Here is a 72,089-nt window from a genome sequence, read left to right as displayed (position 1 = left end):
TCAATCCAAATTCACATGTTAGCAAAATTACAATTTTTCCCTACACATTTGAGTTCTTTTCAATTTAATCCCTAGCCCATAAAAATAGAAATTCATGCAATTTAATCACAACCCATCATAGTTGAAAAATAATTAGGTCCCTAGCAAGCTTTATATTTCTTTTATTTCACAATTTCACCATGTATAATTTTCTATTTTTCAATTAAATCCTTATTTGACAATTTCATAAAAATCACTTAACAAAAGTTTTTTTTTCTATCCATCTTCTTCCATATAACATCGAAAATCTTACAAAATCATTAATGGAAAAACCCTAATAGTTTAACAGTTTCACAAATTAGTCCTCAGGCTAGCTAGATTAAGCTACAAAAATCCCAAAAAAATAAAAATCATTAAAAATGGGACAAAGTACCTACCAATTCAATAGGGTAAAGTTGCCAAAATTTGATAGCTTAAAAGTGGCTTCTCAAGCCCTAGCATTCAGTTGAAGAAGAAAAGTAAAAGATAACACCTTAATTTGGTTTTACTTAATTTGTCATTTATTTACCTATTTACTAATTTAACCTTTTAAAAAAATATTTACACATATGCCAACCCCTTACTCAGATCCCAATTTTAAGCAGTACGAGGCATTACCGGACTTAAACTCAAAATAACATTCAAAATCGAGACATGAATTTCCAATCAAAATTAAAACTTTTCATAAACACTCATATCGTCCTTTAAAAAAGCCTAAGAGGCGCAAAACATGCTTTGGAAGCGTTTCGGGACTAAACCGAGAACTTTCAAAATTTTTACAACACTTAAAGAGAAAATTTTAATACTTTGGAGGGTTACACCCCTGTGTAGGTAAAGCCATGTGGTCTCACATGCCCGTGACGATTGGGACATGCCCGTGTCCTCAGCCCATGTAACTCTCTATTTATGACATCATTAACAAATCAGGGTCACATGGCCAAGGCACACACCCGTGCGTGTGGGCGATTTAATTTCATATTTTCCCTAAAATCGGTGCAGACTTCACATGCTCTGGGCACACGCCTATGTCCTTGGGCCGTGTCCTTCACATGACTAAGACATACGGTCGTGCCTCTGCCCGTGTGGCCAATTTGAAGCTAAAATTTACAATATAGGGGACACACGGCCGGATCACACACCCATAGGTCAAGCCGTGTGTCACACACGGCCTAGACACATGCTCGTGTGTCACACACGGCCTAGACACATGCTCGTGTGTCACACACGGCCTAGACACATGCTCGTGTGTCACACACGGCCTAGACACATGCTCGTGTGTCACACACGACCTAGACACATGCTCGTGTGTCTACTCGTGTGGACAAAAATAAGGCTATTTAACAAGCTTTTTGCCATCCTTACTTGCACCAACCTATACAACATCCAACAACACCAATCCAAGAATATACACAGTACCAATTTAGCCACAACCAAGACATCCACACATCAATTTCATGCTAATTTCTATCACATACAACATCTCATACTTATCATCACAATTCATGCAATAACCACATCTAAGGAAGGCATCATCATATGTATATATACTTAACCAATCTTGGCCAATACCAACCAATCTTGGCCAATACCAAATGGTCATTTACAAAATGAATCAATTACCATTACAAGCCAACACATTTGGCCAAACCGATAATGACACATATCGCAAAAAGACCAAGTCCCTATACATGCCATATTCAAAATAATTAAGCCAATTATACCCAAACGATCAAATTGATAGTGTGATTGATGCTCTGACTACTTCTGATCCCCAAGTTAGCTGGGCGACACTATAAGAAATGAAAAGAAAATGGGGTAAGCTTTAAGCTTAGAAGTTAGTATGTAAATGATAATCAACTTTAAACATACAATAACATACAGATAAGATAATGTAAATTAGCACAAAATCATCAAGTGATCATAGACTTATCTTACCCGTTTGCATCCTTACCAATAATGCATCTTAAACTGAAATCATTTCTCATGAGTTTTACGTACGTACCTATACCATTTCATCACATAATCATAACCTATCACATCTTTGACATAATCTTTAAATCACTTGGAATACTAAAGCATACTCGGGAATTACATACACATAGAATCGTTCCAATGCCATATCTCAGATATGGTCTTACATGGGATCTCATATATATGCCAATAGCCCAGCTATGGTCTTACATGAAATCTCATAACAATGCCATATCCCAAATATGGTCTTAAACATAAACTCATAACCCTAATGTCATGACATTTGTATCCTAACTATTCCTAAGGTTCAACCGGGAATTTTACCCTATCGAATCTTTGCCGAACGAATCCATAATGATAATTGTACAAGTCATGCAATAACAAAATATTAAATACATAATGTAAGTTACATTATTTACACACGAACTTACCTCGATACAAAATATGGCTAACGAGTCCACAACTTTGTTCTTTCCCTGGTCTAGGTCCGGATTCTGTTTTTCTCCATCTATAATAACAACTTTAGGTCATTTAATTATCACATTGTTTAAATCAGCCCAAAAACCATACTTTGGCAAAATTATAGTTTTGCACCTAAACTTTTACATATTTATAAATTAGTCCTTAGGCTCATAAAATGAAATGTACTCATTTTCTTTGTTACCCAAGCTAGCTGAACCTATATCATGCTCACATCAGCCCACATTTTTCATCAAATTAGATTTTTACTACACATTTTACAACTTTTACAAATAGGTCTTTTCTAGGTGTTTTCATGAAAAATCACTTAGTAAAAGATGTTTATCACACATCAAACTTTCATAATCTACCATGAAACATCAAAATCCATGCATGTCACACATGGGTCAAACCTTAGACATCAAATCTAGCTCAAATAAATGGTAGAAATGGCTAGATCGGTTGATAACAACTTCGAAAATGTAAAGAACATTAAAAACGGGGCTAGAATGCACTTACAATCAAGCTTGAAAGTTGAAGAAACCCTAGCTATGGTGACCTTAGGAATTTAGGCTATGGCATGGACTTAATTTTCCCTTTTTATTCTTTTACTAACCAATTAACCAAAATGACCTTTTTACTTAACTTTCAAATTTTACTTATTCATGCCCATTTTTGTCCATAAAAATAGAAATTAGTAAAATTTCTATTTAAGGACTTCTAATTAATAATCCATAGCTATTTCATGCTTAAAGCTTCTAGAATCACATATTTTGCAACTTTTGCAATTTAGTCCTAAAAATCAAATTGGACACTCTATCAACAAAATTTCTTAACAAAACTTTCATAAAATCATGCAAACATATCATAGACTTCAACACATTCATAAAATAATTATTTCTACTTCAAATTTGTGGTCTTAAACCACTATTCCGACTAGGCCTAAAATCGGGATGTTACACCATGTACATTCACTATCTCCATTTATGCTCTAATTACCATATAAGGACTCTTACTTTAAAGTTCTATAGCTATTAATACCTTTAGCTAGTAGATCTCAACTTTTGCTCTTTACGCGATTTAGTCATTTTTATCAAATTAAGCATGTAAATGGTAAAATTTCTTGATGAAATTTTTATAAGATACTACTATCATGTTGTGGGTAATAAAATAATTATAAAATAAATTTTTTTGCTTCAGATTTGTGATCCCAAAACCACTATTCTGATTTCACTTAAAATGGGTTGTTATATTGACCTTTTTGTTTATACAAATGGTGTCGCCAATTTTTCAAAGCAAATACAATAGTTGCAAGCTCTAAATCATGAGTCAAATAATTCTTTTCGTGCGACTTCAACTGTCAAGAAGTATATGCTACCACTTTGCCTCTTGTATCTAGAAACAGTCCAAACCATTCAATTAAGCATCACTACAAATAAAAAATTCTTTATTGAACTCTGGCTAAACTTGTAACAGCCCGTTCTTAGTGAAATCAAAACAGTGGTTTTGGGATCACAAACCTGAAGTCAAAAAATTTATTTTATTATTATTTTATTGCCTTCAATATGATAGTAGTACCGTATAAAAATTTCGTTAAGAAATTTTAACGTTTACATGCCCAATTTGATAAAAAGGATTAAATTGCATATAGTGCAAAAGTTGAGTTCTAATAGCTAAAGGTATTATATAACTATAGACCTTTAAAGTGGAAGTCCTTGTATGGTAATTAGACCATTAGAGTTGTTAGTGGATTAGCATGGTTTGGCATTTGTGTAAATTTGATTAATTTTAAAGGTTAAATAAGTAAAAAGGTAAATAAATGATAAATAAAGTAAAATAAAAACAAAACCTCATCTTTAACTTTCATCTTTCAAGCGAATATAGAAGAAAAGAGTAGCCATTGTTGAAGATACATTCAGCCATCTTTGTTTCCTTAATTAGGTATGCATTTTTGTCCCATTTTTAATGATTTTTATGTTTTTGGGATCGTTGTAGCTTAATCTAGCTAGCTCGAGGACTAATTTGTGAAACTGTTAAACTGTTAGGGTTCTTCCAATGATGAATATACATGATTTTTGATGTTTGATGATAGAAAATGGATATTTATTGTTAGATAAACAACTTTTGTAAAGAGATTTTTGATGAAATTGTCAAATAGGGATTAAATTGAAAAATAGAAAATTTTACATGGTGAAATTGTGACATAAATGAAATATAAGGCATGCTAGAGACCTAATTGATATTCAGCCATAGTAGATCGTGATGGAATTTTATGAATTTCCATTTTTATGAGATAGAGAGTAAATTGTAAAAAAATTAAAAGTATAGGGGCAAAATGTCAATTTTGCCAAAATATGATTTTGGGCTAAATTGAATGAATTATATATTAAATTGATTTAATTTATTTGTATAGATCAAGACAGACCTCGTATGACTTTAGATCGGGGCAAAGAGAAAGTCTCAGATTAATCGCCTCAGTATCTACGCATTGATGTGATCCAGCTCGGGTGGTCGAGTCGAGTTCACAAAGGTTGCCCGATTGTATTTTAGAAGAGTCGTTCTCAAGAAAAGACTAGTTGTTGGAATTGGCTAAGTAGGTTTAATGGTAACAAAATGGATTCAAAATGGGCTAATTTTATGATGGTAGGTTCGGTTAGGGAGGAACAAAGATGGGTGATATGTGGCTAGCTCGGTTTAGGAAAACAAGTAAGTAAAGAATGAATATGGAGATGGAAAAACAAACTTAAACTTCAGGAGCGATTCAACACTAAGAGTGTCACCCGGGTTCCTATATTGTTTAAGGTGATGGATGGAATAGCTGGATAGGAGAACACCACACCAATACAGTGATAAGTTCTAAAAACAAGCTCGGTAGACGCCACTAGCACAACTAGATAAGTCTTCAAAACTTGTACGAGATATGAGAGGAAGTAAAACCTTATAGAAACAATGTTTCATTAATCAAAATGTCAAAAGTCCTTTACATCAGAAATTTCTAAACTATTTATAGCCTAATATGGGATAGTCGAATGGACAAAATGACTAGCCTAAGAACTAAGTAATTCGGCTATGAATGTGCTAGAATAATCTAGAAAATATTAATTGATAAAATAAGTTTATATTCGACTGAATGTAACTCCAATAGGCAGCTTCATGATTAAGGAAAATCAACTTGAATAATGATGAATGTATGGTAGCTCGCTTGTCTAAATTTGGTTATGGGATGAATGGGGAATTCAATAAGTGCCTCTTAGCCGAATAGACACCTAGGGAAGTCAATTGATCAGCAAACAAATTCATGTAGCAAGATGTTAATGCATCCTCCCATTTGTTGTAACTTGCTGTCCATGCATCTACATTAAACTTCATTCATGAATTTAACTTGGGAATTAATTAGGTAGCTACTCTTTGGCTGAATAGGTGTTTAGGAAGCCAACAATCAGATCAAAATGCATGTAACAAGTCAATCATGACTCCTTCTTAGCCTTGAACCTGGACGTACATGAATCTTTCCAAACATTGAACCAAGTCGTCCATGCACCTAGCTTTAAATGCTCTTTCAAATTCGGTTGCACCTTCAAAATTCGTGAACACATTAAATCAAATGCATATTCAGTTGAAGATAATTAAAACAGCAACTAGACAACTTAAATAACAAATTAAACTAAATGGGACACAATTAATTTTAGACTGCTAACACATTAAATTCAGCTAGCTCAAATAAGTGAAAACAATTTTAATGGGATGATTTAAGCTGAGATATTCGGCTATGATCTGTAATAAATAAAATAAAATAAACATTTAATTTATTTAATGATTAAAAATATTAGCTGAAATGAAACTAAATTGAGCTCAAACGAGCTTAATTAAGCTCAAGTGAACTAATTTTAGCTGATTAGAGCTCGGGGAGCTGGAGACGAGCTGAGATCAGCTTGTACTAAGGTGTAAAGAGCCTTTAACAAATTGGCCCGGACTTCCCCTTTGTCATGGAGCTCACTCACTCCAAAATTGAGCTAACAATGTCGAAACAGCTCCTTGAAGATGCTTAGCACGAGCTCGAGTTATGGGTCCTCTAAGCAGATCGAGGGATTCTTGGCTCATGCTTAATGAGCTCCCGGGCATGCTTATGTCATTCCCCCTTCTTCAGAGCTACTTGTCCTCAAGTGGAGTCGTTTGTTCACTTTAGGGCGGGAGATAAAAGACCTGCCAATAATTTGATTAGGAATCAAAAATTGACAACTATTCATTTTATCATCATAGAAGAGTAAAAACTTGAATACAAGACAAACTAGAAATGGGCCAATCCTTTTTGTTTCACGAACAGATGAGGGATTGCCAATGATGAGGTAAATGTTGGGTCTTACCTTTTCAATTTGACTATCCATCTTAGGCAATAGAAATGGTGTATGAATCATTTGAAAAGGATATCCATAAGATGTCAATAAATTTTTTGAACAAACAAATAGTCCAAGCATATTGTATCAAAACAAATATGATTCAAATAAGGGACCGTATTCAAAACACCATTTTCACAAGAAAATGGATAGAACGTCTTACAAGGTAATGCTTCATCAATCAAAGAATAGCAATTGAACGCATTAAAGGACAGATCCTTTTCCGAACACAAGTCATGAGCAAAGTCATCAATTCGAGTCGAATAGAGTGGGCTAAGAACTAATGAAAACTCAACTTGCTTACCGTTGGGATTAAGGAGGTTAAGATCAGTTTTACCTTTCTCAATCAACACAAACCTTCTTTCCTCAGAAAGGTAGTGAAGTTCAAAATTTTTATTTCGACTAACCTGAAATGATGATGAAACACAAAGACAACTTGTGATTTTCAAAGTGTTGCATTAACAATAATGAAAGAGGCTAATGTCACCATGATCGAAGGACTCAAAGGGACATGCTGATAAGTTATTCACACAATGCACATATGAATCGATACCAGGGTCAAAAGCATGAGTTGATCCCTTTTCGAGAGGAAACTTGAATTTCACGTACAGCCACATAAAATGATCGAGGAACAATTTTAAGTTGTAAACAAAATTGCCAAATATCATTTCCTTAGTCAAAGACCATGCATCATACAAATTTTCTGCAAAAAGTTTAGGGTGCTTGAGTTTCCCAAAAAACAAACCAAAATAGTAAATTCTAGGTTTGAACACATGAGTTTGTTTACTTATTCCAAAGTGTAGCAAAGGTTTCATTGTTGTCATTAATTCAAACATGTCAATCTAAAAGGATTTATGCATATACAGAATCAAACAATCAAAACTCTTTACATTCATCAGGACAGATTTTCACAAATTCGAGGATGTCACACAAGGCATGAGATGATTCACATAATCACCACGGTCAAACAACTTAAATGCTTTTCGTGAAAACCCTTTATCACGCAAGATCATATTTGGTGTTTGTCAATCTAATCGAACAACATCAACAGATTTTCCACCACAAAACAAATCAAGAAAACAACTCCTCATGCTTCCTTTTAGAACGAGTTTATCAACCACAAACAAAGGATAGCAATTAACCATGTTTAAAATAGGAGATCTTTTAAAAACCATGTCATTGAATTTTTTTCGACAATTTTCAAACTTGTTTGCTGTGGCTCGATTGCTAAAGATTCCTTACCTTTAAGCACTTGTGGTTGGATTTCACCTTCAACCTTACCTTTTTTGATCAAATGAAAGCGTCTCTCATCGGGGAGGTATTGAAGTTGGAATATATCAATCGAATCTTCAGTAACCTGGATAAAAGAAACAAAACAAGAACAACTCACATGATGGTTAGTTATAGCAACACTCACTTTTTCTTGTTCTCGCTCGTCTTTTTCACTCATATCTTTTGAAGACTCATTATCATTTTTTGTTTCAATTTGCGTTTCTTGCTCGCACTCTTTTTCTTTTCTTTCTTCATACTCATTCTCTTTTTTGCTCACTCTTAATTCTTTTTTTCTCTCTTTCTTTTTTTTCCTTTTTTGATTTCTTTTTCTCTTTCTTTTTGCCTCGTTCTTTCATTACAATATGAAAATGATACAAATGAATTAGAATGATAAATGTTTTATTCGAAGGAAGAGAAAGCATTTACATAGGGGTCACAATTAATTTTTCGTGATTGATCCTCCGTGGATGAATTCTTTGAAGCACTTGAAGAGATATATCTATTGTAATATCCCGAATTAGGGCCTAATCGGAATAGTGGTTTCGTGACCACAAATCTAAGATAGAAATAATTATTTTATAATTATTTTGATGATTATGATATGATTGCATGATTGTGTGAAAAATTCGTGATGAAATTCTATGCCTAAAGTGCTTAAATTGAAAGTAGGGACTAAATCGAATAAGTTGTAAAACTTGCATTCTAGAAGTTTTTAGTATGAAATTGTTTTGGAATATTAATGAGGAGGTCTTAAATAGCAATTTGACCAATTTTAAGTTCATGGACAAAATTAGGACATGGAAGGAATTTTTGGAAAGTTTAGTAGTAAGGGTATTTTGGTCATTTAGTTATTAAAATGAATTAAAAACAAAATTAAAAGCCAATTTTTGTCCATCTTCTTCATTAGGCCGAAATTTCAAGGGTTCTCCATAGCTAGGGTTTGTTTCAAGCTTGCAAGCTCCATAATCAAGAAAGACGTGGAATCGACCTCAATCGAGGAAAAGAAAAGATTGTGGACTAAATTGCAAAATCTTTGTATTTTGGTACCAAGGTAAGTTCATGTGTAAATAATGTAGCATAATTGTTATTTTTAGGTTATTGATATTAATTATGTGTTATGCTGAATTTCATTATGAAATGTATGCTTTGTGGTTAATTTCAAATAATATGTAAATTATGTGAGCTACTTGTTAAATATAATTGTTACTGAGTATTGATTTCGGCATTCTACGGAAGACGGCAAGGATAAGTGTTCGAGGAAAATCCCGTTTGAACCTTAGGAATAGATTAGGATACAAGTGACATGTCACTAGGATGGTTGAGCATCCGAACTCGTTGAGTTGAGTCCGAGTTCACTTATGGATGCGAATGTCCGAACTCGTTGAGTTGAGTCTGATTTTGTGAGATGTAACTAGGCATCCGAACTCGTTGAGTTGAGTCCGAGTTCACTTATGGATGTGAACGCCCGAGCTCGTTGAGTTGAGTCCGAGTTCGCTTATGGGCGGGTTACATGATTGCTTGATTGAATATGTGGCATTTATATGCAAATTATCCATGTATCCGAATTATATTTCGATGTGTTCAACGGGTAAAGTTTTACTCAAATGGAGGAATACTCGAGATGAAAAGAGACGTATTGGTAAGTGATGAGAAATGGATATTTTGGACAGGTATGTATTTAACCCTCGGGTTGAGTGTTGATTACAACCACGATAAGGTAATAAGATGATGAAAAATGATTAAAAAAATGTGATAAGTGTGTTGATGATATATGCTAATGTTGATTAGTTTGATTGTTTGTTATGTTATTTATTATTTACATATGAACTTACTAAGCATTTATGCTTACTCCCTCCTTCTTACTCATTGTAGTTTTGGACAAGCCAATTCAGGAGTCGGGATAGGTCGAAGGCTCAATCACACTATCCGGAAGATTTTTGGTAAATGGCTTGTAAATTTAAGTATGGCATGTATAGCAATATACTTATTTTGTGTAAATGATCTTATGATATGGTGACAGAATGGTTGAGAAAATATTTGATAATGATAAATTATGAAAATGGTAAGTTTAGATTATGTTTGATGATAAGGAAAATTATTAAGATACTTAGTGCATAAAAACTCATAAGAGGGATGAAATTTGCCATAAACAGAATACTGCAGCAACACTGATGCGAGTTTGAAAATTTACTAAAAATCATAGCAATTGAATTTGGTGATGGACTACATATCAAATTGAATCTTATTATGTCTAGTTTCACATGAAACAAATGAAACAGGTAAAGGTATTATATGTTAGAAGATATTTGAATATTAGTGAAACAGGGTCATAGCAGTTTCTGAATCCCCTGTTCATACTTTAGAAATTCACCATAAATTGTAACGATATAATTAGGTGGTGTATTTTATATCCTCAGAATCCTTATTGAGTCTAGTTTTAGGAGAAAGAAACCTCATAGTTATATGAATTTTTTACAGAGAGAAATATGGTTCGTAGTAAATAGAGGTCAGACCAGTCAAGTCCTGAAACAGGGGTAACTTTAACTAATAAACTGTACTAATTGGCCCTACCAAAAATTTTATAAAAAAATTAGTAGATAGGTATATGAGTCTAGATTAAGGGAAAATTTACGGATCTTGATTTCGAGTTTCGTAACTCGAGATATGATTTTTCTTGTGACTGTGACGTAAGTAGCTTAAAAGCTGTGAATGTAAAAACAAATAATCCAAAGTTCTAAAAATGTTAAATTAAGCTTAGTAACACCTCATACTCGACTCCGGAGACGGTCTCGGGCGTGGGGGCGTTACATCTATCTTCTCTTTTTTCATCTTGAAAGATCTCAGACTTGATGTTTGCTTCTCTTTGTCTCAAATTCCTTGATGATGAAGAACCGCAATCTAGGTCTCTTCTCAAATAGTCATTGGACGATTGTTTTCTTGATAGTCTTGAATCTATCCCTTGACTTGATGAAATTTACTGCCATTGGGCTTTTGCTTGATGGTCTCTCTTTTCTTGGATAAGCTTGATTTTTCGATCGAGCATGCGCTCCATCTCTTTCAACAAATACTAAAATTCAAATTCTGAAAACTTTTTCCCAAACATGATTTTATTTCCAAAAAGAACAAAAAATGTTAAAACACAAAACGAAAAATAAATACCTTACCACAAAAACCTCACTATTTCACTAGACAAGAAAATTTTAATGATTTGCACTCGCGCTTGTGTTTGCAGTCGTTTTAATGCTTTTCTCGGCACTCTAATGTTCTCCCACATTCTATGCCTTATACCACTCATACTTGCTCTCATAACCTCGTATTTCACTTTTTAGGACTTGTCTTCGTGCTTGGGGTTGGCTTCAAATTGGTTACAAGGGATAAGATGTAATGGGTGTAGGGTAGGCTAAAACAAAGAAAAAGTTGGATGAGTGTGGCGTTGGGGGGGTGCAAAGATGATAGAATAAACACTTGAAGATCAAGAATGGATGATATGAACAAAAAAAAAGACATCAATACTTCACACGTATTTTTATTTATATTCAAATTTTTTTTATAATTTCATTTTTTTAACTTAAAAAATAATACTAATACAACAGAGAATTGAAATACTACTTGATAGAATTTTTTAATTTGATTTTTTTTAACAACGAACCTACTACAGACTTGATACGAATGTCGGCACTTCTCGATTTACAAGCTCTGATACCAAATGATGTGATTCGGCTCAGGTGTTTGAGTCGAGTTCACAAAGGTTGCCCAATCGTCTTTGAGAAGAGTCGTTCTCAAGAATGAACTAGTTGTTGGAATTTGATTAGTAGGCTTAATGGTAACAAAATGGGTTCAAAATGGGCTAATTCTATGATGGTAGGTTCGGCTAGGGAGGAACAAAGATGGGTGATATGTGGCTAGCTCGGCTTAGGATAACAAGTGAATAAAGAATGAATATGGAGATGGAAAAAAAACTTAAACTTCAGGAGCGATTCAACACTAAGGAGTTTCACCCCGGTTTCTATATTGTTTAAGGTGATGGGTGGAATAGCTAGATAGGAGAACGCCAAACCAATACAGTGATAAGTTCTAAAAACATGCTCGGTAGATGCCACTAGCACAACTAGATAAGTCTTCAAAACTTGTACGAGATATGAGAGGAAGTAAAACCTCACAGAAATAATGTTTCATTAATCAAAATGTCAAAATTCCTTTATATCATAAATTTGTAAACTATTTATAGCCTAATATGGGATAGACGAATGGATAAAATGACTAGCTTAAGAACTAAGTAATTCGACTATGAATGTGCTAGAATAATCTAGAAAATATTAATTGATAAACTAAGTCTATATTCGGTTGAATGTAACTCCAATGGGCAGCTTCATGATTCAGGAAAATCAACTTGAATGATGATGAATGTATAGCAGCTCAATGGCTTGTCTAAATTCAATTATGGGATGAATGAGGCATTCAATAAGTGCCTCTTAGCCGAATAGACACCTAGGGAAGTCAATTGATCAGCAAACAAATTCATGTAGGAAGATGTTAGTGCATCCTCCCATTCGTTGTAACTTGCCGTCCATGCATCTACATTAAACTTCATTCATGAATTTAACTGGGGAATTAATTAGGTAGCTACTCCTTGGCCGAATAGGTGTTTAGGAAACCAACAATTAGATCAAAATTCATGTAACAAGTCATTCATGACTCCTTCTTGGCCTTGAATCTGGACGTACATGAATCTTTCCAAACATTGAACCAAGCCGTCCATGCACTTTGCTTTAAATGCTCTTTCAAATTCGGTTGCACCTACAAAATTCATGAACACATTAGATCAAATGCATATTCAGCTGAACATAATTAAAACAGCAACTAGACAGCTTAAATAACAAATTAAACTAAATAGGACACAATTAATTTTAGACTAGATAACACATGAAATTTAGCTAGCTCAAATAAATGAAAACAATTTTAATGGGCTGATTTGAGCTAGGATATTCGGCTATGAGATGTAATAAATAAAATAAAATAAACATTTAATTTACTTAGTGATAAAAAAATGAGCTAAAATGAAACTGAATTGAGCTTAAACGAGCTTAATTAAGCTCAAGTGAACTGATTTGAGCCGATTAGAGCTCGGGGAGCTAGAGACGAGCTGAGATCAGTTTGCACTAAGGTGCAAGGAGCCTTTAACAAATTGGCCCGGACTTCCCCTTTGTCATAGAGCTCAATGTCACTCCAAAATTGAGCTAACAATGTCGAAACAGCTCCTTGAAGATGCTTACCATGAGCTCGAGTTATGGGTACTCTAAGTAGTACGAGGGATTTTTGGCTCGTGCTTGCTGAGCTCCTAGGCATGCTTACATCACGTATACTCGTCGAAGTAAGTTTGTGTAATTAAATTGTGTAAATATGTTTTTGATTGAAATATACCTATGTTGTGAATTGCTATACGTGTATACCAGTTACATATCCAACAACGTGCGACTACTACCAAGCCCCGTTTGAACCTTAGGAATTAGTAGGATACAAATGACATGTCATTAGTGTTTACATCATTCGTGTACTAGTCCTAAACGTCCTACCGATGGCTGAGGTCCTGCATGTATTGTGGATACTCCACAAATTGTGTGAGCAACATCGTGTAGCTACGTTTCTACCCACAGCTCGTGTAAGCATACTGATTTACAGCTCGTGAGAGCAGACCGATCTACAACTCGAGTGAGCATATCAATTCACAGGTTATATGAGCATACATATACTGGATTTGATGGATTATAGTTATATGAGTTAGCACACTATGTGTGAGCTATCTCGAGTATCCAATGGTATTCTAATGGTTCAACGAGCAACATTCTAATACGAATTGGTAAGAGTTCAATATAGACTATTACAGGCATACATATGAATTAATGGAAATGTTGTTACATGTTATATGGAAAATGGAATTTGATGATACATGTATATGAAATTAATCATTTGATGTGCTCATCTATGATTATTGGTTTATATATGTATTTACATGGCTAACATGGTTTATGTATATGTGCTTATGCATTTGGCCAATTTATGTTGGGATATCATATGTTTACTTACCTATTATGTGACTAAATGGTAAGCTTTATTCTATATTATACAAACTTACTAAGCTTAAATGCTTACTCTGTGTTATTTTTCGTGTTTTGAAGCTCGTGTGGGTTGGAAGCTTGTCAGATCTATATCACACTATCCATTGGCTCTTTTGGTACATTTAGTTGTTTAATTTTGGTTATAATGGCATGTATAGGTATTTTGGCTAATGTTGGCCTTATATTTTGGTTGTTGTTTCGGCCATTTAACTTGGCTTGTGATTTGGCATTATGTTGATGAAATGATAGTTGAATGTACATATTGTATAAGTTTTGCAACTTCTTATGAATTGTTACTTTCATTTGCATGATCTAATTGGTTATTTGATACTAATTATAGAATGACATTTTGGTACCAAATGGTTGTGTTTTGGTAAGTAAATTACATGGTATGTATTGATGCAAATATGTATACAAGTTAGATAATTATTTGGTCAAATAGAATAGATGGTTAGACATGTTTATATATTTTCATTTGATGTGCCTAAGGGAATATTGGTTGTATGATGTTATACCATATGTTTATGGCTTGTTTATGCTTGATCTGGATGCCTTGTTATGGCTTGTAAATATATGCAATGTTGATTGCCAAGTTAGGTAAGAAAAATGGCTTGTAAAATTGCCTATTTTCGTCCACAAGGTTGAGACACGGGCGTGTGTCTCAGTCGTGTGTGATACACGACCGGGTGACACGGTTACATGGCCTAGCACACGGCCTGGCACACAAGATTGTGGCTTGGCCGTGTAACCCAAGTCAGAGGGTTATACAGGTACGTACACGGGCCAGGACATGGTTGTGTGTCCCTATTTTGAATGCCCACACAGCCTGAGACACAGGCATGTCTCTTCACCTTGTGAGTCACACAGCCTAGCCACACGGTCGTGTGACCCCTACAGTGTTGAAAATTTTCATTATTTTCTGAAAAATTATCTGAGTTTCCAATTTATTCTTGATTTGTTTCTAGCCCATACTTAGGGCCTCGAGGACTCGTATAAGTGACAAATGTATGATTTGACTTGTCTTTAATATGTTTATTGCTATGATATGAAATGTTTGAAATTTCTGTCTGTTTGAATTGTAAAAATCGTAATGCTCTATAACCCTGTTTTACCAATAGATACGGGTTAGGGGTGTTACAGAACTAACATAGATACCTCAATTAACAAAGCTTTCAACTGATTAAAACTTTGCTAACATTTCTTCGGGCATTCGAATTTGACATCTTTTTGCAACAGTCTCATCAATGACGTAGCAATCATCAAGAATCCCTTAACAAATCTTCTGTAATATCTAGCTAAACCAAAAAAACATCTGACTTCATATACATTTGTCAGAGGTTTCCAATCTACCACACCTGAGTCTTTAACTCGTAACTGATAATAACTAGAACAAAGATCGATTTTTGAGAATACCATCGAACCTTTCAACTGGTCAAATAGATCATCAATACATGGTAATGGATACTTATTCTTGATCGTGACTTTGTTGAGCTATCGATAGTCGATACATAGTTGTATTGACCTGTCTTTTTTCTTAATGAATAACATAAAAGCACCCCAAGGAGAAAAATTGGACCGAGCAAAGCCCCTATCACTCAACTTTTGCAACCGTGCTTTCAACTCTTTCAATTATGTGGGTGCTATTCTATACAGAGCTATCGATATCAGAGATGTTCCCGGCATCAATTCAATAGCAAACTCAACCTCTCTGGTCCTCGGTAAACCTAGTAATTCTTCTGGAAACACATCTATAAATTCACATACAATTGAAACCGATTCTAACTTCAATTCTAAAACCCTAGAATCAAATTTATAAGCAAGATACATTTCATAGCCTTTTCTAACATATTTTTGTGCCGATATAGACAAAATAACATTAGATGCACTATCTAGTTTGTCTGAATCAATTCAAAGCTTTTCACCATTCTGACACTTTAACACAATATGCTTTCGTCTACAGTTCACTATAGCATCATGCAGATTTAACCAGTCCATTCCTAGAATCACATCAAATTTATCAAAGGGTAGTAACATCAAATCAGCTAGAAAGTTACAACCCCAAATCATCAAAGGATAGTTTTTACAGACTTTATCAACTAACACATACTGACCTAAAGGGTTTCTTAATTTAACCAAAAATTTAGTAGACTCGAATGATATTTTCTTATCTGACACTAAAGCCGTGCATACGTATGAGTGTGTTGACCTCGGGTCAATCAAAGCATTAATATTAGTATCAAAGATAGAAAATCTATCAGTGATCACATCAGGCGTTGAAGTTTTCTCTCGAGCATGAACTGCGTAAGCTCTTACTGGTGCTCGTACCTCAGATCTCACAATAAAATCTTTCGTCCCACTATGACTATTACCCGTATTTCCAGTGTTCCAGGGTGATCTCCCTCTGGTACCTATGTTACTCAGTCGTGTAGTCTGAGCCTTTTCTTTATTAGACCTTTCGAGGCAATATCTAAGATAGTGATCATAGGAACCACATTTAAAACATGATATATCTTTCAATCTGCATTTACCGAAGTGTCATCTATTGCATTCTTGACATTCGGGCTTGTTATTTCTGACACTGCCCTTGCTTGTTGTAACACCCATAATCCACATCCGTTGCCGGAATTGGGTTAAGGAGCATTGCTGGAGTTTACAGAACAAATACAATTAATTCAAATCAATTACTATTCATAACAGAAACCAGTCATATTTAATCACATTGTCCCTTAAATGGACCCTCGAGGACCAAGTTACACATTAGAAACAAATCGGGAGTAAATCAAAAACTTAGAGAATTTTTTGCAAAATTTCAAAATTTATCCAAGGTACAAAGGACATACACTCGTAAGGGTAGGCTGTATGGCTCACACGGCCAAGTGACATGCCCATGTCCCAAACTATGTGGGCATTCGATGTAAGGCACACGACCTTGTCCTAGCCCGTGTCCATACCTGTGTAACTCTTCGACTTAGGTCATACGGCCAGCCACACACCCGTGCGCTAAGCCATGTGGACAATTTAATTTTTTTTTTAAAAATTAGGTGCAGGATTCACACGGCCAAGACACACACCCATGTCTCTGCCCGTTTGAGCAACTTGGAGCATCCTGTTTCTCAATTTACAGATGTAGGGGACACACGGCCAAACTACACACTCGTGGACATGGCCGTGTGTCACACACGGTTGAGACACACGCCTGTGTGTCTGTCCGTGTGGATGAAAATAAGCTATTTCTATGGCCACTTTTCTCACCCAAATTGTCTTCAACCTACATCAATACTTACATTTATATATACCAATCAATTCAAGACATTAAAACAAAACCAACATTAACATTATGCATAATATATCATCACATGTATTTATGTATTCAAACTCATCTTTTCTAAAAGATATATGTTTACCATATTTCAATCTAACCTTACCAAGCACACATATGTTAATCATTATATAACCTTATATATATATACACACTAAACATACCATTACTAGCCATTCCAATGGCTAGATTACAAACAACCATTTACATGCCAACATTAGCCAAGTTAGCCTATACATGCCACTATACCTAAATAAGTATGATATTTATACAAAAACGAGCTGAAGGATAGTGTGTTGATGCTTTGACCGATTTCCAACCTTTATGAGCTTCCGAGTTCTATAAACCAGAGGAAAATAAATAGAGTAAGCATATAATGCTTAGTAAGTTCACATAACTGGATATTTAACTTACCATTCATTTTTATTAAATAAACATATAAATAGCATCCAAGAAATTTTGGCTTAAAGCCTAAAACATACAACTTCACCAATCATGTTAGTCAAGTAATTTACATAAATACCAAGAACATGGATGAGATCATCAGATAATAACTTTCATTTACATATGCTTTCCATATCATACTTCCATATTACATGTACATTTCCATGACAAATCATCTTAAGTTCGGTTTAATCATGTCAGAACTTTGCCCGTTGAATTTATTTGAAATATTGATGGATACACATTTAGTACACTCAAAAGTGTACAAACTGTAATCCGTCAACTCATATTTAGGGATACCCATTAGGGCACATAATCAGATAGCACTCTTTTGAGTCATAAAATAGGATGCTCATTTGAGCCATATAACAGGAAGCTTATCCAGGCTATAACAGGAAACCCATAAGAGTTTAAAACAGGAAGCGCATTGAGCTTAACAGGTAACTCTAAAGAATTATTATCAGGGAACTTCAGATAGCCATATAACAGGAAGTTCAAGCGAGCTATATCAGGAAGCTCAAAAAGAGCTTATATTAGGAATCTCATAAATAGTTGTGTTTGTGTCTGCAATATATGCAGGATCATAACCGATCGTATAACAGGATGCTCACAAAGAGCTGCGATAGTCCACAAAACATGCAGGATCACTACCGATCAGGATGCTTGTAACATCCCGAATTAGGGCCTAGTCGGAACAGTGGTTTCGGGATCACAAATTCGACACAGTAAAATTTGTTTTTATTATATTTTTATGGTCTATAATTTCACGGGATGACTTCGTGAAAATTTTGTTCAAAAATTTTGACGTTTGGGCACTCAATTTGGTCAAAAGAACTAAATTGTAAAAAGTGCAAAAGTTGAGTTCTACATGTTAGAGGTGTTTAATTGTTATGAAATTTTAAATTGGAGGCCCTTAAATTGAAATTAGACCATTCGATAATTTTTTGGACAAAAATGGACATGAAATGTGTGAAATAAAATATTTTTAAGTTAGGGGCATTTTGGTAATCTAGTAATTAAAATGAATTAAAAACAAAATTAAAAGCAATTTTTTGTCCATATTCTACCCCATGGTCGAAACGTACATGGAGAATACATAGCTAGGGTTTTTCAAGCTTCCAAGCTCGATTGTAAGTCCGTTCTAGCCCCATTTTTAATGATTTTTACGTTTTTAAAATCCTCGTAACAAGATTTACTCATTTTTACCCATAATTTGAGCTAGGGTTTGTGTTTAAAAATTTACCCATGGATGACAGGCATGTTTTTTGATGTCTAACAGTAAAAAAATGAATGCTCATTGTATAATAAACGACTTTTACTAAGTGATTTTCAGTGAAATTGTCAAAAAGGACCATTTTGCAAAAGTTACAAAATTTGTCATAAAAGTGTGATTTAGGGGAAATTAGGGGCTGCTATAGTTACAAAAATGATTCGGCTAGGCTTAAAATGCAAGGAAATTGGATAAAAATCATTTTACGAACCTTGGGTCAAAAGTGCAAATATGTAAAAGTTTAGGGGTTAAAATTCAAATTTGTTAAAATATGATTTTTGGACCCATATGAATAATGTGACTAATTATTGAGCTAAATGTGATATTATAGATCAAGGAAAATGAGATTCGGGCATAGATTGGGAATGAATGAGATTATGGACTAAATCGGAATAAATAGCTGTGCTCGCATTCGAGGTAAGTTTGTATGTAAATAATATATCGATTCTTTTTATATTATTATATTTCATTGTTATATGAGATGTGTCTGCCTATATAATGATCATTTAATGTAAATTACGAATCAAAATAGACTATGAATGAATTCGTTAAATGTTGAAAAGTGAGGAATTTCCTGGTTAAACCTTCGGAATAGAAATGATATGAATGATCCATTGTGAGAACATGTTTAGTACTAAGTGCAGGGTACTACATATACCAGATAGTTAGGTCGCATGTGTAGTTCTAAGTGCAGGTTACTATGCCTACTTGACAACTTCGATCACGTGTGTAGTACTAAGTGCAGGCTACTAGTGTATCAGATGGTTAGGTCACATGTGTAGTACTAAGTGCAAGCTACTACGTGTACCAGATTGTTCGTCGCATGTGTAGTACTAAGTACAGGCTACTATACGTACCAGATAGCTTCAGTTACAAGGGTGGTAATATGTATAGGCAACCGTGTATCTGTTATCATTCTGATGAGTTCAACAGGAAATCGACTAAGTGAAAATGCATGTTAACATAACCATGTGATGAATAAGTGCAGGTATATGTTTGTGGAAATTTATGAGCAATGTGTTCAATAGTTGAGCGAACTTTCGGTAAGATGGAATGTAGCAAGTGAAATTATGTAAGAGTGAAATTTGTAATAAAATAGTTTTGGACAGTAGCAGTTGTGTAAATTTGAAAAATCACAAAAAATCGTGAAAATAAAATTATAGGTTGAATAAGATATTAAATTAAATATTTTTAGTGTATTTTCATATAAAGGAAATTTTGTAAGCAAAAAGAATTTCATATTATGAGATATTTGAATCTTTGTGAGATAGGGTCAAAATGATTTTGGAATTCCCTATTTTGACTTGGAAATATCATTAAAATTTAAAAAAAATAATTATGGGTTATAATTTATATGATTAAAATCCTTAATGAGTATATTTTCAATAGAAATATATGGGAACATTAATTGAAACCCATACTATGAGATAATCAATTTTTAGTAAAGAAAGGTTGTAGCTGTCAAGCAGTAGAATAGGGGTAACTTTAAAGAATAAAATGTACTTATTGGCTAAACCAAAAATTCTTGAAATTTTATGGTAAAAATATATATGAGTCTAGTTTTAGGGAAAATTTACGAATCTTAATTTGGAGTTTCGTATCTCCAGATATAAATAATTTAGTAACTATGACTCAAGAAAACAACATGACCAGAAAGTAAGTAAAAGTGTAATTATGATTATATTTCCATGGAATCATGTTGATAATTTGCTTATTATTTTCATATGGACTTACTAAGCTTTAATCTTACTCCCTCCTTTCATTTTCTTTAGTGTTGACAGGTTAGCTGTGGGTTGGAGATCGTTGGAGGCAACCTCACACTATCAAGCTACCTCCTTTGGAGTATTGATGAATCTTAATGTCTTCAAGTGAGTGGCATGTATAGGGACTTAGTTTTATGATAGATGCTGTTATGATTAGCCATATGTATTGGCTTATATTGATTCATTGTATATAGCCATGAGATGTGGCTTATAATGATTGTGGCTTGTAAGCCTAACTATCCATGATAAGTTCTAATGCTTGTGATGCGATGATGTGATATGTATGGTTGGTATTATGACATATATGCATGATGGGTGCTTCTTGAACGATCGAAATGGTCATATCCACATGGTAAATGTATAATATGGAAATAAGTTGATAATGTTTGAACATGAATACTTGATTTTGATTGAAGCTACTTGATAAATTGATGGTTATGAAAGTTTGGTAAAAGTGGTCATCAAATGATAAGGTCAATGAATATAGAATTGTTGTATCTAGGTTTGATATTATATGAGTACGTGTATGTTAAAGTTAAGAATATACCTTAGTGAAATATGTTAAATCAAATGATGCCATGATGTATATCTTTGATGTGTGTAAAGATGTGAGGGATTAATGGTAACAAAAGGCTTGGAAAATAGCCTAAGGACTAGTCACACGGGCAGAGACACGGCCATGTGTCTCAATCGTCTAAAGGACACGGCCTAGTACACAGGCGTGTGGCCTGGCCGTGTGGTTAAATTTGTTTTGCTGATGTCATAAATAGAGAGTTACACGGCCTGATGACACGAGCGCGTTGGAGACACATGGGCGTGTCCCTGTGTCCACACGAGTGTGTGACCCTATTTCATGAAAATTTCTTTAAGTTTTCCCAGAGCTCTCTAAAGTTCTCGGTTTAGTCCCAAACCATCCTGATGTATGTTTTAGGCCTCGAAGTCCTGTATAAGGGACGATTTACATGTGTTTGAAAAGTTTTAATTTGGATGAAATTTTATGGCCCGGTTTTGCATGTTTGTGAACGTTTAAGTCCAGTAACACCTCAAACCCTGTCCTGCCTTCGGATACGGGTAAGGGGTGTTACAATGCTCACAGGAACCATTTAACTAGAAGCTCAAGAGGACTTATAACAGGATGCTTGTAAGAGCTATGGTGTGTCCGCAACATTTGCAAGACCACAATCAATATGGGAAATCTTGTATCCATCAAATTTCCTCTATTCAAACGGGAGTTCATATTTATCAGGCACTTTTGAATCTATGATTAATTTCATAAACATAACAATTACACTAACTTATCTCGACACTTGTTTGTATTCGAGAGTTTACTAATCCGATACTTTTTCTTTTCCTCTATCTAACTCCTTATTTGATCTTTCCGGATCTATATAAATGAATTTAATATCAATTTAACACATTTCATATTCAATTCAATACAACTTACATCTTAGGAAAAAGTACCATTTTGCCCCGTTACTTTTAATTAATTCCAATTTCGTCCCTAGCCTCAGAAAATGAAATTCATGCAATTTAATCCTTATTCCAAGCCTAACTAATTTTTAAAAATAACATTTAAAGTCAATATATTTCATAAAAATAAAAAATTTTCCATGAATTTTACATATTTACAATTATGTCCCTAAATCACAATTTCATGAAAATTCACTTTACAAAAGTTGTTTATCTATCAATAATCTCTCAATTTCTACCACAGATTTCAAAATTTCAGCATATTCATCCATGGAAAAATTTCAATACTTTGATAACTTCGCAAATTGATCCCAAAATAGCTAGATTAGATTATTTCGATCTCGAAAATATAAAAATTACTACAAATGGGACAAGATTACTTACCCAATTAGGCTTGCTTGATTTTCTTTCTCTTTCCTAGGGTTTCCATAGAAATTTGGGGAAGAAGATGATAATAATATGATATTTTTGTCTTTTAATTTAATTATCATCTTTAATTTTTCAACTTTCCAATTTAGTCATTTTCTTTTCTTTAATTTCCATGGATGAATCATCATAAATATCTACTAACTTTTCTTAATGGTCTAATTACCATATAAGGACCTCAAAATTTGAATTCCATAACTATTTAATCCTTCTAGCCACAAGAATTCAAACTTTGCACTTCATACGATTTGGTCCTTCTTATAATTAAACATGAAATTGGTAAAATTTTCATATCGAAATTTTCATACGTCTTTCCTATCATAATGCAGACCATGCAATAATATTAAAATAAAATTTCTTTCTGACTCAGATTTGTGGTCTCGAAACCACTAATCCGATCTCACTAAAAACGGGCTGTTACAACTCTCCCCTTTAAAGAATTTTCATCCTAAAAAAATCTTACCAGTAAAGAGGTTCGGGTATTGCTTTTTCATTGTTTCCTTCGGTTCCCAGGTAGCCTTTTCTATTCCATGTTGTTGCCAAAGAACTTTCAGTAAAGCTACCTTTTTATTCCTTAACTCTTTTTTTCACGTGCTAAATTTTTGATCGGTTCTTCACTGTAAGTCATATCACGCAGAATCTCAACTTCTATCGGAGAAATAACATGTGAAGGATCTGACCAATATCATCATAACATGGATACGTGGAAAACATTATGAACTCTGTCAAGCTCTGGTGGTAATGCCAATCTCATATGGTCCGATGAACCGTGGGCTCAGCTTTCCTTTAGGACCAAACCGAAAAATTTTCTTCCAAGGTGAAACTTTCAAGAATACCTTGTCTCTCACATGAAATTTCTCTCCTTTCGTTTAAGATCAACATAAGATTTTTGACGATCAAAGGCTGTTTTTAAACTATCTCTGATCATTTTCACTTTTTCTTCAGTCTCATGAATTAGATCAACTCCATGTATCTTTTTCTTACTAAGCTCAGTCTAATACAACGGAGTTCTACATTTACGACCATACAGAGCCTCGTGCGGTGCCATTTTAATGCTGGGCTGATAACTATTATTGTATGCAAATTCAACTAAACGTAGATACTTTTCCCATTTACCTTTAAATTCTAGTACATAGTACCGAAGCATATCCTCTAAAATCTGAATAACACACCCAGACTAGCCATTAGTCTAAGGATGGAATGCGATACTGAAATGTAATTGCATACCCAAAGCTTCTTGCAACTTATTCCAAAATTGAGATGTAAACCGAGGATCCCTGTCTGAAATAATGGAAACTAACACTCCATGCAGTTTAACAATTCCAGAAACATATAACTTTGTTAACTTGTCTAGAGAAAAATCTAAACGTACCTGAATAAAGTGTGCAGACTTTATTAATCAATCGACTATTACCCAAATAACATCTTTCTTTTTCGGGGATATGGGTAATCCCGTTATAAAGCTATGGTAACTCTTTCCCATTTCTACTCTAGTATTGTAACTGGCTGCAATAATCTCGAAGGTACCTGATGTTCAGCTTTAACTTTTGACATATTAAACATTTAGATACAAATTTAGAAATATCACGTTTCATTCCCGACCACCAGTACATCTTTTTCAAATCATTGTACATTTTGTTATTCTCTGAATGAACAGACATAGTACCATTATGAGCTTCATGTAAAATCTTCTGTATAAATTTTGAATTCTTCAGTACACATATTCTACCACTGAATAACAGACAACCATCAGACCCAATCTAAAATTCTGAATCAGAATTTGACTCACATTGTACTTGTTTAGCTTGTAATTCATCATCATTTTTCTGAGCTTCACAAATCTACTGTAGAAATGTCAGTTTAGCTTTTAACTCAACTATGATTGAACCATCATCAGATAATAACAACCAGGTGTTAATTGCTCGCAAAGCAAACATACACTTTCTATTCAAAGCATCTGCCACCACATTGGCTTTTTTTCCGAATAATAGTCAATAACCATATCATAATCTTTTAATAACTCAAGCCACCTACGCTGTCTCAGATTTAAGTGGCTTTGCGACACCAAATACTTCAACTTTTATGATTAGTGAATATGTGAAATTTTTCACCAAATAGATAGTGTCGCCAAATTTTTAGTGTAAAAACAATGGCTGCCAATTCTAAATCATGTATTAGGTAGTTCCTTTCATGTGGTTTTAGCTGTCTAGAAGCATAAGCTATCACTTTACCTTCTTGCATTAAGACACAGCTTAAACCATTCAATGATGCGTCACTATAAATTACAAATTCTTTACCCGATTCAGGTTGAACTACCACGGGTGCTTCATCAATAAAGCTTTTAGTCTATTAAACTCTGTTGACACTTGTCAGAACATTCAAACTTTACATCTTTCTGTAACAATCATGTCACTAGAAAATCTATCATCGAAAATCATTTTACAAATCTCCGATAGTAACTAGCTAATCCTAGAAAACTTTCGACTTCAGATACATTTTTCGGTGCTATCCAATTAACAATTGCTGAATTTTTATTCGAGTTCACTCTGATGCCTTCAGCAGATACTATATGCCCAAGAAAATTCACTTATTGAAGCCAAAATTCACATTTACTGAATTTGGCATATAGATATTTCTCACGCAGTGTTTGCAGAATAATTCTCAAATGATTAGCATGCTCATTTTCATCTTGGGAATATACTAGAATATCATCAATAAACACCACAACAAATCTATTCAGATACGATCTGGCTATTCTATTCATTAAATCCATTAATACTGCAGGTGCATTAGTCAAGCCGAAAGGCATCAGAAGAAACTCATAGTGCCCATACCTAGTTCTAAAGGTTGTCTTTGGCACATCTGAATCTTTCGCCCATAGCTGATAGTAACCGAAACGAAGATCAATCTTTGAAAATACTTTGGCACCTTTTAACTAATCAAACAAGTCATCAATACGAGGCAATAGGTACTTGTTCTTGATTGTAACCTTATTGACCTATCTGTAATCAATACATAATCTCAACGACCCATCTTTGTTTTTAACAAATAAAACCAGTGCACCCCAAGGTGATGAGCTAGGTTGAGCAAAACCTCTCTTAGTCAATTCTTGCAATTGTGCTTTCAACTCTTTTAATTTTGTAGGGTCATTCTGTAGGGAACTATAGATATCGATGTTATCCCTGGAACAAGGTCTATAGAAAATTCCACCTCTTTGACTGGCGGTAATCTAGGTAATTCTTTCGAAAACACATCAGGAAACTCACAGAAAATCAGAACTAATTTAATTTTAGATTCTTTAGTGTCCAACACATATGCAAGATAGGTATCATACCCTTTTCTGATATATTTCTGTGTTGATATAGTTGAGATCACATTAGACAATCCATCCAGTTTATCAGATTTGACACGAATCAATTCACCTTTCTGATATTTTAACACAATGTATTTCTATTTACAATTTACCACTACATCATGCTAAGTTAACTAATCCATACCCAGAATTACATCAAATTCATCAAATGGCAACAACATCAAATCAGCAGAGAAACAATAACCCTGTACCATTAATGGACAATTTTCACAAACTTTATCTACCATCACATACTGGCCCAATAGGTTTGAAACTTTAACCATGAATTCAGTGGACTTAGTGGGTAAATTTTTAATAAACACTAAATTTGTGCATATGTATAGATGTGTTGAACCAGGATCAATCAAAGTAATAATATCAGTATCAAGAAGAGAAAATGTACCAATAATGATATATGGTGTAGAGGCATCCTCTCTTGCATGAATAGCATATGTTTATGCTGGTGCTCGTGCTTTAGATTTAGCAATTGAGCCTTTTCTTGTACCTCAATTATTGCTCATATTAATAGGGTTACGAGGTGGTCTGCCTCTCAATGCGAGGTTGCTTGGCCTTGAAGTCCGAACAGTATCTAAAACAATATCTTTAGAGGTGGTATCCCTTTCTAGGTAGTCTTTGAGATAGTGGTCAAGAGAATCACATCTAAAACAAGCTCCACTTCTCATGCGGCACTCACCAAAATGAAATTTATTACAATGCTTGCATTTAGGTTTGGGATTCCCGACACCTCCAGCATTTGTTACTGATAGGGCCGGAGATCTTGGATTAGAGCGTTGAGCACTTTGATCTCTTACAAAATATCCCACAAATATGGTAGAATGATCATGATATTTCTTTGATTTCTCTAAAGCTGATAGTTGTGACTTTCCCATAAATCTTTTACTTGAAGTTCAGGCTTCCATCTCAACCTGTCTATTTTTTTTACTTAATTCTTCAGCTTTATGTTCTCGATCGACCAGTACCAGAAATTCTTTTAATTCCAGAATCCCAACTAACAACTTGATGTCTTCATTTAATCCTTCTTTGAAACGTTCACACTTGGCAACTTCAGTCGGGATACACTCTCTGGCATATTTGCTTAGTCTGAAAAATTCCCTTTCGTACTCAGATACAGTCATATTCTCCAATTTAAGCTCTAAAAATTCCTTCTTTTTCTGGTCAAGGAAACTCTTACTAATATACTCTTTTTTTAATTTTGTTTGGAAAACTTCCCATGTAACATTTTCCCTTGGTACAACAGAAATTATGATATTCCACCACTGATAGGCTGAGTCTTTTAGTAGAGATACAACACATTTCAAACATTGTTCAGGTGTGAAAGACAATTAATCCAGAACCCTGCTTGTATTTTCTAAACAAAATTCAGCCCTTTTCAGATCATCATCAGTAGTAGCACTAAATTCTTCTACCCCATATTTCCAAATTTTACCTACCAGAGGCTTACCAATTCTAACATATTCAACACCTTGTGGCATATTGAAAACCGGTTGTGGAGCAGGAGGCGAATGTTGTTGTATAGCAGGATATGTTCTCAGATATTCAGTAAACCACTCATTCATCGTTTGAAAGAAGACTTCTTTTGTCTCCTGACCTCGACCCTCAGATACGAGCCTTCTACTACTACTAGTAGATGCAACTCTTTGAACTGAAACTGGAGCATTGCTCTTAGCTTCCTCAGACTTAGCTCTAGCATGGTTGGACGACATTGCTATATGAAAAACATGTTTAAAATGGTCAGGAGATATCACACTAGCACAAATTATATAACGGCATGTATAGTTAAACTCATACTTGCTACGTTAGTCTGAGAATCGACTAAACTGTAGCTTTGATACCAATAAATGTAATACCCATAACCTATATCCGTCGCTAGAATAGAATTAAGGAGCATTACCGAAATTTATAGAACAAATACAATTAATTCAAATCAATTACTATTCATATCAGAAACCAGTCATATTTAATCATGTTGTCCCTTAAATAGACCCTTGAGGCCCAATTTATACATTAGAAACAAGTTGGGACTAAATCAGAAACTTAGAGAATTTTTCACAAAATTTCAAAATTTATCTAAGACCGTGTCCTAGACAGTGTGGGCATTCGATGTGAGGCACACGGCCGTGTCTATACTCGTGTAACTCTCTGACTGAGGTCACATAGCTAGCCACATGCTTGTATGGTAGGCCATGTGGACAAGTTAATTTTTTTTAAAATTAGGTGCATGATTCACACGGCCAAGTCATACACCTGTGTGCTAGGCTGTGTCTCACACACAACTGAGACACACGCCCGTGTGCTAGGCCATGTGTCACACACGAATGAGACACACGCTCTTGCCTCTGCCCATGTGAGCAACTTGGACCATTCTGTTTCTTAATTTAAAGATACAAGGACACACGGCCAAACTACACTCCCGTGCAAAAGGCCGTGTGTCACATACGGTTGAGACACATGCCTGTGTGTCTGTCCGTGTGGACAAAAATAGGCTATTTCTATGGCCACTTTTCTCACCCAAATTGTTTTCAACCTACATCAATACTTGCATTTATATATACCAATCAATTCAAGACATTAAAACAAAACCAACATTAACATTATGCATAATATATCATTACATGTATTTATGTATTCAAACTCATCTTTTCTAAAACATATATGTTTACCATATTTCAATCTAACCTTACCAAGCACACATATATTAATCATTATATAACCTTATATATATATACACACTAAACATACCATTACTAGCCATTCCAATGGCTAGATTACAAACAACCATTTACATGCCAACATTAGCCAAGTTAGCCTATACATGCCACTATACCTAAATAAGTATGATATTTATACAAAAACGAGCTGAAGGATAGTGTGTTGATGCTTTGACCGATTTCCAACCTTTATGAGCTTCCGAGTTCTATAAACCAGAGGAAAATAAATAGAGTAAGCATATAATGCTTAGTAAGTTCACTTAACTGGATATTTAACTTACCATTCATTTTTAAACATATAAATAACATTCAAGAAATTTTGGCTTAAAGCCTAAAACACACAACTTCACTAATCATGTTAGTCATGTAATTCACATAAATACCAAGAACATGGATGAGCTCATCATATAATAACTTTCATTTACGTATGCTTTCCATATCATACTTCCGTATGACATGTACATTTCCATGACAAATCATCTTAAGTTTGGTTTAATCATGTTAGAACTTTGCCCGTTGAAGTTATTTGAAATATCAATGGATACATATGTAGTACACTCAAAGTGTACAAACTATAATCCATCAACTCATATTCAAGGGTACCCATTAGGGCACAAAATCAGGAAGCACTCTCTTGAGTCATATAATAGGATGCTCATATGAGCCATGTAACAGGAAGCTTATCCGAGCTATAACAGGAAACTCATAAGAGTTTAAAATAGGAAGCTCATTGAGCTTAACTCCGAAGAGTTATTATCAGGGAGCTCTAGATAGCCATATAATAGGAAGTTCAAGCTAGCCATATCAGGAAGCACTAAAACAGCTTATATCAGGACGTTCATAAAGATCTTCTTTTGTCTCTGCAATATATGCAGGATCACAACCGATCGTATAACAGGACGCTCATAAAGAGCTACGGTAGTCCACAACACATGCAGGATCACTATCGGTCAAGATGCTCGCAAGAACCATGTAACAGGAACTCGAGAGAGCTTATAACAGGATGCTCGTAAGAGCTAAGGTGTGTCCACAACATATGCAAGACCACAACCAATACGTGAAATCTTGTATCCATCAAATTTTATCTATTCAAATAGGATTTCATATTTATCGGGCATTTTCAAATTTATGATTAATTTCATAAACATTCAATATTCACATATAAAATATTTAATTCATACATATAAATATACACAATTTAGTTACACGAACTTACCTCGGCACTTGTTCGTATTCGAGAGTCTACTAATCTGATACTTTTTCTTTTTCTTGATCTAACTCCTTATTTGATCTTTCTGGATCTATATAAATGAATTTAATATCAATTTAACACATTTCACATTCAATTCAATCCAACTTACATCTTAGGCAAAAGTACCATTTTTCCCCTATACATTTAATTAATTCCAATTTCATCCTTAGGCTCAGAAAATGAAATTCATGCAATTTAATCCTTATTCCAAGCCTAACCGGTTTTTACATATAACATTTACAGTCCATACATTTCATTAAAAAAATTTCCATGAATTTTACATATTTACAATTATGTCTCTAAATCACAATTTCATGAAAATTCACTTTACAAAAGTTGGTTACGTATGAATTACCTTTCAATTTCTACCACAAATTTCAAAATTTTAGCATATCCATCCGTGGAAAAATTTTAATACTTTGATAACTTTGCAAATTGATCCCCAAAATAGCTAGATTAGGTTATACCAATCTCAAAAAATATAAAAATTACTAAAAACAGGACAAGATTACTTACCCAATTAGGCTTGCTTGATTTTCTTCTCTTTCCTAGGGTTTCCGTAAAAATTTGGGGAAGAAGATGATAATAATATGATATTTTTGTCTTTTAACTTAATTATCATCTTTAATTTTTCAACTTTCCAATTTAGTCCTTTTCTTTTCTTTAATTTCCATGGATGAATCATCATAAATATCTAATAACTTTTCTTAATGGTCTAATTACCATATAAGGACCTCAAATTTTGAATTCCATAACTATTTAATCCTTCTAGCCCCTAAAATTCAAACTTTGCACTTCATACGATTTGGTCCTTCCTATAATTGAACATAAAATTGGTAAAATTTTCTTATCGAAATTTTCATACGTCTTTCCTATCATAATGCAGACCATGCATTAATATTAAAATAAAATTTCTTTCTGACTTGGATTTGTGGTCGCCAAACCACTAGTCTGATCTCACTGAAAATGAGCTATTACACTTGCTACAAACGTAGCCTAAGGTTTCAAGCTCGGATGTTGTTTTCCTCTATCCTTTCCTGAATAACCACAGAAGCTGATGAACGACTATGAAATTATTTTGACATTTTTTATGGTGATGAGTACTACTTTCCCAAAGGTCGCTTCCCTGAGTCATAACCTCAGAATCAACTTTTCTCTCTGCTTTGCTAAGTTTCTTGGCTTTGTGCACTCTGCCAACTAAAACTACAAATTCTTTCAACTCGAGAATCCCAACTAACAACTTGATATCTTTATTTAGGCCGTCTTAAAATCGAGTGCACATAGCAACCTCTATCAGTATACATTCCCGGGCAACTTACTAAGTCACACAAATTCCCTCTCGTATTCAGCTACTGTAATACGACCTTGCTTCAATCCAAGAAACTCTTTACGTTTCTTATCAAGAACTCTCTGACTCACATATTTCTTTTTGAACTCTATCTAAAAGAATTCCCAATTTACTCGATCTCTTGGAACTACCACAAATAATGTGTTCCACCACTGATAAGCTGAACCTTTTAACAATGAAACAACACATTTCAAGCATTTCATAGAAGTACACAATAATTTATCAAAAACTCTCACCGTGTTTTCTAACCAGAACTCGGCTCTCTCTGGATCATCTTCAACTGTAGCTTAGAACTCTTCAGCCCCATACTTTTGAATTTTATCAACTGAAGTCTTGTTTACTCTTACTGGTTCAAAACCCTAAGGAACTACGGGGACATGTTGGGGTATAGATGGGGGTGGACTTCAGATTCAGGCCTTCTACCGCTAGACTCTGCCCCGTGAACGAAGCCTTGCGTGTTACTTTCAACTTCATCAGAATCAGCTCGGTTAGATGACATTTTATCTATATGAAAACATAGTTCAATTTGAGTCAGAAGTTATCACACTATCACAGGTTATATAAGGGTGTGTATTTCTAGACTCATACATGCTACGTTTAGTCTGAGAATCGACTAAACCATAACTCTAATACCACTAGATGTAACACTTCTAACCCGTATCCGTCACCAAGTTAGGGTTATAGAGCATTACCGTACAAACAGAACATTAAAAAAAACATTTCATACATCATTTAAAACATATTAAAATACATTCATTCACATACATATCATCCCTTAATCTAGCCTTCGAGGCCCTAGAAACACCTTAGAAATAATTCAGGACCAAATTGTAAACAATTGAAAAGTTGAAGAAAGAGCTAGAAAATTTGACTGTAAGGGTCAAATGGTTGTGCGGCCAGGCCGTCTGCCTCACACGGCTGAGACACACGTCTGTGTCTCAGACCATGTAACCTTCGAACTAGGAACACACGGCCATTTCCTAACCCGTGTCCTCACCCATGTAACTCTTTGAGAAGGGTCACATGCCCGTGTCTCAGGCCGTGTAACTCTCGAAATAGCCCCACACACCTGTCTGTTAGACCATGTGCTAGGCCATGTAACTAATTGACTTGTATGCAATAGAACCTACAGGGGACACATGGCCGTGTCGCCAAGCCATGTGTCATACACGATTGAGTCACACGCCCATGTCTCAAGCCGTGTGGACATGAATTTTACCAAAATCAAGCCAATTCCAACACCAAATCATGCATAAAGCTAAAGGCATTTTGTATACATAATCAAGACATCAAAACCTTACCAAAACTTGCTTATAATGACCAACTCAAAAGTCCTAAAATCTACTAACCAATGTCATTCAAGGCACCTCAATTGCAAACATCCAAACTTACCAAAACATGCATACTTTGCCATCTTTCATTCATCAACTAATTAGCTTCAAAACTTAACAAATATGCCACAATTTGACCATTACCATTCCATCACAAAATCATGCCATTTGAGCCATTTAAATGTGCAACAACATAACCATATTGACACAAACTAATAAGGCATCAAATGTAACAAATCAAATAACTTATACAAACCAAATCACCAACCAAACATTCAACTAAACATCATTATAAGTCAACCTATACATGCCATTATAACCTTGGCCAAAACATCAAAAGCTATCGATATGTACGTTGGATAGTGTGACAGATCTCCGACGAGCTTCCAAACTGAACGAGCTTCCGACAATCTATTAAACATAATAAAGAAACTACATAAGTACATAATGCTTAGTAAATTCGTATAACATAAACACAATTTACCATTCATTTGCTTAATGTAAATAGCATAATTAAAGCATCAACTAATACCATAAGCTTGGCACAATGCCTATAAGGCATCAACAAATACACAAGTTAGTGCATTTATACATAGTTCAAATGAGTTCATCCATAACAATTAACTTACATCTTTGTTCATACCATTTAAATGCCATTTTCTTTTCATAGGTACATAATATATTTCATTTGAACACTTATCATTTCCTTTCTTTTTCATGCTTGTTGAACTATCTAGAATATCATTGGATGCTCCGGAAAGCTCACACAAAGTGTGCTTAAACATATAATTATAACATTTCCTTTACATCATTACTCACATGAGTTGTGGGTTAGAATGTATGCTACACGATGTTGCTCACATGAGCTGTGGAGTATCTGTAACAAATGTAGGACCCCAACTATCGGTAGGACATTCAAGGCCAGCACCCGAAAAATGAAATCCCTAATGACATGTCATTTGTATTCTACGAATTACTAAGGTTCAACCGGGACTCAATAACCATCATAGCATTGCTTGTACATACATTGTTCAGTTACATGGCAAATAACATATTAACATATGATTTGAGATAACATTAAAATGATATTCATTCATATGAACTTACCTCGACGTCTAGAGGGTAGAAATGAGATCCACTAATCCGAGGCTTTAGTTTTTCCCCGATTTAGATTGGTATGTGGTCTATCTTAATCTAAATAGACAAATTTAATCCATTTAATATCCCTAGCATTCAATTTAGTCCACATTTCATATTTTGAAAAATTACTATTTTACCCCTAGCATTTTAACTTTTCACAATTAAGTCCTTAAGCTCATAAATTGAATTTTAAACATTTTAATCATCTTCTCAAACTAACTGTAACACCCTACACCCATACCCTACACCGGGACGGAATACAAGACGTTACCTACCTTGAACACATGCGTTCCTATGTTTCTAAATCATCAAGATCTGGTCAAATTTAAAAGTTTGTCTAAACTTCTTCAATATGGCCTACGAGACTCCAAACATTCATTTAGAAACCAATTGAAACCAATTCAGGCCCTTTAACGAACTATAAAAATAACACTAGACACAGGGGCACACGCCCGTGTGGAAGGGGCAACACACCAATGTGACCAATTCGACATGGCCGTGCTGTTGGCCCGTATGGCTCACACGACCTAAGCTTATAGGGACACACCCGTGTCCTTTACCCGTATGGAATTAATTTCAATTTCAAACCTACAAGGGTTTTCACACAGCCTGACACACGCCCGTGTCCATGGCCTGTGTCCCTCACATGGCCATGACAAGCTCGTGTCTTAGCCCTTATGCAAAGAAATGGACATTCTGTTTCTGACGTCAGCAATTCTTAAGGGTCACATAGCCAAGGCACACGCTTGTGACCTAGGCCGTGTCTTTCACACTGCTGAGACACACGGCCGTATTTTTGCCCGTATGTTTACTACTATGCATACTGACTTGGAAATTTTACGTGCAGGGGACACACGGCCGGATCGTACGCCTATGGGGCATACCGTGTGTCACACACGGCCTAGACATACGCCCGTGTGTCTACCCGTGTGGGAAAAAATAAGGCTATCTACCAAGCCTCTTTGTCACCCTTACTCACAAAACCTACACAAAATCAATCAACACCAATACAAGAATGATCCACATAACTAAAACAGCCACAATAGACAACATTTCTCATATGCAATACACTCATCCATGAAAATAGCATCTTTTGTGTATATATAACAAAATGAATATTAGCCCTCTTTCAAGGCTTTATACAAAATAAAGGGTTTTAGCCTAAGCCAACACATTTGGCCAATTCCCAATGACACAAAACAATAAAGCCTAAGCCCTATACATGCCATACTCAAAACAAGTAATCTAACTATACTGAGTGCTTCAGTTGATAGTGTGATTGTTGGCTCTAACGTCCGTTGCTCCTAGAGCTATTTAGGCGGAACTATAAGAAAATGGAAAGGAGAGGAAGTAAGCACAAGGCTTAGTAAGTTCCATGCAAATAAATATAACAACAATTCTACCATTCATCATCATGCTCATAATACAATAGAAGGCATAAGCACAACTTACTCATCACTATCCATTACAAATCATATAGCATATTTTAAGCTCACATCTCATACATACTAAATCGGTACCTGTACCACTCACAAAAACGTTATACTTCTCTCATTCAGTTAAACTATAACTCTCACTGTTGAACCATTTGGAACACTACCGAATAATCAATAAGCCTTAAACATGGGGTAGAATGCCGATGCCATGTCCGAGACATGGTCTTACACTGGCTCATATCTGAAGTCGATGCCATGTCCCAGACATGGTCTTACACTGACTATCTTCATCGAGGCCGACGCCATGTCCCAGACATGGTCTTACACTAGCTCTCACATATCTGTGCCGATGCCATGTCCCAGACATGGCCTTACACTAACACATCTCGTAACCGATGCCATGTCCCAGACATGGTCTTACACTAACACATCTCGTAACCGATGCATGTCCCAGACATGTCTTACACTAGCTCTCGTCTCAATGCCGATGCCATGTCCCAAACATGGTCTTACATTGGCTCATAACAACCCATACATCATGGCATGAATATCTAATTTATTTCCTATGGTTCAAACGAGAGATTCAACTGTCTCAATTATCATCATACATTATCAATTCCACAATCAAGTAATTCATGCTATAGTAATCCAAAAAAAATATAATAACAATGTAGTTGTATTATTTACATACAACTTACCTCAAATTACAAAATATTACAATTAGTCGGTCTAATTTACCTGCTTGGCCTTCCCCCAGTCTAGGTTCGAATTTTGAATTTCTTGATCTATAATAATAAAATTCACCATTTTGTCAGCACCTTAATCTAGACACTCGAAAATTCAATATTGGGCAAAATGACCATTTTGCCCCTAAACTTTCACAAAATGACCATTTTACCCCTATGCTCAAAAATCAATTTTTATCAAATTTCTTCATATCATAAGCCTAGCCGAACCCTTTTTACTCTTATAGAAATCGAAAATTTCCACTATTTCACACATTTATCACTAATTTTATGAGTTATGTAAAATGGTCCTCAATTAGGGTTTCCATGAAAACTTCATCACAAAAGTTGTTTATTACATATCTAATACTCATATTCTGTTATGTAAAATGGTCCTCAATTAGGGTTTCCATGAAAACTTCATCACAAAAGTTGTTTATTACATATCTAATACTCATATTCTTTCATAAAATTTCAGAAAACTACATGAACACTCTCATGGTAAAACCCTAAACGTTCAACCATTTTGCAAAATGGTCCTCTCATTTGAAAGCTCATGCTGGAAGGGGTCCAAAAAAGAGTAAAAATCGTTAAGAAAACTATCAAAATCACTTACTTGAGAGAGGGATAAGTTGCTGAAAATTTCAAGCTTCCCAAGCCCCTCTAACGGCTAATATTTCCGTGGGAATAAAGAAAGAGTAAAAAGGATGAAGGTAAATTTTTATTTTATTCAATCTATTCACTTAAGTCACCAACCCACCTAATTTCTTTGACTTTTCTATTTCCTTTTCCCTATGGCCGATCATGCTATTCTAAAGGGTCTAATTGCCCTTTAAAGACCTCTAATTAAGGTTCTCTAGCTATTTGACACCCTTAGCCATCAAAATAGGACTTTTTGCACTTTATGCGATTTAGTCCTTTTTTGTAATTAAGCTCATAAAACCTAAAATTTCTTCACCAAATTTTTCATGCACTAATATAAACATGTTATAATCTTAAAATTAATAAGAAAATACTCTCTTCAACCTCAGATTAGTGGTCTCAAAATCATTGTTCTGACTAGACCCAAAATCAGACCGGTAAACAAGTCTGGGTATTGATCTCTCATGGTCTCTTTGGGTTTCCATATGGCTTCCTCGACTCCATGTCTATGCCACAAAACTCTCACGAGTGCGATACTTTTATTTCTAAATTGTTTGACTTCCTGAACCAAAACCTTGAGCAGCTCTTCCCCATAAGTCATGTCTAGATGAATTTCTACCTCTGTTGGCGCGATTACATGCGAAGAATCTGATCTATATCGACGTAACATGGACACATGAAACACGTCGTGAATCTTTTCTAACTGTGATGGCAAAGCCAAACAATAGGCCACAGGCCCTACTCTCTCGGTAACCTTGTAAGGTCATATGAAATGAGGACTCAACTTGCCTCTTCTACCAAAACCTGAGGACTTTCCTCTACGGGGATACTTTCAAGAACACTCGAACACCGACTTGAAATTTGATCTTTTTTTGTTTCAAATCCACGTAGGATTTCTATCTATGCGAGGCGGCCTTCAAACAGTCACAAATCACTTTAACTTTCTCTTCGGTCTCTTTGACTAAATTGACCCTTTGAATCCGACTCTCTCTGAGCTCAGCCCAATATAAAGGTGTTCAACAATTTTTCCCACATAAAGCTTCATAAGGCACCATCTTCACACTTGACTGATAACTATTGTTGTAAGTGAATTCAACCAATGGTAAGTACCTTTCCCAACTACCTTGAAACTTGATAACACAACACTGTAACATGTCTTCTAAAATCTGAATTACTCTTTCTGGCTGACCATAGGTTTGTGGGTGAAATGCCGTGCTAAAATTCAGTTTAGTTCCCAATGCCTCTTGTATCTTCTTCCAAAACCTCGAGGTAAATCTTAGGTTTCTATCTGAAGTAATCGACAGAGGCACTCTATGAAGCCTCACAATCTTGGAAACGTACAAGTTGGCCAGTTTCTCAAGGGAGTAGTTGGTATGCACTGGTATAAAATGTGTCGACTTTGTTAACCTATCCACAACAACCCAAACAGTATCTCTTTTCTTCGCGTCACAAAATCCATAGTAATTCGATCCCACTTCCACTCGGGGATCGTGATAGGCTGAAGTAGACCCGAAGTTACTTGATGTTCAGCCTTCACTTGTTGACACACTAGGCACTTAGAGACAAACTCTGAAATGTCTCTTTTCATTCCCGACCACAAATACATTTTTTTTAGGTCATTGTATATTTTCACACTACTCGGGTGGATAGAGAAGCAACCGCTATGTGCCTCTTATAGAATCTTCAGAATAAGTTCGCTGTCCTTGGGTACACAAACTCTATCTTTGAACATTACACACCCATCGGTGCCAATCCGAAAGTTTGATTTCTTTTTCACAAAAAGTACTAGAGCACCCCACGGGGAAAAACTTGGTTTCGTGAAGCCCTTATCTGTTAACTCTTGTAGCTGTACTTTCAACTCCTTTAATTCTATTGGTGCCATTCTATACGAGGCAATCGATATAGGAGCCGTGTCAAGTATTAACTTGATACCAAACTCAACTTCTCTGGTTGGAGGTAATTCGGGCAGCTCTTCTGGAAACACATCTATAAACTCACAAACCACCGATACCAATTCAATCTTTGACTCGAACACTTGAGTATTCAGCACAAAAGCGAGATAAGCCTCATATCCTTTCCTCAAATATTTCTCAGAAGTCAAAGATGATATTACTATAGGTGAGTCATCTGGTTCCTCTGGTTCAACCCGGAGAACATTCCCATCTTTACATTTCAACTCAATGGATTTCCTCCCACAGTCCACTACAACACTATGAGAAGTTAACCAATCCATTCGAAGGATTACATCGAACTCATCAAATGACAATAACATGAGATTAGCTAGAAAACTATGACCCTTAATTGTCAAGGGACAATTTCTACATACTTGGTCAACTAACACATGTTTGCCTAGTGGGTTTGACACTTTTATCACAAATTCGGTAGACTCAACAGACATATTCATTCTAGGTACTAATTTCATGCACACATAGGAATGAGTAGACCCCAGATCAATCAAAGTAATAACAGAAATACCATGAAGAGAAAAAGTACCCGTGATAGCATCTGGTGACGACACCTCTTCACAAGCACGAATGGCATAAGTTCTTGCAGGTGCTCAGCCCTCGAACCTCACGCTGGATCTGTAGGGTTACCTTTACTAGCCATACTACCTGAGTTCTTCTATGATCCACCCCAAACAGGAGCACTACTCGCCCTCATATCTTGTTTTTTCTCTTTCTCATCTTGTTCAGGGTAGTCTCAGGATCTGCATTTGAAGCAACCTCTCTCTTTCGCTCAGCATTCGTCGAAATTAAATCTACCACATTGTGAACACTCTGGCCTATTTGACTAAGCACTATCAACACTCACAACAGAAGTGGTTTGGGCTTTAGACATTGTATGCTGCTTATTCTTGCTCTTATTTGAGACTCTCATTAATGCATTCGATCATATAGGAAACTCTCTCGATCTTTTAGATGAGGTCTGCTGTGATTTCCCCATGTCTTTTCCTTGAGTCTCGGGACTCAATGTCAGCTTTTCTCTTCTCTTTGGCCAACTCCTCAGCCTTACATGCTCTCTCCACGGACACCACGAATTCCCTCAGTTCTAAGATGCCAACTAACAATCGAATACCTTCATTCAACCGTCTTCAAATCTCTTGCACATGATAGTTTTAGTATACACACACTCCTTAGTGTATTTGCTGAGCCTCACGAATTCATGCTCATACTCTGTTACGATCTTTCAACCCTATTTCAATTCTAAAAATTCCTTCCTCTTCTAATATATAAAACTTTGACTGATATACTTCTTTCGGAACTCTTCCTGGAAAGATTCCCATGTTATCCTCTCTATCGGTACAATGGACACGACAGTATTCCACCATTTGTAGGCCAAGTCTCATAGGAGTGACACTGCGCATTTCACACACTCCTCAGACGTGCAAGATAACTCATCAAATACTATAATGGTATTTTCTAACCAAAATTCTGCTCTCTCCAGGTCATCATCAATCTTGGCCCGAAATTCTTCGGCCCCTTGCTTTCGTATCTTATCTGTAGGGGGTCTCTCTCTCCTAACCACATTCACCCCTTGCAGAGTTATAGGGGCATATTGAGGAATCGGAGAGGTGGGGGCGGTGGAGTATTCAGATTTGCCCGAATAAACTCTGAGTACCAGGCATCCATCATGTGGAGGTAAGCTTCTCTAGCTCCTTGCCCTGACTCATTGTCACACGCTCGCTACCAATTAGCATAGCCCCTTTAGCAAAAGCCGGCACATTGCTCTCCACATCATCTGTCGTAGCTACGTCAGGATGTATTTACTATATAAATAAAACACAATTTATCTCGTCAGGAGTCGTAACACTATCAACATATAGTTATGGCATGTATAGCTAGACTCGTACTCACACTAGGTTAGTCCTAGAATCGACTAAACCATGTTTTGATACCACAAATATAATACCCCACCCCCATACCCTACGCTGGGATAGAATACGAGGCGTTCCTACCTTGAGCACATGCATTCCTATGTTTCTGAATCATCAAGATCTGGTCAAATTTAAAAATTTGTCTAAACTTCTTCAATATGGCCTACGATACTCCAAACATTTATTTCAAAACCAACTAGAACCAATTTGGGTCCTTCAACGAACTCTGAAAAATAACACTAAACACAGCGGCACACGTCCGTGTGGGAGGGGCAACACGCCCGTGTGACCAATTCGACATGGTCATGCTGTTGGCTTGTGTGGCTCACACGACCTAAGCTTACAGGGACACCCCCGTGTCCTTTACCCGTGTGGAATTAATTTCAATTTCGAGCCTACAGTGGTTTTCAAATGGCCTGACACACACCTGTGTCCATGGCCCGTGTCCCTCACACGGCCATGTCACGCACGTGTCTTAGCCCGTGTGCAAAGACCTGGACATTCTATTTATGACGTCAGCAATTCTTAAGGGTCACACGGCCGAGGCACATTGACCCGGCCGAGGCACATGCCCGTGTGCTAGGCCGTGTCTTTCACATAGTTGAGACACACGGCCCTGTATCTGCCCGTGTGTTTATTACCATGCATACTGACTTGCAAATTTTACGTGCTAGGGACACACGGTCGGATAGCACACCCGTGGGGCATGCCGTGTGTCACCCACTTCCTAGACACATGCCTGTGTGTCTACCCGTTTGGGCAAAAATAAGGCTATCTACCAAGCCTCTTTGTCACCCTTACTCACATAACCTACACAAAATCAATCAACACCAATACAAGAATGATCCACATAACTAAAACAACCACAATAGACAACATTTCTCATATGCAATATACTCATCCATGAAAATAGCATCTTTTGTGTATATATAACAAAATGAATATTAGCCCTCATTCAAGGCTTTATACAAAATAAAGGGTTTTAGCCCAAGCCAACTGTGACAGCCCAAAATTGACCCTAGTCGGGATGTGGTTTCGGGACCACAAAACCGAGGCATAAAAATAATTTAAAATTTATTTTGATGCCTATGATATGTGTTAATTTGTGTGTGACATTTTTGATGTTTCTATTTAGTGTTATAAATGTGAATTTCACTAGAAAGGACCTAGTAGTGAACTTTGAAAGTATGATGGGGAAATGTGTGATGACTAGTTGCTCATGCATGCAAAAATAAGGATTTGCATGTCAAATTTCCCCCAACATGAAGTGGCCGGCCATGGCAAGAGAGGATGGGCAAAACATGTCATGAAACATGTTTTGTTGGTGCATTAGGGAGAAATAATAAACAAAGGTGTATGGGTAAGAAAAGAATGAAAAAAATGTGTGTGAGTGTGGTATTCCCCCATTGCCGTGAGTTGTAGAGAAAAAAGAAAATTTTGTTCATCCTTTCTTTGAGCCAAAACTAAGGAAGAAGGAGGATTTTTGCTCCATTTTTGGGTTGGAAGAGATCTAGAAGGAGATTTTGGCTATACTTGCATCAAGATTAAGGTATGTATGAGGTTGTGTCATGAGATTCATGCATGTTTTAGTTGCTAACTTGATGTTCATGTTAGCCATGGTTCAAATCCTTGTTATGCCATGGAAATGGTATTTGGCCAAGGTTGTTATTGTGTTGAAGCCATTGCATGCTAAATGTGAAGCTTGCTAATGATGCATGCAATGATGGATTGACTACTCTTGAAATTTCTTTATAGCAATCTTGAGTAAGACATTGAATTCTTTGTTTAACCATGACCGAAGTTGAAAGAGTATGGTTGTGATGTATTCGCCATGGTGCATTCATGAGCATGATTTATGCTTGTTACTTGATTGGTAAAAATTTGTGTTTGGATGGGTATGAACCCCTTGAGATTGACCTTGCACCTATATGTGTATACATGTTTGCACATGATGTATTGGCATGACATATATACTATTTCAAGGTATATATTTGCTTGTGATGATGTTTCGATTATGAAGTACATGAGAGATGTGTATTGAGCTACAATATGTAATCGTTAGTTAGTAAAATGCATGCTGTTTTGTGTGGTATTAAGTGCATAATTGGCCTCAACATGGACATGCATATTCGGCCACATGAGGGGAAATTGGTGTGCATGCATTCGGTTAGAGGCAAGCATATTGATGCCTATTCTTGGCTTAGAAAATTCGCTAAGAGGAATATTAACTAATGTGTTGAGTTCGATTAGTGATTTCGTACATATGTGACTTTGATGCCTAATGAGCATATATATTGGCTAGGTATCTTGAATTCCTCTTCGATGCTCGATGATAAAACCAATTTATTTGTTAAATTAAGCTCAAGAGCAAAGGGAGCTAAATCCGATAAGGGAAGGAAAAAGTCGTCGAATAGCCGTCGAAATCGTTCGACCACGTCCGAGGTAAGTTTTCGAGTATCGAAAGTTAGATTTTGATTCGATTGAATGAAGTAATGAGCAATCGAATTTGTGCCTTTGTATGTGGCCATTGAGCGAAATGATATTTTGCTAAGGGAATTGTGCATAAAAGTTGTGTTATGAAATTGAAACAAAGATGTGTATGAATGTTCGAGTGATATCCGGGCTAAGCCCAAGGCAATTGTGCAAATTGTGATACCGGGCTAAGCCCAAGACAATTGTGCGAGTTATGATATCCGGGCTAAGCCCAAGGCAATTGTGCAAATTGTGATATCCGGTTAAGTCCCAAGGCCTTTGTGCGGGTTACCATAACCGGCTATGTCCCAAGGCGTTTGAACAGTAGCTATATCCGGATAAACTCGAAGGTATGTGATTCGAGAACTTTGAACTTGCTGGAAAATTTTCAGTTAATGCACTTGTGAAATTCCCAACAACAAGGTATGTTTTGTGTGCTTCGCACACTATGAGTAAGTCGTATGAATATTCGCTCTAATGATAAATGAGCTATCGGCATTAACTAGGCCGTTATTTGTGTATGAATATAAGAGTTGGGATTGTGAAGTAAGCATATCTTTGAGAAATTGTGCATATGAATTATTGTTTAGCTACTTGAATGCTATGCTTTGGTTGTGTGTATATTATGGCTCAAACTTACTAAGCATAAATTGCTTACTCCGTTTCTTTGTTTCTCTGTTTATAGATTTTGCTCGTTAGCGATCGGATTCGGGATCATAGAAGTTGAAGTCAACCACACTATCAAAGCCCTTTTGGTACTCCTTTAGTTGAGTTTTGGATATGGCATGTATAGGACTACTCTCGGTTGTTTTTAAGTACTTGTGATGTATATGTGTGCGGCCATGCGAAAATGGTTCGTAAAAGTGGAGTATGGAATTTGACCATATGTGGTTTGTAATTATATTTGGTTTCATGATGTGATTATGGTTTGGAATGAGAGAGTTGGTCACATGATCAGCCATTGGAATGGCTAAATATGATCATATGTTGGACCTAAGTATGACTAGACTATAGTTGGTCCATGGGAACTACAATATAGGTAAAGCCTACCTTAAAAACAGATGCTGCCAGCTACAGTGACGTGGATGTGGAAAATCACCAAAATTTGTAGGAATGGTGTTAATTAGTGAATAAATTTTACGATCGAACCTTGACGAGTCTATTTTCATATGAAAGTAACGAAACGATCATATGAACAGTATACCAAGAGATATTAAAGTTCTCGTGAGACAGGGCCAGAACGGTTTCTGGGTCCCCTGTCGTGACTTTGAAAATTTACTATAAATTATCCAGAATGAATTAGAAGTCATGCCTTATATTTGCAGATTCCTTTTTGAGTGTAATTTCATTAGAAACAAACGGCATCAGTATTGAAACCCTGTACAGAGAGATATTCAAGTTGTAACGCACGAAGGTCAGTGTAGTCGACCCCTGTAACATGGGTGACTTTAACTAATAAACTGTACCAATTGGCCGGACCAAAAATTCTAGAAATAAATCCATGGATGGATATATGAGTCTAAATTCAGGGAAAATTTACGGAATCAGTTTCCGAGTTTTGAAACTCGAGATACGCTTTTTAAGGCGACAGCGACGCAGTTTTCCAGCTTGCCTGGAAATGTCAAATTGGTTGGTGCCATAAGTGGTTTTGGCTTGTTAACCCCTCGTGTCCGACACCGGCAACGGTCTCGGGTTCGGGGTGTTACAATTTTATTGGTATTAGAGCTACGGTTTAGTCGATCCTAGGACTACCGTGATATGTTTGGGGTCTAGCTATACATGCCATTAAGTGATAATTGATAGTGTGGTTATTTCTGACATTTTGAAATTTGTGTTTGTTTTTAGCCATGGATCCCGATCCCAACCGAGCAATAGCTGATAATGTGGAGAGTGTGGCGCTGCTCCTCCGCAAGGGACAGCGCCAGGACTCTCAACCTATTGCTAGCAATCCGAATGATGAGGCTAAGCAAGCCTTTTATAGCGTGATGAATGATTGGTTCAACCAATACATTCGAACTAACACGACTGTTCCACAACCTCCATTCCCGACTAATGCAACCCCCGCACCTACAATACCTCCGATGGCGACCAAATAAGGTCAAGTAAGCCCCAAGTCGACATAATTCGAAAACATGGGGCTACTGAATTTAAAGCTACGGATAGCGACGATGCCGAGCAAGCTGAATTTTGGTTGGACAACACTATCCGGGTGCTCGATGAGCTATCATGTACACCCGATGAATGCTTAAAGTGTACTATCTCCTTGCTACGCGATTCCGCCTACTATTGGTGGAGTACTCTGACTTCTGTTGTGCCTAGGGAGCACGTAACTTGGGAGTTCTTTCTAACCGAGTTCCGAAAGAAGTATATCAGTCAGAGATTTATGGATCAAAAACGGAAGGAATTTCTTGAACTTAAACAAGGTTCCATGTCGGACCGACTACTGACGAAAATTTGTGAGGCTTAGCCGGTACGCGCGCGAATGCATTTCTTCAGAAGCTGTGATGTGTAAACGCTTCGAAGATGGACTGAATGATGATATAAAGCGGTATGTTGGCATTTTGGAAATCCGAGAGTTTGTGGCTCTTGTCGAGCGAGCGTGCAAAGCCGAGGAGCTCGATATGGAGAAAAGAAAAGTGAAGTGGGAGCAAGGGAGTTTCAGTAAGAGGTCTTGGGAAGCCCTTCCCACAATCATCAAAGAAATTTAGAGATGGCTTAGGCGGTCTAGAGACACTTGGGCTTTTCTAGACGAGACCGCGATCGACCCCCTATGGGCACGCTGAGTCACTTCGATCGCCGGTGTTGGCAATGATTGTCGAGACAGAGCGAGTGCCAATATTATGGCAAATGGCATTCGGGAGTTGTAGATTCCGTGACCGCTCTGTTACAAGTGCGGATCGATCGATCATTTCATTAAGGATTGCCCGAGTTTATCTGAACAAAACGTAAATCAAAGTGGGAACCCGGTGCTACCACAACTCGAGGTAGGCCACCTAGAAATATGGGCAATGCTAGTGGCGGTCGAGAGGATCTAGAGATGCTACCATCGGATCCGAGGCTCGTGCTCTGCTAGGACTTATGCCATACGCCGCACGTGAGTATGCTTCCTCGTCGATGTTATTACCGGTACTTTTACTCTCCTTTACACTAATGTGATTGCTTTGATTGACCCTGGTCCTACTCATTCTTATATATGCGAAACCTTAGCATCCAGTAAGACTTTGCCCATTGAGTCTACCGAGTTTGTAATTCGGGTGTCAAACCCCTTGGGTCATTACGTGCTTGTCAACAAAGTGTGTAAGAAAAGTCCCCTAGTATTCGAGGTTCTTGTTTTCCGCGGACTTGATGCTTTTGCCGTTCGACGAATTCGACGTTATTCTTGGTTTGGATTGGTTGACCATGCACGATGCCGTTGTAAATTGCAAAAGCAAGACTATTGATCTGAGGTGCGCAAATAACGAGATAATTCAGGATGAGTCTACGGACTTAAAGGGGTTGCCAGCTGTAATATCAGCAATGTTGGCCCAGAAATATGTAAGAAAAGGGTGCGAAGCGTACCTTGCGTATGTGCTCAATGACAAGGAGTCAGAAAAGAAACCTGAATCTGTGCCATTGGTTTGTGAATACCCGGATGTTTTCCCCGAAGAATTGCGGGTTTACCACTGTTCGGAAATAGAATTTGGCATCGAATTGGTACCGGTACCACTCAATTTCGATAGCTCCGTATCGTATGGCACCAACGGAATTAAAGGAGTTGAAAGCTCAGTTGCAAGAATTGGTGGATAGAGGTTTTGCTCGCCCGAGTTTCTCGCCTTGGGGTGCGCCAGTGTTGTTTGTGAAAAAGTAGGATGGAACCATGAGGCTGTGCATCGACTATCGTCAGCTTAATAAAGTGATGATAAAGAACAAATATCCGTTACCGCGTATCGACGATTTGTTCGGTCAACTGAAGGGAGCTTCAGTGTTCTCGAAAATAGATTTGAGATCGGGCTATTATCAATTACGAATTCGAGATTCGGACGTACCCAAGACTGCCGTCAGAACGAGATATGGTCACTACGAGTTCCTAGTGATGCCGTTTGGGCTTACTAATGCCCCTGCGGTATTTATGGATTTAATGAATCGGATCTTCAAACCATATTTGGATCAGTTCGTAGTCGTGTTCATTGATGACTTCTTGGTCTATTCAAGAAATGAGACCGAACATCTTGAACACCGAGGTTAGTCTTGCAAATTTTACTGAATAAGCAATTATATGCTAAGTTCAAGAAGTGTGAGTTACGGTTAAGAGAGGTTAGCTTCTTGGGGCATGTGATATCTGCATCGGGTATTCGAGTCGACCAACAAAATTTCAGCCATACTTAACTGGAAGCCTCAGAAATATTACCGAGGTTCGAGAGCTTTTGGGCTGGCGGTTATTACCGACGATTTGTGAAAGGTTTCTCAACGATAGCCACGCCAATGATGAAGCTACTCCAAAAGGATGTTAAGTTCGAATGGACGGAGAAATGTCAGAAAAGTTTCGATCAACTGAAAACTTATTTGGTGAAGCCCCAATTCTAGTGCAACCCGAATCGGGCAAAGAGTTTGTCATTTATAGTGACGCATCCTTACTTGGGTTGGGTTGCGTATTGATGCAAGAAGGCGAGTTGTGGCCTATCGTCGAGACAATTAAAGCCACATGAGAAAAATTATCCGACCCATGATCTCGAATTGGCTACCATCGTATTCGCCTTAAAGATATGGCGATATTACTTATTTGGTGAGAAGTGCCATGTGTATTCGGATCACAAAAGTCTCAAATATTTGATGACCCAAAGAGACTTAAATCTGCGACAAAGACGTTGGCTCGAGTTGTTAAAAGATTATGAGCTCTCGTTGATTATCACCCGGGAAAGGCTAATGTGGTTGCGGATGCCTTAAGTCGTAAATCATTATTCGCTTTACGAGCGATGAATGTGCACTTGTCTGTTCGATCCGACAATGTGTTACTAGCTGAATTGAAAGCCAAACCATTATTGATACATCAAATTTGTGAAGCTCAGAAAGTCGACGACGAGTTGGCTGCAAAACGGGCTGAGTGTGTTCCGAACAAGGACTCGGAGTTTCAAATCGATGATGACGATTGTTTGAGGTTCAAAGGTCGTCTGTGTGTTCCAAAGAATTCGGAACTTATTTCGATAATTCTGAACGAAGCCCATTGTAGCCGAATGGCAATCCACCCGGGGAGTACGAAGATGTACAACGATTTGAAACGTCGGTTTTGGTGACATGGTATGAAACGAGACATCTCCGACTTTGTTTTGAGATGTTTAATATGTCAACAAGTGAAAGCGGAACATCAAGTGCCTTCAGGATTACTTCAGCCGATCACGATACCCGAGTGGAAATGGGATCGAGTCACAATAGACTTTGTATCCGGACTGCCATTGTCAGCAAGTAAGAAGGATGCGATTTGGGTCGTTGTAGATAGATTGACTAAGTCGGCTCACTTTGTCCCCGTACGTGCGGGTTTTTCAATGGACAAACTAGCCGAATTGTACGTTTCTCAGATTGTGAGATTACACGGGGTGCCTATTTCCATCGTGGTTTGATAGAGATCCGAGATTTACCTCGCGATTTTGGAAGAAGTTGCAAGAAGCTTTGGGTACCAAGTTGCATTTCAGCACCGCCTTTCACCCCAAACCGATGGTCAATCCGGCGGATAATTCGGATACTTGAGGATATGTTAAGATGGCACCCTACGAGGCTTTGTGCGGTCGTAAATGCCGTGCGCCATTGTTTTGGACCGAGCTCGGTGAAAGCAAAATTTTCGGGTGGATTTGATTAGAGATGCTTTGAGCAGAAAGTGAAGGTAATCCGTGAAAGTCGAAGATAGCCTCCGATCGTCGAGAAGTCGAATGCAGCAGTCTCAAACGAAAAGACATCGAGTATCAGGTGGGAGATAAAGTGTTTCTCAAGGTTTCGCCTGGGAAAAAGATACTCAAATTCAGCCGTAAGGGCAAGTTGAGCCCGAGGTTCATTGGGCCATATGAGATATCCGAGCGAGTCGGTCCAGTGGCATATCATCTGATTTTGCCCCCTGAACTCGAAAAGATTCACGATGTCTTTCATGTTTCGATGCTTCGACGCTATAGATCTGATCCATCGCACGTGATTAGTCCATCAGAGGTTGAAATTCAAGCCAATATGAGTTATAAGGAAGAACCGATTCGTATCCTATCACGTGAAGTGAAAGAGTTGCGAAACAAGCGAGTTCCGCTAGTGAAAGTGTTATGGCTCAAACACGGGATAGAAGAAGCTACTTGGGAAACCGAGAACTCTATGAAAGAGCGATACCCAACCCTATTTACCGGTAAGATTTTCGGGGACGAAAATTTCTTAAGTGGGGGAGAGTTGTGACAGCCCAAAATTGACCCTAGTCGGGATGTGGTTTCGGGACCACAAAACCAAGGCATAAAAATAATTTAAAATTTATTTTGATGCCTATGATATGTGTTAATTTGTGTGTGACATTTTTGATGTTTCGATTTAGTGTTATAAATGTGAATTTCACTAGAAAGGACCTAGTAGTGAACTTTGAAAGTATGATGGGGAAATGTGTGATGACTAGTTGCTCATGCATGCAAAAATAAGGGATTTGCATGTCAAATTTCCCCCCCCAACATGAAGTGGCCGGCCATGGCAAGAGAGGATGGGCAAAACATGTCATGAAACATGTTTTGTTGGTGCATTAGGGTTCATAAACAAAGGTGTATGGGTAAGAAAAGAATGAAAAAAAATGTGTGTGAGTGTGGTATTCCCCCCTCCCCATTGCCGTGAGTTGTAGAGAAAAAAAGAAAAATTTTGTTCATCCTTTCTTTGAGCCAAAACTAAGGAAGAAGGAGGGATTTTTGCTCCATTTTTTGGGTTGGAAGAGATCTAGAAGGAGATTTTGGCTATACTTGCATCAAGATTAAGGTATGTATGAGGTTGTGTCATGAGATTCATGCATGTTTTAGTTGCTAACTTGATGTTCATGTTAGCCATGGTTCAAATCCTTGTTATGCCATGGAAATGGTATTTGGCCAAGGTTGTTATTGTGTTGAAGCCATTGCATGCTAAATGTGAAGCTTGCTAATGATGCATGCAATGATGGATTGACTACTCTTGAAATTTCTTTGTAGCAATCTTGAGTAAGACATTGAATTCTTTGTTTAACCATGACCGAAGTTGAAAGAGTATGGTTGTGATGTATTCGCCATGGTGCATTCATGAGCATGATTTATGCTTGTTACTTGATTGGTAAAATTTGTGTTTGGATGGGTATGAACCCCTTGAGATTGACCTTGCACCTATATGTGTATACATGTTTGCACATGATGTATTGGCATGACATATATACTATTTCAAGGTATATATTTGCTTGTGATGATGTTTCGGTTATGAAGTACATGAGAGATGTGTATTGAGCTACAATATGTAATGCGTTAGTTAGTAAAATGCATGCTGTTTTTGTGTGGTATTAAGTGCATAATTGGCCTCAACATGGACATGCATATTCGCCACATGAGGGAAATTGGTGTGCATGCATTCGGTTAGAGGCAAGCATATTGATGCCTATTCTTGGCTTAGAAAATTCGGCTAAGAGGAATATTAACTAATGTGTTGAGTTCGATTCATGATTTCGTACATATGTGACTTTGATGCCTAATGAGCATATATATTGGCTAGGTATCTTGAATTCCTCTTTCGATGCTCAAATGATAAAACCAATTTATTTGTTAAATTAAGCTCAAGAGCAAAGGGGAGCTAAATCCGATAAGGGGAAGGAAAAAGTCGTCGAATAGCCGTCGAAATCGTTCGACCACGTCCGAGGTAAGTTTTTGAGTATCGAAAGTTAGATTTTGATTCGATTGAATGAAGTAATGAGCAATCAATTTGTGCCTTTGTATGTGGCCATTGAGCGAAATGATATTTTTGCTAAGGGAATTGTGCATAAAAGTTGTGTTATGAAATTGAAACAAAGATGTGTATGAATGTTCGAGTGATATCCGGGCTAAGCCCGAAGGCAATTGTGCAAATTGTGATACCCGGGCTAAGCCCGAAGACAATTGTGCGAGTTATGATATCCAGAGCTAAGCCCAAGGCAATTGTGCAAATTGTGATATCCGGGTTAAGTCCCAAGGCCTTTGTGCGGGTTACCATAACGGGCTATGTCCCGAAGGCGTTTGAACAGTAGCTATATCCGGATAAACTCCGAAGGTATGTGATTCGAGAACTTTGAACTTGCTGGAAAATTTTCAGTTAATGCACTTGTGAAATTCCCAACAACAAGGTATGTTTTGTGTGCTTCGCACACTATGAGTAAGTGCGTATGAATATTCGCTCTAATGATAAATGAGCTATCGGCATTAACTAGGCCGTTATTTGTGTATGAATATAAGAGTTGGGATTGTGAAGTAAGCATATCTTTGAGAAATTGTGCATATGAATTATTGTTTAGCTACTTGAATGCTATGCTTTGGTTGTGTGTATATTATGGCTCGAAACTTACTAAGCATAAATTGCTTACTCCGTTTCTTTGTTTCTCTGTTTATAGATTTTGCTCGTTAGCGATCGGATTCGGGATCATAGAAGTTGAAGTCAACCACACTATCAAAGCCCTTTTGGTACTCCTTTAGTTGAGTTTTGGATATGGCATGTATAGGACTACTCTCGGTTGTTTTAAGTACTTGTGATGTATATGTGTGCGGCCATGCGAAAATGGTTCGTAAAAGTGGAGTATGGAATTTGACCATATGTGGTTTGTAATTATATTTGGTTTCATGATGTGATTATGGTTTGGAATGAGAGAGTTGGTCACATGATCAGCCATTGGAATGGCTAAATATGATCATATGTTGGACCTAAGTATGACTAGACTATAGTTGGTCCATGGGAACTACAATATAGGTAAAGCCTACCTTAAAAACAGATGCTGCCAGCTGCAGTGACGTGGATGTGGAAAATCACCAAAATTTTTAGGAATGGTTTTAATTAGTGAATAAATTATGCGATCGACCTTGACGAGTCTATTTTCATATGAAAGTAACGAAACGATCATATGAGCAGTATACCAGGAGATATTAAAGTTCTCGTGAGACAGGGCCAGAACGGTTTCTGGGTCCCCTGTCGTGACTTTGAAAATTTACCATAAATTATACAGAATGAATTAGAAGTCATGCCTTATATGTAAAGATTCCTTTTTGAGTGTAGTTTCATTAGAAAGAAACAGAATCAGTATTGAAACCCTTTACAGAGAGATATTCAAGTTGTAACGCCCGAAGGTCAGTGTAGTCGACCCCTGTAACATGGGTGACTTTAACTAATAAACTGTACCAATTGGCCGGACCAAAAATTCTAGAAATAAATCCATGGATGGATATATGAGTCTAAATTCAGGGAAAATTTACGGAATCAGTTTCCGAGTTGTGAAACTCGAGATATGCTTTTTAAGGCGACAGCGACGCAGTTTTCCAGCTTGCCTGGAAATGTCAAATTGGTTGGTGCCATAAGTGGTTTTGGCTTGTTAACCCCTCGTGTCCGACACCGGCAACGGTCTCGGGTTCGGGGTGTTACAATTTTATTGGTATCAGAGCTACGGTTTAGTCGATCCTAGGACTATCGTGATATGTTTGGGGTCTAGCTATACATGCCATTAAGTGATAATTGATAGTGTGGTTATTTCTGACATTTTGAAATTTGTGTTTGTTTATAGCCATGGATCCCGATCCCAACCGAGCAATAGCTGATAATGTGGAGAGTGTGGCGCCTGCTCCCGCACAAGGGACAGCGCCGGCGGACTCTCAACCTATTGCTAGCAATCCGAATGATGAGGCTAAGCAAGCCTTTTATAGCGTGATGAATGATTGGTTCAACCAATACATTCGAACTAACACGGCTGTTCCACAACCTCCATTCCCGACTAATGCAACCCCCGCACCTACAATACCTCCGGTAACTGACCAAATAAGGTCAAGTAAGCCCCCAGTCGACAGAATTCGAAAACATGGGGCTACTGAATTTAAAGCTACGGATAGCGACGATGCCGAGCAAGCTGAATTTTGGTTGGACAACACTATCCGGGTGCTCGATGAGCTATCATGTACACCCGATGAATGCTTAAAGTGTACTATCTCCTTGCTACGCGATTCCGCCTACTATTGGTGGAGTACTCTGACTTCTGTTGTGCCTAGGGAGCACGTAACTTGGGAGTTCTTTCTAACCGAGTTCCGAAAGAAGTATATCAGTCAGAGATTTATGGATCAAAAACGGAAGGAATTTCTTGAACTTAAACAAGGTTCCATGTCGGACCGACTCTGAACGAAAATTTGTGAGGCTTAGCCAGACGCTGCTGCGAATGCATTTCTTGAAGTGTGATGTAAACGCTCAAGATGGACTGAATGATGATATAAAGCGGTATGTTGGCATTTTGGAAATCCGAGAGTTTGTGGCTCTTGTCGAGCGAAGTGCAAAGCCGAGGAGCTCAATATGGAGAAAAGAAAAGTGAAGTGGGAGCAAGGGAGTTTCAGAAGAGGTCTTGGGAAGCCCTTCCCACAATCATCAAAGAAATTTAGAGATGGCTTAGGCGGTCTAGAGACACTTCGGCTTTTCTAGACGAGACCGCGATCGACCCCCTATGGGCACGCGAGTCACTTGATCGCCGGTGTTGGCAATGATCGTCGAGACGAACGGAGTGCCAATATTATGGCAAATGGCATTCGGGAGTTGTAGATTCCGTGACCGCTCTGTTACAAGTGCGGATCAGTCGATCATTTCATTAAGGATTGCCCGAGTTTATCTGAACAAAACGTAAATCAAAGTGGGAACCCGGGTGCTACCACAACTCGAGGTAGGCCACCTAGAAATATGGGCAATGCTAGTGGCGGTCGAGAGGATCTAGAGATGCTACCATCGATCCGAGGCTCGTGCTCTGCTAGGACTTATGCCATACGCCGCGCGTGAGTATGCTTCCTCGTCGATGTTATTACCGTACTTTTACTCTCCTTTACACTAATGTGATTGCTTTGATTGACCCCGGTCCTACTCATTCTTATATATGCGAAACCTTAGCATCCAAAGAAGACTTTGCCCATTGAGTCTACCGAGTTTGTAATTGGTGTCAAACCCTTGGGTCATTACGTGCTTGTCAACAAAGTGTGTAAGAAAAGTCCCCTAGTATTCCGAGGTTCTTGTTTTCCGTGGGACTTGATGCTTTTGCCGTTCGATTTAATTCGACGTTATTCTTGGTTTGGATTGGTTGACCATGCACGATGCAGTTGTAAATTGCAAAAGCAAGACTATTGATCTGAGGTGCGCAAATAACGAGATAATTCGGGATGAGTTTACGGACTTAAAGGGGTTGCCAGCTGTAATATCAGCAATGTTGGCCCAGAAATATGTAAGAAAAGGGTGCAAAGCGTACCTTGCGTATGTGCTCAATGACAAGGAGTTAGAAAAGAAACCCGAATCTGTGCCATTGGTTTGTGAATACCCGGATGTTTTCCCTGAAGAATTGCCGGGTTTACCACCTGTTCGGGAAATAGAATTTGGCATCGAATTGGTACCTGGTACCACTCCAATTTCGATAGCTCCGTATCGTATGGCACCAACGGAATTAAAGGAGTTGAAAGCTCAGATGCAAGAATTGGTGGATAGAGGTTTTGCTCGCCCGAGTTTCTCGCCTTGGGGTGCGCCAGTGTTGTTTGTGAAAAAGAAGGATGGAACCATGAGGCTGTGCATCGACTATCGTCAGCTTAGTAAAGTGACGATAAAGAACAAATATCCGTTACCGCGTATCGATGATTTGTTCGATCAACTAAAGGGAGCTTCAGTGTTCTCGAAAATAGATTTGAGATCGGGCTATTATCAATTACGAATTCGAGATTCGGACGTACCCAAGACTGCCTTCAGAACGAGATATGGTCACTACGAGTTCCTAGTGATGCCGTTTGGGCTTACTAATGCCCCTGCGGTATTTATGGATTTAATGAATCGGATCTTCAGACCATATTTGGATCGGTTCGTAGTCGTGTTCATTGATGACATCTTGGTCTATTCAAGAAATGAGACCGAACATCTTGAACACCGAGGTTAGTCTTGCAAATTTTACTGAATAAGCAATTATATGCTAAGTTCAAGAAGTGTGAGTTCGGTTAAGAGAGCTTAGCTTCTTGGGGCATGTGATATATGCATCGGGTATTCGAGTCGACCCGAACAAAATTTCAGCCATACTTAACTGGAAGCCTCCGAGAAATATTACCAAGGTTCGAGCTTTTTGGGCTGGCGGTTATTACCGACGATTTGTGAAAGGTTTCTCAACGATAGCCACGCCAATGACGGCTACTCCAAAAGGATGTTAAGTTCGAATGGACAGAGAAATGTCAGAAAAGTTTCGATCAACTGAAAACTTATTTGACTGAAGCCCCAATTCTAGTGCAACCCGAATCGGGCAAAGAGTTTGTCATTTATAGTGACGCATCCCTACTTGGGTTGGGTTGCGTATTGATGCAAGAAGGGCGAGTTGTGGCCTATGCGTCGAGACAATTAAAGCCACATGAGAAAAATTATCCGACCCATGATCTCGAATTGGCTGCCATCGTATTCGCCTTAAAGATATGGCGATATTACTTATTTAGTGAGAAGTGCCATGTGTATTCGGATCACAAAAGTCTCAAATATTTGATGACCCAAAGAGACTTAAATCTGTGACAAAGACGTTGGCTCGAGTTGTTAAAAGATTATGAGCTCGTCATTGATTATCACCCGGGAAAGGCTAATGTGGTTGCGGATGCCTTAAGTCGTAAATCATTATTCGCTTTACGAGCGATGAATGTGCACTTGTCTGTTCGATCCGACAATGTGTTAGTAGCTGAATTGAAAGCCAAACCATTATTGATACATCAAATTCGTGAAGCTCAGAAAGTCGACGACGAGTTGGCTACAAAACGGGCTGAGTGTGTTCCGAACAAGGACTCGGAGTTTCAAATCGATGATGACGATTGTTTGAGGTTCAAAGGTCGTCTGTGTGTTCCAAAGAATTCGGAACTTATTTCGATAATTCTGAACGAAGCCCATTGTAGCCAAATGGCAATCCACCCGGGGAGTACGAAGATGTACAACGATTTGAAACGTCGGTTTTGGTGACATGGTATGAAACGAGACATCTCCGACTTTGTTTTGAGATGTTTAATATGTCAACAAGTGAAAGTGGAACATCAAGTGCCTTCAGGATTACTTCAGCCGATCACGATACTCGAGTGGAAATGGGATCGAGTCACAATAGACTTTGTATCCGGACTGCCATTGTCAGCAAGTAAGAAGGATGCGATTTGGGTCGTTGTAGATAGATTGACTAAGTCGGCTCACTTTGTCCCCGTACGTGCGGGTTTTTCAATGGACAAACTAGCCGAATTGTACGTTTCTCAGATTGTGAGATTACACGGGGTGCCTATTTCCATCGTGAAGTAAGCATGTCTTTGAGAAATTGTGCATATGAATTATTGTTTAGCTACTTGAATGCTATGCTTTGGTTGTGTGTATATTATGGCTCGAAACTTACTAAGCATAAATTGCTTACTCCGTTTCTTTGTTTCTCTGTTTATAGATTTTGCTCGTTAGCGATCGGATTCGGGATCATAGAAGTTGAAGTCAACCACACTATCAAAGCCCTTTTGGTACTCCTTTAGTTGAGTTTTGGATATGGCATGTATAGGACTACTCTCGGTTGTTTTAAGTACTTGTGATGTATATGTGTGCGGCCATGCGAAAATGGTTCGTAAAAGTGGAGTATGGAATTTGACCATATGTGGTTTGTAATTATATTTGGTTTCATGATGTGATTATGGTTTGGAATGAGAGAGTTGGTCACATGATCAGCCATTGGAATGGCTAAATATGATCATATGTTGGACCTAAGTATGACTAGACTATAGTTGGTCCATGGGAACTACAATATAGGTAAAGCCTACCTTAAAAACAGATGCTGCCAGCTGCAGTGACGTGGATGTGGAAAATCACCAAAATTTGTAGGAATGGTGTTAAATAGTGAATAAATTATGTGATCGAACCTTGACGAGTCTATTTTCATATGAAAGTAACAAAATGATCATATGAACAGTATACCGAGAGATATTAAAGTTCTCGTGAGACAGGGCCAGAACGGTTTCTGGGTCCCCTGTGGTGACTTTGAAAATTTACCAGAAATTATCCAGAATGAATTAGAAGTCATGCCTTATATGTGCAGATTCCTTTTTGAGTTTAGTTTCATTAGAAACAAACGGAATCAGTATTGAAACCCTGTACAGAGAGATATTCAAGTTGTAACGCGCGAAGGTCAGTGTAGTCGACCCCTGTAACATGGGTGACTTTAACTAATAAACTGTACCAATTGGCCAGACCAAAAATTCTAGAAATAAATCCATGGATGGATATATGAGTCTAAATTCAGGGAAAATTTACAGAATCAGTTTCCGAGTTGTGAAACTCGAGATACGCTTTTTAAGGCGAAAGCGACGCAGTTTTCCAGCTTGCCTGGAAATGTCAAATTGGTCGGTGCCATAAGTGGTTTTGGCTTGTTAACCCCTCGTGTCCGACACCGGCAATGGTCTCGGGTTCGGGGTGTTACACCAACACATTTGGCCAATTCGCAATGACACAAAACATTAAAGCCTAAGCCCTATACATGCCATACTCAAAACAAGTAATCTAACTATATCGAGTGCTTCGGCTGATAGTGTGATCATTGGCTCCGACATCCGTTGGTCATCAAGCTATTTAGGCAGCACTATAAGAAAATGGAAAGGAGAGGAAGTAAGCACAAGGCTTAGTAAGTTCCATGCAAATAAATATAATAACAATTCTACCATTCATCATCATGCTAATAATACAAGAGAAGCCATAAGTTGTGCTTACTCATCACTATCCATTAGAAATCATATAGCATATTTTGAGCTCACATCTCATACATACTAAATCGGTACCTGTACCACTCAGAACAATGTTATACTTCTCTCATTAACTTAAACCATAACTCTCACCGTTGAACCATGTGGAACCCTACCGAATAATCCATAAGCCTTAAACATAGGGTAGAATGCCGATGCCATGTCCTAGACATGGTCTTACACTGGCTTAAATCTCAAGTCGATGCCATGTCCCAGCTATGGTCTTACACTGACTATCGTCATTGAGGCTGACGCCATGTCCCAGACATGGTCTTACACTAGCTCTCACATATCTGTGTCGATGCCATGTCTCAGACATGGTCTTACACTGACACATCTCATAGTCGATGCATGTCCTAGACATGCCTTACACTGGCTTATGTCTCGAGGCCGATGCATGTCCCAGACATGTCTTACACTGTGACACCCCTAAAGTGACCCTAGTCGGAAAGTGGTTTCGGGACCACAAAACCGAGTCATAAAAAAATAATTAACCATTATATTTGATGCTTATTATATGTATATAGGCATGTGTGAAAATTTCATGTTTGAATTTTGTTAATTGTAAGTGAATTTTGCTAAATAGGATTTGTGTCAGAAAAATTAGAAATGTGCTAGGCAAATGTTAAAGTGGCCTATTGATGCATCTTAGAAAATGTTGTCCTTGCATGTCAAAATACCCAAAAGATGAACTAGTGGCCGACCATGCTATGGGATTAACCATATTATAAACACTTTGTGTTGATGTGGTATGTAGGAAACAATAAAATGAAAAAAAAAAGGTTATCATGTTGCTCAAGTTGGCCGAATAGAGTAAAGAAAAGAAGAAAAGGGGTGAAAGAAACAAGTCTTTATTCTTGTTTCTTCTTGGCCGATTCTAAGAGGGAGAGAGGGAGCAACCATTCGGTGATTCTAAGTCATAAATAAGGTGAGAAATTCATGTTAGCTTATGGATTTTTTTAGCATATTTTGAGTTAGATATTAAGTTCATTACATAGCCCATGACAAAATTTTTAATTTTATGGTGTCTTGAGCATTCGGCCATGGGAAAAATGGTAGGGGATAGATTGATGTTTTAAGGTTTAATAGAGTTTAAGCTAGTAAATACTTAATTTTGGTATTTATATGTGAAAGAGATGAACTTGAAATTTTGAATTTACATGAATAAATCTTTTGGTTTGTCTTTGTATTAAGTTGAAGGAATGCCGTAGGTGTTTGAATGTACTAACTAGATATTGTTTTATATACATCTCTCAATAGGTTCGGCTTTGTGCATGAATTTAGGGGATTAAACCTTGAATGATGTTATGTATAGGTTTCGGCTAAGAATCTTTGTGTTTAATTTCTTTATGTGTTGATGCTCAAATTGAAAAAGGGATGTTAGTTATGTTATAACATTTGCTTAATAATGAAAGGACATGAGCTTAAAGCTTGAGTAGCATTCGGTATTAGAGTAAGTTAAAATTTGTTAGAAAATAACTCCCAAGTTAGTGAATCACGAGTTAAGAAAGGGATTTAGGTTGTATATATATATATGTTAAGCTAAGGCTGTTAAATTATCAATCTTTCTTCCTAGCCGAATATGTGTTTATAAAGTTGAGTTGTTGAATAGATTTTGAAGTTAGCCCATGTATTTCTTTTTGAATTTAAGAAGAATGATACATTTGACTATGCTTTGATGTGCTTGAATTGTTGTTATGTGGATAAATATTTGTTTGATGATATATATATATGTATTCGGCAATGGGATAAAATGTGTATTAAGGTAAGTTTCATGGCGATTATGCTTGTGATGTTGGGTTAATATTCGGCATTGAGTAATGTGGGGTAAGGTGATTAATCGGCTATGAAATTAGCTAAATTGAATAGGTATGTTTAATGATATGCTTAGTATAATGTATGATCTTATAACTTCGGTTTGGTATTGAGATAAAGGTTAGATGTATGATTGGATTTTGGTATGTGTTAAATTGGTTAATCAAAGATTAAATGATATGTGATTGCCAAATGTGATTGTTAAGTGAATAATATTAGTTAAGTACTTAAGCAATCTATTGTTTTACTTAAGCTTAAGAGCAAAGAGGATCAAAGTCGGATAGGGGAAAAGAGAAAGTAAACGAATAGCCGTGGACATCTAATCGTCGACCACTTCCGAGGTAAGTTATAAGCGATTAAACGTTGAGTAAATTCAATCATAGTAGGACATAATGAGTCGATTTAATAAGATATGATGTGGCCATGATATGTCTTAAACTCAAATGGTATGTTCATAAGTGTTTGGACTTGGAAATTTAAGAGCAAATTGTAATAATTTGCTTGGACAGCAGCAGTAATGTGATTTTAGAAAATCACTATAAATTGTTGGTGTGGAATTATAGGCTGAATAAAATATGTAATCAAAGCTTAGTTGGTCTGGTTTCTTATAAAAGAGACCGTGGAAGCAAAGAAAATTCCTATAAAGAGATATTTAAAGTTGTGTGGGACAGTGTCGAATGACTCAAAATCCCTGTTCTGTTTTTGGAAAATCATTATAATTTGTACAAAAATGTTTATAAGATAAAATTTATATACTTAAACTCCTTAATGAGTCTAGTTTCAAATGAAATCAAATAGAACACATTTTGAATTCCGTACAATGAAAAAATTGATTCGTAGTGAAGAGTGGTCAGATTAGTCAAACAGTGAAACAGGGGAAACTTTAAGAAAAATCTGGTATTGATTGGCCAAACCTAAAATTCTGAAAATTTTATGGATGGAAGATATATGAGTCTATATTCAGGGAAAATTTACGGCAATTGATTTTGAGTTTTGTAGCTCCAGTTATAAATAATTTAGTGACTATTGCTCAGGAAAACAGCTTGTGGTGAATATGTGAATTTGTTGTAAACATTGATGAAACTATTTGACTTGCTTATAAGCTATGGCTGAAATTGAAGTACAAGATAAATATATATGAGATATGTATATGTGGTAAAGCCGAATGGCTAATGTGAAATATATGTGTGATATGTATATGTGGTAAAGCCGAATGGCAAATGTGAAATATGTATGAGATATGTATATGTGGTAAAGCCGAATGGCGAATGTGAAATATGTATGAGATATGTATATGTGGTAAAGCCGAATGGCTAATGTGAAATATATGTGTGATATGTATATGTGGTAAAGCCGAATGGCTAATGTGAAATATATGTGTGATATGTATATGTGGTATAGCCGAATGGCGAATGTGAAATATGTATGAGATATGTATATGTGGTAAAGCCGAATGGCTAATGTGAAATATATGTGTGATATGTATATGTGGTAAAGCCGAATGGCGAATGTGAAATATGTATGAGATATGTATATGTGGTAAAGCCGATTGGCTAATGTGAAATATATGTGTGATATGTATATGTGGTAAAGCCGAATGGCTAATGTGAAATATATGTGTGATATGTATATGTGGTAAAGCCGAATGGCTAATGTGAATTATATGTGTGATATGTATATGTGGTAAAGCCGAATGGCAAATGTGAAATATGTATGAGATATGTATATGTGGTAAAGCCGAATGGCTAATGTGAAATATATGTGTGATATGTATATGTGGTAAAGCCGAATGGCGAATGTGAAATATATGTGTGATATGTATATGTGGTAAAGCCGAATGGCGAATGTGAAATATGTATGAGATATGTATATGTGGTAAAGCCGAATGGCTAATGTGAAATATATGTGTGATATGTATATGTGGTAAAGCCGAATGGCTAATGTGAAATATATGTGTGATATGTATATGTGGTAAAGCCGAATGGCTAATGTGAAATATATGTGTGATATGTATATGTGGTAAAGCCGAATGGCGAATGTGAAATATGTATGAGATATGTATATGTGGTAAAGCCGAATGGCTAATGTGAAATATATGTGTGATATGTATATGTGGTAAAGCCGAATGGCTAATGTGAATGTTGTAACATGTGATTAAATGTTCATGAAACTTGGAAATGTATTCCGGGTAAGACCCGATGACTACGTGTGGAGATTTTGTCCGGGTAAGACTCGATGACTACGTGTGGAGATTTTGTCCGAGTAAGACCCGATAACTTCGTGTGGAGATTTCGTCTGAGCTAAAGGTCTCGCCGATAATTCGAGTAGAGGTTAAAGCTATAAGACTTCGTAATAAGAATTGCTTATAAATATATTCAATGCGAAAGGTTAAACAGGTATGTACTCCAAGTTTATATGTGAGCTTGATTTGAACTAAATCATAAGGTAGTTATGTGATGCATACGAGAGCGATCTATGAGACTATTCCTATGATTATGTGACATCGGATCAGTGTGAGAGGTTATGTGAAATCATACAATATATCCATGTCACATGAGCTCACTTTTATGTGAAAGTTTATCTGACTATTGTATGTGATGAGATGTGCATATTCGGTAAAGGGATGGTATGCCGAAGGAAGAGTGAAATAAAATACGAACAACTATGTTATAATTTGATTGTTATCTGTTGACCTTGCTTAAAACTTACTAAGCATTGTAATGCTTACTCCGTTTACTTTGTTTTCTCTATTTTATAGATCTCATTGCGAAGCTTACTGTGCTCGGGGATCGTCAACAACTAGTCACACTATCACTATCCACCGCTTATTCTTTGCTCTGTTTAGAACTATTTTATGGCATGTGTAGAATAGACTAGTGGCGGAAGAATATTTTTGGTTAATGTATATAAGCCATGCGAAAATGGCATCTTTTGAATGTTTACTTAGTAAAGTTTAAATTTTACCTTTGGCTGTGCTTAGTACTTATTTAAATGAATGATCTTTATTTCAAGAAAAAGTTCAAAATTTTACTGTTCTGACATGAGTTACAAGTCCGGTAATGCCCCTTACCTATTCCGACGACGGTTACGGGATAGGGGTGTTACATTTCATTGGTATCAGAGCTACGGTTTAGTCGATTCTAGGACTAACGTAGCACGCATGAGTCTATTTATACATGCCATAAAGTGATAAAATGATAGTGTGATGATTTTGACTATTAAAATGTGGTTCTTTGTATTGTAATGAATCTTGATCCGATCGAGTATGTAGCAAGCTTCGACTATGAGAATTTGCGATATAACTTCACTTAGATATGCCTAAATTATTAAGTTGATCAGTGCGTATCATGTACTCGTATTTGAATTTCGATTTGGATTGAATTATAAGGGTATAAGTGATGCAATTTTGAAAGAGTGTTATGACTATAAATGTGATTTTTGTACATGGCTATGGAACTGGAAGTTGAATGGTCGATAAGCACGTTGTGTTTGTATTCAAGTAATGTAAATGATGTACTAATGTGTATTGTTATATGTGTATATGTACATGAGAATTGAGAGTGATGTATCCGGACTAAGTTCCGAAGAGCATTCGTGCTAGTGATGTAACCAGACTAAATCCCGAAGAGCATTCGTGCTAGTGATGTATCCGGACTAAGTTCCGAAGAGCATTCGTGCTAGTGATGTATCCGGACTAAGTTCCGAAGAGCATTCGTGCTAGTGATGTAACCAGACTAAGTCCCGAAGAGCATTCGTGCTAGTGATGTATCCGGGCTAGGTCCCAAAGAGCAATCATGCTGGTGACGTGTATTCGGGCCTTCGTGCCTAGTAGGCTTTGTGCCGGTAATTTGAGCAAAGTTTAAGTGTTCATTACTATACGAATTCAAATTTAAATGAGATGATATGTTTAAAATTGTACATACATGATGTTTATCGACTTGGTTAAGTCATTTCAATGTGTAATAACGAATGAATAAGAGCACTATGTATGTAAATGATTAGAGGCACTGTGTGTGTGCAAATTCCTTTAACCGAGCACTATGAGTGCGAGATCGGTCAGTGGGCACTAAGTGTGTGAAGTGGAATTCATGTAAGACCTCCTCTGGGACGAAGGCATTGATTTGAGATAGTGTGTAAGACCATGTCTGGGACATGGCATCGGCTCGATATGTGAGAATATGTAAGACCATATCTAGGATATGGCATTGTAAGAGCTATATGTGCTTAATGAGTACCCGTAATGATTTCGAATGATTCAACGGGTATATTTAAGATGATAAATAAAGTAAGATCAGAATAAGTGATACGGGTATGTACGGAAGGTATGTGAAAATCAAATGAAAGTAAAAATTTGTGAGTTCATATTATATTATGTTATGTATACTAAGTAAGTGAATACGTAAAAAGATGGTGGATATGTTGTTAAGAAATGAATTCATGTTATAAATGTGTTACGGATTTAGTCTATGGGATGTTTGAGTATATGTGTACTTTCGGTCAGGTTACAGCTTATACATGGATGAAAATGTGGGTTACAAATATGTGGGTTGATGATGTGAATTATACGTGTTAATATGTGCTTAATATGTGTTTGAAATGCATTTGTGAATTAAATTAAGTGATTATTGCTTATGAAATCAAGAAAATGGGATATATGTGCATACTTATAGAAATGTTTATGTATTTGTTTTAAGATAAGAAAATGATTTTATAGATCAATGCGAAATCAATAATGAATTACAATTGCTATCGATGAGCTAATGTTTATATGAATATAATTCAATAAGAGGACGTTATCCTAAACTATGCATCGGTAGAAGTTTTCGGGGACGAAAATCCCTAAAGGGGGGGAGAGTTGTGACACCCCTAAAGTGACCCTAGTCGAAAAGTGGTTTCGGGACCACAAAACCGAGTCATAAAAAAATAATTAACCATTATATTTGATGCTTATTATATGTATATAGGCATGTGTGAAAATTTCATGTTTTAATTTTGTTAATTGTAAGTGAATTTTGCTAAATAGGATTTGTGTGAGAAAAATTAGAAATGTGCTAGGCAAATGTTAAAGTGGCCTATTGATGCATCTTAGAAAATGTTGTCCTTGCATGTCAAAATACCCAAAAGATGAACTAGTGGCCGGCCATGCTATGGGATTAACCATATTATAAACACTTTGTGTTGATGTGGTATGTAGGAAACAATAAAATAAAATAAAATAAAATAAAAAAAGGTTATCATGTTGCTCAAGTTGGCCAAATAGAGTAAAGAAAAGAAGAAAAGGGGTGAAAGAAACAAGTCTTTATGCTGGTTTCTTCTTGGCCGATTCTAAGAGGGAGAGAGGGAGCAACCATTCGGTGATTCTAAGTCATAAATAAGGTGAGAAATTCATGTTAGCTTATGGATTTTTTTTAGCATATTTTGAGTTAGATATTAAGTTCATTACATAGCCCATGACAAAATTTTTAGTTTTATGGTGTCTTGAGCATTCGGCCATGGGGAAAATGGTAGGGGATAGATTGATGTTTTAAGGTTTAATAGAGTTTAAGCTAGTAAATACTTAATTTTTGGTATTTATATGTGAAAGAGATGAACTTGAAATTTTTGAATTTACATGAATAAATCTTTTGGTTTGTCTTTGTATTAAATTGAAGGGAATGCCGTAGGTGTTTGAATGTACTAACTAGATATTGTTTTATATACATCTCTCAATAGGTTCGGCTTTGTGCATGAATTTAGGGGATTAAACATTGAATGATGTTATGTATAGGTTTCGGCTAAGAATCTTTGTGTTTAATTTCTTTATTTGTTGATGCTCAAATTGAAAAAGGGATGTTAGTTATGTTATAACATTTGCTTAATAATGAAAGGACATGAGCTTAAAGCTTGAGTAGCATTCGGTATTAGAGTAAGTTAAAATTTGTTAGAAAATAACTCCCAAGTTAGTGAATCACGAGTTAAGAAAGGGATTTAGGTTGTATATATATATGTGTTAAGCTAAGGCATTAAATTATCAATCTTTCTTCCTAGCGAATATGTGTTTATAAAGTTGAGTTGTTGAATAGATTTTGAAGTTAGCCCATGTATTTATTTTTGAATTTAAGAAGAATGATACATTCGACTATGCTTTGATGTGCTTGAATTGTTGTTATGTGAATAAATATTTGTTTGATGATATATATATATGTATTCGGCAATGGGATAAAATGTGTATTAAGGTAAGTTTCATGGTGATTATGCTTGTGCTGTTGGGTTAATATTCTAAGACCGAGTAATGTGGGGTAAGGTGATTAATCGGCTATGAAATTAGCTAAATTGAATAGGTATGTTTAATGATATGCTTAGTATAATGTATGATCTTATAACTCGGTTTGGTATTGAGATAAAGGTTAGATGTATGATTAGATTTTGGTATGTGTTAAATTGGTTAATCAAAGATTAATTGATATGTGATTGCCAAATGTGATTGTTAAGTGAATAATATTAGTTAAGTACTTAAGCAATCTATTGTTTTACTTAAGCTTAAGAGCAAAGAGGATCAAAGTCGGATAGGGGAAAAGAGAAAGTAAACGAATAGCCGTGGACATCTAATCGTCGACCACTTCCGAGGTAAGTTATAAGCGATTAAACATTGAGTAAATTCAATCAGAGTAGGACATAATGAGTCGATTTAATAAGATATGATGTGGCCATGATATGTCTTAAACTCAAATGGTAAGTTCATAAGTGTTTGGACTTGGAAATTTAAGAGCAAATTGTAATAATTTGCTTGGACAGCAGCAGTAATGTGATTTTAGAAAATCACTATAAATTGTTGGTGTGGAATTATAGGCTGAATAAAATATGTAATCAAAGCTTAGTTAGTCTGGTTTCTTATAAAAGAGACCGTGAAAGCAAAGAAATTTCCTATAAAGAGATATTTAAAGTTGTGTGGGACAGTGTAACATCCTGAATTTGGGGCCTAGAAGAGTTGGGTTTTGAGTCTGGGATTCGAATAGAAGAAAACCTGAATAATTAGGAAGTTTTAAATATTATCGTTTCAGAAAAAAATTATTTTATTAAATTACCACTAGAAAATTTTTACTGTATTTATTATTACGGATATTTTAAATTTTATGAAATTTTAATTAGTATTATGAGATAAAATTATTATTATTAGAAAAATATTACTGTATGTATGTTTGAAAATTTTTATGAAAATTATTATTATTTACTGTATTATTGATATTTGAAATTTTTATTATTAGATATATTTATAAAATTATTATTATTATTGGAAAGGAAAAAAAATATTAGTTGTAGCATACGATTTTCGGGATTTTTTGGGTTTTGTGATTTTTAGTAAATCTTGAAATTTTCATGTTCTAAATATTGGAATTATGTTTAAATGTGTTAGTAGACCTTTAGAAGGCCCAAGACTAAGCTAAACACGGTAAAATATCAAGGTGGGATTTTTAAGTGAATAGGAGATTTGGTTAAGTGGGCTTTTAAGAAGAACTGCGTAAGTTATGACACAAAAAGAGCTCTGGTAAAGTGGCAAGGGTGACGCCACTAAGCTCCTAAAAAGGTGGTGTGTGGAGCATAGAGGAAGACCTGGGTTTGATTCCCTTTGTTGGCAAATAGATGCATTTATTTTTTAGTGCAGGAGGGGTAAGTGTTGGAGTTCAGGTGGATTCTGCTAGAGGAGAGTTGGATCAGTTTAACTGCTTGGATTAAGGAGTGATAAGGGGAGAGATTTAAGGGATTGGGATGAGGCTAGGAGTTAGCCGAATGGGGGGAATTGAAGAGGGAAAATCGGCAGGGGGATTATGAGGGTAGTATTTCGGCACTTAGGGTATTGTTGGTGCCGTTTTCTTCTGCTTTTACACCTTAGGATTGTTCTTTTCTCTCTTTTTCCTCTCTAGCCGAAACTACCACCTCCCCTACTCTTCTTCTTCTATTTTTTCTTCTTCAAACTATTCATCATACCTACTATTCATCAATACTGCTGCCGAATCCATAAAAGCCGAAATCCTGTGATCACTACTTGTGCCGATTTCTTCAAAGCCGTGTTCTCTTATATTCTTTTACTTTTATTAATTTACAAATTATCTTTTCTTAATCCTCGGATTCTGACCGCAATTCTACTTCAAGGTTGTAGCCTGCATTATCATCTCCTTCATCACACAAAAGCCGAAAAACCATAGAATTGGGGCTTATAGCGAAACTTCGAACTCCGGAGTCGAGTTTTTACCATCGTTTGAAAGATAAATCGCACCAGATTGCGTGGAGATCAAAAAGGAGTAAGGGTAAGTGTTCATCATCTCGGATCTGGTTATATTTTACACGTTAGGAAAAGCCAAGTCCCTAAAATATAGAGAGGTCATCGAATTGGGCATGTGGCTTTAAAGGTTTTTAATCGACGTTTTACATCAATGATTAGTGTCTTCTTAAGTGTTGGATTAAAGGCGTGGGTTGTTGGAGCAATCGGATTCGAGCTAGCTACCGCTTTTGGCAAAGAAGGTAAGGTTTCAAAGGCTTTTAGGGATATGGTTTGAGCATGGATGAGTAAGTTTGGGGTTTAGTGATTATGGTTTGTAAATAAGAACTGTGCTAATCAACTGTAGGATATCGGAAGGGATCTCGATGCGATCGTCGCAAATCGGTGTGTACCAACACCCTTCTTTAGTTCAATTAAGAAAAGCGAAATGCCAAATTCCGGCATTTCATGGTCATGTGGGTATGCGAATGCTCTCAAGTCATAGAATAATTGTTAGATCTGGCACCGCAAGGTGGTAAGCACGTTCGCGTGACGTTTTAGCATATTTCGGAAAAAGGGGCTCGATGGGCCAAAAGCTGGGCCCAATGGGCTTACTGGACCAATATGGGTAAGAGATGGGCAAATTAGCTCATTAGGTAGATGGTGGAATCAAATTGCATAAAACCGATAAAAATTACTGAATTAGCTTGTGCAGAGGCGTAGATCACGAAATTACCCTAAAGAGCAAAATTACCAAATTACCCTAAAGAGCAAAATTACCGATATACCCCTAGGGTTTTAAATTGCCCGAATCGCCTCGATTGATTACTACATGTATTTTGCATGATATGCATTTATTAATATCTGTTGCATGGGATTGGGGTATTAATGGAGGAAGTCTGAAAGTGGTTCATCCACGTCTTGGAGGCTTTGCCTCAATCGATCGAATTTGAGTGCGCTGTTTTAACTGTGGTGTGTAAATTGGATGGGTTGAGATATTCCCCACATGGTGTGTAGGGTTGGTGCAGGCGGTGTAGCGGTTGGTGGGTTGAGTAGTCTCCCAGGATGGGCTTGCATTCATTATTCTTGTTGTTACTCATGCTCTTGAATCGGGCCTATGGGCCACATGTTATGTAAAAGGGGCTAAGGCCTTGCTATCAGATTCGAAAAGGGCTTGACCTCTTGTGTCTTGTTATCTGAATAGGGCTTAGGCCCAATGGGCTCGAGCTGAATTGGGCTTTGGATGGGTTTCAGATATACTGCGAGTTTTCCCAAACTCACCCCTTCCTCTTCCATCCTTGCGGTGAGCCCTAGAATTGGTGGACTTGGAGTCAAGGGATTCAGAGTGGCCATGAAGATTGATTGCCGATTTTAAATAAGTTTAGCATTTATTTTGGATTATTTTTATTATGCTTAAAGTTGTAATAAGGTCGCTCTTTTTAATTACTTATATTTTGGGGATTATTAAACTGGCTAGCACTAGGGTTTGTTTTATAAAATCTACTTGTTTTAAAAAGATCACGATGACGCGCAAAGTTTCCGCAAAGTAAATGTTTTCCCAAGAAAAATAAATATCTTTAAGCAAACGTTTTGCAACCTTAATCATTTTCTTAAGATGGTCATAATCAAACGGTTTTTTTCAAAATTATACGAGATGTTAGAGTGTGGCAATGGCGGTGTGCATGTCTAGGATTGGATCCAAGAGAGCTTGGTACTTAAGCGATCTGACGGACTCACCTCCTCTTCTTTACGGTTTCCTACCGGTGCGCGACTTCCATTCACTTTAACTTACTTTTAAAAGTGTCTTTTACAACACCATTTCACTTTTCCAAACTAAGTGTTTTGAACGCATCAATGTGGCGCATCAGATCCGGTCATAACATCCAGGCCGGGTTTGGGGTGTTACATTTAGTGGTATCAGAGCCTAAGTTGCAACAACTCGGCTGTGGATCGAGTCCGAAAATATTTTCAAAAAAAAAAATTAGGCCTAAGAAGGGTATTTTGGAAAGGGCGATTTTTCAAGATGTTCAAGTTTTTCTATTTGTTAAACGGGTTAAATCAATAGTTTTAAAATAAAAGTGTTTTCAAATCAAATCTTTTTTCGATAAACAAAAACATGGGTTTTATGGATGATCGAGAAGTAGCACACCGAATCCCCAGCACCAAGTCTGTAAGTATTTCATTCCTCATATTACATTTGTATTAAGATATTATTGTAGATAGAACTGAGACCATATCATGACATTATAACTAGGGTAACCCTAAAACTCTAGAATCTTGTGATCCAAAATTGACCCTAGTCGGAAGTGGTTTCGGGACCGCTAAACCGAGTCACCAAATGTTTGAACGTAATATTTATTGTCTAGAATATGTAATTATGAATGTGTGAAAATTTCAAGCTTCGATTTAGCCGATAGCATGTGAATTTAGTTAGTAGGACTTGTGTGACACTTTTGAAAAGTGATAGGCTAATCTATAAGGACCTAATAGTGCATGTAGTCAAAGGGGAGGACTTGCATGTCAAATTTCCCCCCTAATAGTTAGTGGCCGGCCATGACAAGAGATTATGGGTAAAAACATGTCATAAAACATGTTGGGACAATGGTGTATGTAAGAAAAAAATAAAATAGTGAGCATGGGAATTTAATAATGAAAGGGAACAAAAAAAAAAAAAAAAAAATGGTCTCATGCATGCCCATTGCCGTGAGTGTGGAGAAAGAAAGAAGAATTTTTGTTCATCATTTTTCATTTCCTTTGGGCTGAAAATTCTAAGGAAGAAGGAAGGAATTCTTGTTTCATGTTGGTTTGGAAGAGGTTTAGGAGGAGGTTTGGCCATACTTGTACCTAGATTAAGGTAAGTTTGATGTTTTGCCATGAGATTCATGTATATTTTAGTTGCTAGCTTGATGTTCTTGTTAGCCCATGGTTCAAATCTTTGTTATGTCATGGGAATGAAATTCGGCCAAAGTGAATATGGTGTTAATGCCATTGCATGCTAAATATCAAGCTTGATAATGATTCATGTGATGGTGGATTGGGGATTCTTAGATTTTCTTTTAGCATTTTGAATGAGATACTAAGTTCTTTGTTTAACCATGACCAAATTGAAACGGTATGGTGTTGTGGTATTCGCCATGTTATATCCATAAGTATGATTCATGCATGTTGCATGGTAAGTAAGATTTAAGCTTTGGATATGTGTGTATATTTGGATATAAGCCACTTGAGAATTCGCCATTGCACCTACATGAATATATGTTTGCACATGATGAATTGGTATGACATGCATACTATTTTAAGGTGTCTATTTGCTTGTGATGTTGTTTGGTTATGAAATAAATGAGAGATGTGTATAGAACTACAATATGTAATGCGTTAATTAGGAAAATGTATGCTGTTTTTTGTGTAGTATTAAGTGTAAAATTGGCCTCCACATAGACATGCATATTCGGCCAAAGGAAGTAGATTGGTGTGCATGTATTCGGTTAGAGGCAACCATATTGAAGCCTTATCTTGGCTTAGATTGTTGACCAAATGGGTAATAAGTGAGGATGGTTGCGAATATACAAACATACATATGCATGTGTAATTGAATTATGAATGTTTAGCAAGAGGGTTAAACTAGTTGATTTATTGATTAAGCTCAAGGAGTTAAAGAAGGAGAATCAAGCAAGGGAAAGACGAAGGTCATCGAGTAGCCGACTTGGACTGTTTTACCCAACACAAGGTAAGTCATTAAGCGTATATTTGGTGTTGATTTAAATGATCAATATATATATGCAAATGTGTTTAAATGAGTTGGTGTGTAAATGGAAATGTATGTGTATGGAATGATGCCATTGTTGAATG

Source organism: Gossypium arboreum, chromosome 13 (genome assembly GCF_025698485.1).
Source record: "Gossypium arboreum isolate Shixiya-1 chromosome 13, ASM2569848v2, whole genome shotgun sequence".
NCBI classification, from domain to species: Eukaryota; Viridiplantae; Streptophyta; class Magnoliopsida; order Malvales; family Malvaceae; genus Gossypium; species Gossypium arboreum.
Note: the sequence above shows the minus strand (reverse complement) of the source record.